The sequence below is a fragment of the Pinus tabuliformis genome, chromosome J (genome assembly GCF_031772625.1).
Source record: "Pinus tabuliformis cultivar Carrire ecotype Pingquan chromosome J, CPIR1, whole genome shotgun sequence".
In the NCBI taxonomy this organism is placed as follows: domain Eukaryota; kingdom Viridiplantae; phylum Streptophyta; class Pinopsida; order Pinales; family Pinaceae; genus Pinus; species Pinus tabuliformis.
In genome coordinates, this window is record NC_142295.1 from 873,543,187 (window position 1) to 873,615,275 (window position 72,089).

Here is a 72,089-nt window from a genome sequence, read left to right on the forward strand (position 1 = left end):
ACGAGGGGGCCAGCATCCCTCCTATATTTAAGGGACTCGGCTGTCCCAACTGCTAGTAAATAGTCACTCCTCCAAAAACTGCTTGGTTGCCTTTAAAACTCGTTTTGGTGGCATGTGGAGCTCGGTGTTGAGGGTGGAGATTTCGAGGAAGGCCATTTAATGCGAGAGACAACCTCCCTACGAATCCTCACCTCAAGCTTGGCTGTCAGCTGACCCATGATTGCTTGGTTTTGCTCCAAAATTTGTCCAAAAATCCTGAAATAACCACATGTTAGCCTCCTAGGTAGAGTGACCACCCTTATTCGTTCAAATAACACAAACATACTAGAAAACATGCATAATCTATGAAAAATGGAGGACTGAACAAGGACAATTAGGCAAAATGAGCCCAATAAGTTACCCAATTTGGGGGCTCATCATCACCCCCCTGCTAAATCGGTTGCTCATCCTCTGAGCAACTAGTCCAGCTCATCATCCTTTATGGCTTTGATCGCCTCCCTCACGTCCCAAGCCTCTGCTGTGATATCCTCTTCATGATCATGGAATCCTGCCTTCCTTTCCACCTCCTCCCATTGTCTACCTTCCTCCTCTTCCTTCACTCCTTCTAGCAATCCCAAAAGTAAAGGAGGACTGAATTTCAAGCCAATCCAATTGGCCTGCAAGTTCTGCATCAACTGTTTGTAGAGGGGTACCCTTGCCAAGGCTTCCCTCATCCTGGTGGGAGAGTGGTATTCTTTTATCTTTAGGCTGTGAGGCAGTGTGTTCCACCGCCTTGTGCAGGCATGCATGCAGTTTTCTCCCAACAGTCTCTCCATGTCCTCAAAGTGGGAAATGGCTTGAGCCTGTTGCTCAATGTATTCTGGTAGCTCCTGAGGACTGTTGGCCAAGTGTTGGTGGGCGCTTATCACTGCTGAGGGGTCATCCGGCTCTGCTCTGATCATGAGAGGCTCACTGAGCTCTCTGCCTATGATACTGCGGACCTCTGCTGCTCTCTTCTCCTCATGGCTCATCCAAGAGGCCATGGCCATAAGCTGGACATCTCCTATCACCGTGTTAGGATCCCATGCGTTCATGTCCAGAAGGGCAAAGTTGTGCAAGTAGAACTCTGATAATTTGGCCCTATCCTCAGATGAACTACTGCCACATAGAGCTGCAAACTGATGATAATTTTGGAAAGGGGTGATGCCCCTTTGAGCCAAGGTATTGATTTGAAACTGTAACCATTGGTCCTTGAGGTATAGGGCATAGGATTTGGCAGGCTGCCTGCACTGCAGAGCTTCCATTGCCCAGCTGGCCATGCAGGCCAGTTGGGCCTCCTTTTCTTGCAGCTGCTGTTTCAGAGAATGTATCTGCAATTCTTGTTCCTGTAGCTGCTGGTTTAGTGCCTCAATTTCAGTCTGTGTCCCTTCCTTTCTTTGCTGTTCATAAGGGGTATCTGTGGCTATTGTGGGCCCCTCCTGTTGCTGTTGCTCTCCCAAGATATGAGGCCTGTCTTCCTTCCTCTATCCCTGTAATTGTAGCTGTTGTCTAAGCAGCTCATTTTCTTCCTGTAGCCTGACCCGCTGGCTGCTCTCCACATGCCGTACTAGAGCCAATTCCCTCCTTGCCTCTTTGAGCTGTTCCTCCAGAGGACCTATATCCACCACACCCTTGGACTTAGCGATTTTCATCCAAGTGTGGGTCCTCACTCTCTCTTCCTCTAGTGCAAGGAAAAGTGGCACTGTGAATTTCTGAGGAATGATCTTTCTGGCCTCCAAGAAGTTATAATAGGAGCCCAAGCTGGGCTAGGGGCTAGGTTCCATAATTTTTTCTACCTTTTCTTCCCTCTGAGGTGATTTAGCTGCCTCGTCCTCCATTGCTTCGGTCTCCTTCAGTCTAGCCAGTGTTTCCTGTAGAATAGCCTCAACATCCTGTAGAGAGGCCTTGGTGTCCAACATTTTCATCCTCTCCCTCTAGGTGGATGTCTTCGGGCTTCCCCATTCATAAGTGATGGCTGCCTTGGAGGGGGACCTCTCCCTTGGTGTGGTAGGGGTGTCGACAATGGTGATTGGTTCTTTGGATGGTGGTTGGGGTCTGCCGGTTTTAATTCTTACACTTCTTCTTGCCTTAAAGTACAGGGGAGGCTCCCTCTTTCGCTTTTCCTTCTGCTTGGGGGATGTGCTTAGGGTGGCCAGCACAGTTACTGCCTCCCTAGCTAAAATCTTGGGTGATTTCTCCTTTTGCTTCCCTTTCCCCAGACTTCCTGTAGAAAGTCCTGTAGTGGCCGTTTTCTGGCTTCCTGTAGAAGCAGTTTTCTGGCTTCCTGTAGAAACAATCTGCTGGCCTCCTGTAGAAACATTTTTCCTTGATTTGGCTTGCTTGGTTGGGGGTGCCTTCTCTTTGACTTGTGTTGTGGTTTCCTTGGGTGTGTCTTTACTTGTTTGGACTTTTTCAGTCCTCTCTGCCCGGGTTTGCAACCGCTTCTCCCTTGGCATTTGTGTTTTTATTTCTCCCACAGCTTTGGCCTCAGTAGCTTGGCCCTTTTCTTGCTTTTCCTCTTGCCTTTCCTGTGGATTTTCCTGTGGCTTTTCCTGTGATGGTCTTCCCTGGGTTTTCTTACCCTTAGGTTTCTTCTCTGCCTCAATATGCTCCTTCTCCTCACTGCTGGATGAAGTGAGTTCCTCGGCCAGAATCCGGATATCATCATCCTTGGTCATATTGCGAAAAATCTCCCAGGAGATAGGGACAGTATAAGTATGGAGGGCATCTTCTACGAGGAGCTTGATAAGCCCATGATGAGCCAGCTGGTCTGGTGTCCCCTCCTTTAGTTTTGTGCCACACTCAATCAATGACTGTAGGAGGAAGTATGGGATGCTCAATTTTTGTTCTAAGGGAAAATCCATCTTATGCCTGAGCTCGGTTAACAAGCGGAAGTGATAACCATACACAATACTAAATCGCCCCTCACAGGTAATATATTTCATAATTTGAAGGCTGACCTCGCTCCAAAATGGCTGAACGCTGGCTCTCCGGACTCCATTCTTATCCTCTGAAAACTGTTCTTCTCGTAGGAAGAATTCCTTTTTGGCCTTCTGGCCCAATTTCCTTTCCTCTTTATCCTAGGGTATCCCCAATGGCAACTCTGTGACTCAACTAATGAGTTGTGGAGTGAGTTTTAAGGTCAATCCTCTGAAATTTATAGTTGCCAATGTTTTTGATTTGGGCTGCAGGGACCTTAGGAACTCCTTTGTTATTTCATCATCATGACCTTGAATTCTATCACAGAAGGTCATCCGCTTTGCACGGGTAAAAAGATCTACCACCTCAGGAGTTTCTCTCAACTTCTTGGAATCCGAGAGTTCCTTTCTGATAAACCCTCCTGGCATGGTGAAAATACCCTGTTTTCGGCTTGAGCTCTGGTTAGAATGGAAATTCTGATATGGTTTTCCTCCTCGACTCTCAGGATAGGGTTTCTCCGCTGTTTGTATCTCCCCTTTCACCAATTCTCTGGTTATAATACTGCTGCCGCCCAAAACCCGACTTGTCAAAAGGAATTAAGCTCTCACAGACAGAGTGTAGAGCTAATTTTCACACCAACCATATAGCAGTCACAAATTTTTTTATATGTGCACAGGTGAGCCTTACAACGGTTTATCATTATAATGGGGAGAGTTTGTTAACAGGAACCATGGAGGTGAATATGATGCAACACCATTTAAAAGAAATTTTGTGTATCATATAAGCAACCCACCATTCTTGACCCACAAGCAGACTGGTTTTAATTTTCCCCACTTCAAACAAGCTAGTTCACCACCTTTCGAAAATTAAGCATGGGGATGGCGTGTTCGAGCCTACCTCTCTTCGAAATTTCGAATTCCGATGCAACAGACACGGGTTTCTCTGCTCCAGGAGCTTTCGCTGTGCTTCCTGTAGAGCTCCTTCCTGTAGAGAGCTTCTGCTGCTTCTGGAGGACGTCACGGCGTTGCTGAGCAAGTCTGGGATGCGGGAAGAGTTTGAACCAGGTCGAGAAACTTGGGCTAACGAACTGCAGAGGAGGAGGATGCTCATGTTGTTGAAAACCGGTGATAGGCGTGAATGACTGTGGTTAATGTGAGTGCTCTGGCCGAATGATTTTGAAATACGACGCAATTCATGGCGCGAGGGGTGAGGTGTCCAGGCCGAGTCGTTAAACAATGTCATGGCCATCATTCCCCGGCGTGTCTCTGACCGCCAATGTCTATCTCTGCCATTGCCCATCGTCATCCCTGTCAGTCCCCTGATTTTACTGCAAATATGCTGATTTCCTGACTGGACACTTCCCACGTGTCGGCTCCATGTCCTTCTGGCGGAATCGAGCGTAACCATGCTCATTCGGATCCCATGAGGCAATTCTACTGGCTGTGGGTGGCCAGTTGACTGGCCATTGCATTTGTTCAATCCGCCCCATTCACAGATATGCAGTGTTCATGGTATAGCTTATGCAATTTGACGAAATACGGTTAGGCACTTACCTGGGGTGACCGTGGACATGTTTCGCAGGTTTTTGGATGTGAAACAATGGCTTTGCTCACGACTGCTTCATGCACAGGCGTTTGAATTCCCTCGTTCAGTGGCTGATGCTGGATGCAAGGCTTCAGGACCCGGTCCTCTGGTGGTGAACGTTGCATGCACAGCCCCGTCTGTTCTCGGCTATTGAGGAGGTGTTCACATTTACGCGGAGCTGGCTGCATGCCTCCTGTGTTGATTTCAACTGCTCTTGACTCCATAGTGTGTATTCCAGGCGGATCAGCTGCTACAAGATTCCTGTAGGACATCCTATAGCTGCTTCTCCTCCTGGGCTGCATGCTGAAATGGGCATGGCTATGGTCATGGATGAAGGGTCCTATTGAAGCTTTTGACAGGTAGAGTGTGCAAGCTTTTGAACGCTTGATTTGTCCCTTAGGAAAAAAAATTCACTCTGAGGAAAACAGGACTTTTTGCATGACTGTGCAGGAATACGGGACCAAATTGTGGTAATGGTGGTGGAAAGAGATGAAACAGGTGATGGATGGGAGAGAGAGGTGGCTGCAGGCCTCATCACCAAACCTCAAGCTTTAAATCCCGTTCCAGAATCGATTTTTGCCTGCCCAAGGGTTCTACAGGATGTTTCCTGTAGAAATGTAGAACTTCCTGTAGAAAGCCCTGAAACTTCCTGTAGGAGGTTGAATCTTGACCCGAATGTGTCCAAACCCTGGAAAAAGTGTGTGGCCATGGAGGGAGTGTCGGTGAGGATGCCTGGTAGCTTGGGATGGACCCCTGTCCTTGATTTGCGCGACCCTCTTTATCTGCATTATATCCCTGCAACCTGCAATAATTTCAAAGATCAGACCTGTTTTTCTTCTTTTTCTTTTTTTTTTCCCTTTTTTTTTTGAGAGACAGCAGGGGCACCTCTATGAGGTTTTCACCCCCACTATCTGCCCTGGGCGCCTCAAAGAGGTTTTCACCCAAGGATCTTTTTTATTCCATTTCTTTATTTTCTGAGAGACAGTTGGGCGCCTCCCTGAGGTTTTCACCCTCACTGCCTGCCCTGGCCGCCTCAGAGAGGTTTTTGTCCATGGATCTTTTTATTCCTCTTTTTTTTTTTTTTTTTTTTCCTTTTTTGATGATCAAGGTGCGGCCGGAACAGAGGCAGAACCCTGCTCTATTACCAGCACTGATTTTTCCACAGTTTCAATGAATTCCTACCTCGAGAGGGGTTTCTTGTAGATTTTCAGTCGATGCCCATTGACAAGCATGGGGATGGCCTCTTCATCAATGGTCCTGATAAGGACTGAACCATTGTCGTTACATTTCTCCACTGTATATGATCCTAACCACCTTGTCCTCAACTTCCCTTTGAAATCCTTGTATCTTGAGTCATATAGCAGCACCCAATCTCCCGGCTGGAATTGCTTCTCATTAAGGTGCCGATCATGCCATATATTCCTCTGGAGTTGAACTAACTCTGAGTGGAGAAGGGCCTGCATCCTTTGTTCCTCTAATCCATTCAGCTGCAATAATGTTTCACGTTGAGCATCGCTGAGATCTAGGTCCAGCTGAGTTGCCACCCTCAATGTATTGTACTCGAACTCTATGGATAGCAAAGCTTTCTTCTCGTAGACCAGCTCATAAGGTGTGAAACCGGTTGTGGTCTTCCAAGTGGTGTTGTAGGCCCAGGTGGCCTCAACTAGGTGATCTGCCCAATCCTTTCTGCTGCGGCTCACAACCTTAGTCAAAATCCCTTCCGATGCTCGATTAGTGACTTCCACCTGCCCATTTGCTTAAGGATGATAGGGGGTGGAAGTCTTGTGCTTGATCTTGTGATGAGGGAGCAAATATTCAATCAGGTTGGAGGTGAACTGGCTTCCTTGATCTGTGACTAACTCTCTTGGGTAGCCAAACTTGTAGAAGATATTTTCCCTCAGAAACTCAGCCACCTTTTCTTCTGTTGCTGCTTTGATTGCCTTCGTTTCTGCCCACTTGGTCAGATAGTCGGTGCACACAATGATGTAAGACCGTTGCTTTGAAGGAGGGTTGATAGGACCCACAAAATCCATGCCCCACTTCTCAAATGGCTCAAAAGTCACTTGGGGTTGGAGAGGCATTTCATCTCTTGGAGTCGGTTTCCCCATCCTCTAACATGGTCACACTGGCTGATGTATCTTCTGACATCTTGATGAAGAGTAGGCCAATAGTAGCCTGCCTGTAGAATTTTGAAGGCAGTCCTTTTTGCTGCAAAGTGGCCTCCACAAGGTCCATCATGATAGGTTAGGAGGATGTCAAAGACTTCCTCCTCCCTAACACAACGTCTCAAGATCTGATCTGGGCCAAGTTTAAATAGGTTGCCCCCGATCCAAGTGAACGGGGCACTCTTCCTTACAATTCTGCTCTTCTCCTTTGAGGATAGATGTGGAGGGAATTGTGCTGAGACCAAGTAATTTGCTATATCAGCAAACCATGGAGAGAGTACTGAGATAGAAAATAGATGTTCATCTGGCATCTGGTCATCCACTGTTCCTTCTTCACCTGCAGGCAAGTCCAATCTAGACAAGAAGTCAGCAACAACATTTTCCTTACCCGGCTTGTCGACAATCGTCAAATCAAATTGTTATAACAAAAGTAACCATTTAATAATACGAGCATTGACATCAGGCTTATTCATTAAGTATCTAATCGCAGCGTGATCAGTGTGCACAAATGTTTGATAACTGGTGATGTAGTGTCTGAACTTGTTTAGGGAATGGACTACAGCTAGGAACTCTTTCTCAGTTACAGTATAGTTCATTTCTGCCTTGGACAGGTTTTTGCTGACGAAGTATATGGCATATGGGAGTTTCTCCTCAACTTGTCCTAAGGCTGCCCCTATGGCTTTGTTCGAGGCATCAGTGTGGATGTGTAAAGGTAGGGCCCAGTTTGGACATCTCAAGATCAGGGCGGACACCAACTTATCTTTCAATTCGTCAAGTGCCCCTTGACAGTTGTGAGTCCATTTAAACTCAACATCTTTCCCTAAGAGTCCAAACAAAGGCGAGGCTAGCTTACTTAAGTCTTTAATGAATCTTCGATAATATCCTGCTAAGCCTAGGAAACTCCGAACATCTCTTACCTTTTGAGGATGTGGGACCTTTTGGATGATAGCAATTTTATTAGGGTCCACCTGTAATCCTTGTCGAGAAATGGTATGACCTAGCACGGTCCCTTTAGTCATCAGGAATTCACATTTTTCAAGACTGAGGAACAAGTTCATCTCAATGCACTTGGTTAGAACTTTTCCTAGATTGGTCAATGCTTCTTGGAAATTGGACCCATAAGGAGTGAACTCATCCATATAGATTTCTACCGAATCATGGACCAACTCAGAAAAGATGCTCAATAATGCTCTATGGAAAGTGGCAGGAGCGTTGCATAGCCCAAAGGGAAGGACTCGATAGGCAAAGGTACCCCATGGACAAGTGAAGGTGGTTTTATCTTGGTCTTCCGGGCTTATTTGGATCTGGTTATACCCGCTGAACCCATCTAGGAAAGAGAAGAATTTCTTCCCTGCCAGTCCATCCAACACCTGATCTATGAAAGGAAAAGGGAAATGGTCTTTCTTAGTGGCTTTGTTAAGTTCTCGGTAATCTACAAAGATTCTCCACTTCCCGTTATTTTTGGGCACCAGCACTAGAGGTGAGACCCACTCACTATCGGAGATAGGATAGATGAATCCTGCATCCAATAATTTTTGCAATTCTTCTTTGACAATGTCCTTAAGGGCTGGGTTCATTCTCCTTTGAGGCTGCCTAACTGGTTTACAATCTTCTTTAATGTAGATGTGATGGGTATAGATCGAGGGATGGACTCCTTTCATCTCCTTATAGCTCTAGGCGAAAGCATCTAAATGATTGTTCAGTAAGCTACACAGCTCCTTCTCCTGGGAAGGAGATAGGGAGGAGCTGATCTTTAAAGTTCTTCCAAGACCAAACTCCACATTCTTAACTCTGGGAGAGGTTGGATCAGTCACACAGAGGTCCACTAAGGTGTTGGCTTGGGTGTCCTCCACCAATTCCTCTAAGGATAGTGCACTGGGAGGTGGATTTTGAATCAAAGTCTCAATCAAATCATCCTCGGTTTGAGGACCTCCCCTAGTGGTTTCTATTGTGCACAAGGGTGCAGAGTAGACCTCATCCTCATCTCCTTCTTCCAACCATAGCGTAAGTCATGTTCTAGCAGAGGCTGGGCAGGAGGGTATAGGACTAGCTGCTTGGACATAGGACCATTTTTGATGGTCATGTTTCCAGCTCGGCAACTGATGTAAGCATCCGCAGTGGCTAACCAAGGCCTTCCCAAAATGAGGGGGTATCCAGTAAGCTTTGCCTTTGGTTGAAGGACCAAGAAGTCCGCAGGGTACTCCCAAGAGTCAACAGAGACCAAGACATCTTCCACAATCCCTTCGGGAGTCACGGTGGAGCGATCTGCCAACTGCAGGACTGTCGAGGTCTTCCTTAAGGAATTCTGAAGGTTGAGTTTAAGCATGGTGTCCCTAGTCATCACATTAATGGCAGCCCCTAGATCAATCAAGGTATGGGGGATAATGGTGCCATTGATGTGGACATCAACTACAGGACTCCCAGGGTCCAAATACTTTGGACAAATTACTTGCCCCAACATTAGATCAGACAGTTGTCCTATGACATTGATAGTCGAGGCATCTCTCTTTCTCCTGCCTGGGTGCCTGAAACACTTCTCCTTAATCAATTTGTTGTATATCGGTACATATTTGATGGCCTGGAGAAGGGGTATTTTCACACACAACTGTTTCAGTTCTCCTAGAAGTTCAGTCTCCTCTGGGTTTGGTTGCGTGGTTACTGTTAGTCACTCAGGAAAGGGTGGAATGGCTTTGGGTTCACTTTCCTGTTTCTCTTCCTCGTCCTCTAGGGGAGGAGGTTGGCGATCTAGAAGGGTCTTTCCGGATCACAAGTTGATCTCCTGGATCTCCACAGCATAGGTAGGACATGTTGTCTCCCCAGTGTATACCTGCTGGGCTTGTCGGTTGTTGGGGTTCGGGTTCGGTTGGGCAGGCATCTGGGGTTGTCTTGGAGGAGCAGGAGGTAATGGTTGTGGTTGAGCCGGTGGTGGAGGCAGAATGGCAGGAGGAGAGTTGTATTGGGGCCTCCACCCCGGTTGAGGTACATTCCACTGAGGCTGTGGTTGGACATGTGAGTGAAACGAATGAGCAGTGGGTTAAGCATGGTATTGAGGTGGATAAGACCACGGAGGAGGTGCAGACCAGGAAGGATGAGCAGGGGGACCCCAAGAAGGCATGTGAGCAGATTGGTTGGGGCTATAATAATCTTGGGATGTCCCTTGCATCCCCTACTGGTAAGGTCTGGGTCCATGTGGTCTCCTTTGGTTGAGGAAGTAGAGAGGTTCAGTGGGTGCCTCAGTCCCTTGGTACATGGCTTTGAATCCGAGCAAGGTTGGGCATTGGTTTGTGGGGTGGTCCTCCTCACAAACGAAACATACCTCTACTGAGTGCAATGGACACTCGTTCTTAGGGTGCTTCCTCGTACATCTGGGACAGAAGATGGCCAAAGCCCTCTCAACTTCCTCTTTCTTTTGTTGGATTCGGAAAGTATCAAGTTGCATGGCAATGTTCTATCTCATCTCACTTTTGAGGTCTTCCATCTGATTAGCAAACTCATGCTTGGAGAAGGTAGTACTAGCTGAAAGTGGATTCGCCCTACCTCTTTTCCGCGTTTCCCTAGAGTGGTTTCTAAACACAGTCTTTATGTCCTCATAAGGTAGTTGGTAAATATCTCCTCCAGCTAGCATGTGAAGGGTATCTAGAAGGTCTTCAGGGACTCCTTAGAGCAGAACCAACTTTAGAGATTCAGGGTCAAGTGTGCACCTGGCTCGTTTATAGCTAAGTTGGAACCTTTCCTCGTAGTCCTCTAAAGACTCATCATTTCCCATGGTCATCCGAAAGATTTCTCCCTTGGTTTCCTTTGACCTACAGTAGTCTCGGTATTTGTTGTTAAAGGCTTGCTGCATCTGAGCCCAAGTAGTGATACTGCTTCCAGGTAACCCCATGAACCAGCGTAATGCTGCATCCTTGAGGGTAGAGGGAAAGAGTTTCAACTTTTGCTCGTCTTCTGTATAGTCATAAGTTCGACAAAGGACAGCAAACTCAAACAGAAAGGTATCAGGTTCTTCAGTGGTCAATCCATGGAAATGAGGTAAGGCTGAGGGACTTATGTTCTTCATTTTCATGTCCCCATTAGTCTCTCGGATGGGGAAGGTACCTTCTATTCTCTCATCATCGTCTCTACCATTTCTGTTGTCAGCCATAGTCTCAAAAGGAATGTTTTCTTGCTCTTCTTCTGTTATAGGATCTTCGTATATCTTAGGAGGTTCACCTATAGGTTCTTCTGGATCACTGCCACCAAAGAAGAGAGAAGGGTGAATCAGTGAAGTGGTGGGGGTGTTGGGTAGGAATTTTCTGGTATTATCTCTGTTCCTACGAGGCATGAAAGGATTTTTGGTTGCTTCTTTTTTTTTTTTTTTTTTTTTTCTGCTTGTACCTGCAAGACTGAAACAGATGGAATTGCAAGTAACTAAAACCTATCTTGCAGAAATGGAAATGTGGAATTGAAATGAAAGCAGGAAAAGACTAATCTATTTTGCTGAAATCAAATTGCGAGAAGGAAATACTAGACTACGCTTGCAAAATTGAAATTCTATTTTACGCTTGCAGAATTGAAATTCTATTTTACGCTTGCAGAATTGAAAGGTTAATCTACAAAAGCAGGAAATGTCTAATTTACTTTTGCAGAAATGAAATTGTAGAATGGAAATGAAATAAACTACTTAGCAGAAGGCGAGAGTAGGAAAATAGAAGAAAAGCAGCAATCACAAATACTCTGACGCTTCCCCGGCAATGGCGCCAAAAAGAGGTGGTGAGCTCCAGTATTGCAGCAATAATGCTACAACTTCTGGGACTCCCTTCTTTACTTTTATCAACCCGGTAGTTCGTAACAAACTTGGAAGTGACGGTGCTGTATGCATAAGTACTAGCTCTTGCTGCAGCTGTCACTTGGTCAGTTGGCACAAGTCCGCTATGGGCTTAAGCCAACTTCTATGAGCTCTGAGAAGAAGCTTTTTAACTGATGGATGAAAGCTAACTTAAAGAAGGCTGATCTATTTGCAAAAAGAAACTGGAAAGCTAAGAGGAAACGTAAACCCTAGCAAACCCTAATTCTACCAGCTAACCCTACCGATGCAAGAAAGAGTATTTAAGCTACTGAAGGAGATGCCATTGATTTCTAGAAAGGTAAATACATGCATCTAAGCTACTTCTACAGTAACATCTAGAAAAAACATCTTTTTGTATTTTTGAATAAGTTGCCAGAGTTATTATGCATATGATTTGACTGTTTTTGGGCTGTGTAGAGGGTGATGGGCGAGAGGAAATGCTTGGAGGAGGTCAAGAAGGTTCAGAGAGGGCCTAAGGGGTCCCTAACACCCTTCCATAGAGTTTCACCAAGTTTGGCTATCAAGAAACCTCATTCGTGAGCCTCTACAGGAAGTCTGTAGGGGTTCTACAGGATGTTTGCGATTTTCTACAGGATGCCTGTAACTTTCTACAGGATGTTCAGAAATGAGGTTTTTTGTGGATGAATGGAGAGGGAAAGGTGAAGGAGTGAGTGTGGAGGTAGGGTGAGGGCTGGAGATGGTCTAGGACTCGGTGGATGGAGTTGTGGACAGGTGTGGATAATTGGATTCGGTTCAAGGAAGACTGAAGCAATGTTACACACAAAACTAGGGTTATGGGAGCAAATGGTGAACGGGAGGCAAGGATTCTAAGCAGAGGGTGGAGTGGATGGTGCTGATGGAGAATAAACAGATGAAGGAGTGGTACAGGTGCTTTGCAAGGCGTTTTTCCAACTGATCCAATGAAGACTTGTAAATTCAAAAACCTAACTACGATGACCTAATCTGCTAGCTGCCAGTAAAGAGAATGAACAAAAGTGTGACCTGCAATGAAACCATGTATTTTAACTCATGCAACTAAGCAAACGAAAGTCTGAACTTGTAACCAACTTCTACACATGAAAATCAAACACTAGTGATTGCATGGCAAAGCAAAATCAGTGTTTTTGTGGGCAGCAAAGTTATCCTGATCCCAGCTCCAGATCCTACTGAAGGAGAGGTGAAACCAGAGATGTTTGATGGCCCTTTTCTTGAAGCTTTTTCTGTTAACAACCTATCAACTAAATCTGAGCACTCAAAAAGTCTTTCTAACCATTAACAGTGACCTAGTTAATCAACAAACTTTAATCTACTTAATAGAAATGTTTTTGCAAATGCATAAAGAACAACTAACAATACATAGAGGAGGCCTTAGCACTCAGGTTGGGCCCAACCCCAAGAGTTGCAGGCTCCTATAAAGAACTCAGATCTGATGCCAAGTAAAGCTGCTTCTCATTATTCAAAAATAACCATCATATGAAAGTTGTACAGCAGTAGTTGCAATAAAGCAGGCTGAGCAAAAGGACAGCACTATAGTGCAAAAATAACAATAGTTCCAAAAGTAAACTACGAAGGCTGAGGCCTTCCTACTTATACAATACGAGGGGGTTAGCAGCCCTCTTAGATTCAAGGGACTCGGCTATCCCAACTGCTAGTAAACAGTCACTCCAAAAACTGCTTGGCTGCCTTTAAAACTCGTTTTGGTGGCCTGTGGAGCTTGGTGTTGAGGGTGGAGATTTCGAGGAAGGCCATTTAATGCGAGAGACAACCTCCCTATGAATCCTCACCTCAAGCTTGGCTGTCAGCTGACCCATGATTGCTTGGTTTTGCTCCAAAATTTGTCCAAAAATCCTGAAATAACCATGTGTTAGCCTCCTAGGTAGAGTGACCACCCTTATTCGTTCAAATAACACAACCATACTAGAAAACATGCATAATCTATGAAAAATGGAGGACTGAACAAGGACAATTAGGCAAAATGAGTCCAATAAGTTACCCAATTTGGGGGCTCATCAGATATGATAAGGAGGTTTCCTTCAATATTTTAGATTACTCAAGGCCCATTCAGTTTTAGAGTGCTAGATTCCTTCATGACAGTCCACCTTTAGCTGTTCCAGATTATGCTCCTCTTCCACATCAGCGACAACAAGTTGTTAAATGCCAACACTATGACTGAGTTGGCCATATGAAAGATAACTATTTTGATCTTCATCCATGTAAGCACTATCATAAAATCAGTCATTCTTCAAACAAATGCTTCAGAAACAAACCTCTCGCAAGAACAAAGATTCATCTTGGATGGATCGCTTCTTGGCAATGGGCATCAACAACCAAGAGTATATTCCAGTCATATGTCAGAACTTGTTATAGAGTATTGAATAGTCTTTCAGTTGAATTTTCTCCATCATCTCACCTTGTATTTGTCAGGGGGGAAAATGTTAGTCATCTACAAGCTTCAAAGCCACATCAAGGGAGCCTGAGCCACAACCTACCATACTAGATTCAGAGTTGTATCCAGAGACAAATATGCCCTTGAGCATGCCTTTAGTTAGTGATGCCTCTTCAAAGAATTTGGGACACTTACTCTAGCAAAAGACTTCAGCTTCTTGCCAGTTTTGGAAGAGTTCCAGGTATTGCATTAAGCATTCCAGAGTTTTTGGTCATCCTTAAACCATCATAGGTTGAGACCTCGCTTTTTAGGTTGAGGTTCTCCCTTTTATGTGGGGTGAGACCTCCCTTCCATGGTTGAAGGTTTCCCTCTTCAAAATATCGGGAGAATTTCCTTTAGCAGAAGACCTGAGCTTCATGCCAGACTTGGAAGAGTTATGGGAACTACACTAAGCATTCCAGTGTTGGTGGTCATCCTTAAACCACCTCCCTTATACCAACATTTCAGAGATCACATTCAGCCTAGTGTTGCCATGCATTTTTTCACGTTTTGTATTACAACCCTCTTCTTGGACTCATGCATAACCCTTCATATTAAGGGTGGAAATGTTGGACACCTAATCCTCTAAGGGTTGGTGTGGAAGTTGAATAATCTAAGGAAGTCTAAGAGACCTTGGAATACGAAACCAAAGGTCATATGAATGTACTATAAATGTATACCATTTATTAATAATAGATCTACTCTCATGCTTATATTTAATATTCTGTTGCCACCATGTATGTGTTTAACACAACCAAATAGAAAAAAACGCCCTCCAATCTATAATTTATGCAATAAATAAACCTATTGTGTATCCTGATTATTCAACCAAAAAATTTTAATACATTCACCATATTTCCATTCTCATACTCACCAATTGTAAATCAAGGGAGCTTTGAAGTTTTTATCGGAGTTGGAGCAGACCACGATTGTACCAAACCATGGTTGGAACAATGCATCGAGGCTATGAAAGAAAATAACTAATCGAGTGGATCTCTGTTGATGGGGGGAAGAGATATTGATGGACCTCTCCTCCCCTGTTGTGGATTTCAATAAAAAATTGATTTGTGGGTGTGATTTGGCCTCTAACAGTCGCGAAATCAATTTATGCATCTCATTCACCCCCTACCAGAGATGAAAATCAAACCGTTGTCCATCCATTTTTCACTACTGATATTTATAATAGTTAGAGGAAAGGGATAAAAATGTAGGGAGAAAAGAAAAGGGATTTTCCACAATATTGAAGGAAACAACTTTGCCCTAGGATGCCAAAAAATGTCAAGAAATAGATGGAAACGAGAAAAGGGATCTGAATCTTTCCAGAATGAGGTATTTCATACTCAATTTATAGATTTGTACATGTTTCCATTGCTTGTTTGGATTGTATTTTTTAGTTTTTAATTTGAAAATTATAAGAGAAGAAATTTCATACATACATACATATATATATATATATATATATATATATATATATAGGGTTTATTTTTTTATTTCTAAATTTAAAATAAATTTTTTATTGTACATATATAGGGACATGACATCAAGAAATTGAAAGAGGCAATGGCTTCTATATTGGGGGTAGAAGCAGGGAACAAAATAGAAGGTATGGAATTGTCTATGCTTGCCAAATACGTGGAAGAATGATATACTAAAGGCACTAAACTAATCCAACCAAAGCAACCCTATCAAAGGGAGTCAATTGATTCCCCATCAACTGAGCAAAAGATATAGGAAAAAATCAATCACAATAACCTCTAAGAATGTGGAATAGGGAACAAAGATGTCCAATGTACCAGCCACTCCTAGGACACATGTTTCTCCCACCACCAGTACATGTTATGCATCTTGCATTGGTACATACGAAACCGAGGTAGAATATGATGTTGTCTCCGAGAATATCAGATTGACAGATGTCGGGAAAGTGTTTAATCGTAGGTTGAAGGAATCATTCTTTAAACACTTCAAAGAGTATCTAATATTCCATTCTTGAAGATACCCATGAACCTCAAAAAGGAAATCATCCATGACATGGAGACTGGATTTGGGATAGGTTGGTCAATAAAGTAAGAATAAAACAAATGACTCAAAACTGCAAGAGATTCTGTTGCAACCAAACGAAAAAGATAAAACAAATTCCTGTTGAGCTAAGGACCGAAAGAAGGCCAATTTATGTAAGCGTGAAAGTATGAAAAGAGATCGTGAAAGCATATGATAGAGAATATGCATGAAGGAAGTCCAATAGGGAGAGAACACAAGTATTTAAATTTGGTCATAATATTATTTCATATTCATTAAACAATTTTTATATTTCACTGGTGCATAGTTAAAATGAATTAGTATATGTTTTAGGACAAGGCCTCGAAGGCTAGGCTTGCCAAATTTCATGCCACACATCATAGTGGCCAAATAGTTTAGAAGCATTGATATGCAAATTTTTAAGTATATCTAATATTTGAAATTATATATATATTTTTATTTTTTTACAAAAATTAAATGGTTGGATATTAATTACTTTAACTAGTCCATCTGTCATGTTTTGACAGGAGAAACAATATGGCCATTATTCATCACAATTGGAATTCGATATGACACAAGAAAAAAAGTGGTCTGATTTTGTTTTTTGGATGGAGAATAAGGTATCATTAGTTCACTTTCAATAAATTAGTTGGATATTGTTATGTTAATATGTCAATTTTCATTTCTTGGGTTGAATTGTTTATTTATGTGTAACTTGATTTGTTTTGTGCCCCCATGTTACACTAAAAAATGTCACCATGACTATTTACAGTTAGTATGGCTCAATCAACAGTCATGCTACCCTCTTAGGCAAGTCTTATGCCTCTGCTATCCATCTCAAACTCAAAAAAGAGAGAAAGTCTTGTAAAAAATGTGTTTATCTCTGGGGACGCAGGTTCTCTCAAGCCTTACCTGCGAGGACGCTCACAATGTTCACAAAGACTGCGTCCTTGGACGCTCTGTATGTTAAGGGACAGGTGCGTCCTTCTGTAAAAGGCAAAATGCGCAAGTTTCATCTTAAAAAAGTTACTTGTGGTTACTTCTAGAACTTTCTAGAGGTCGGTTTGATGAAATGGATGCGCCTCCAGTTGGTTCATGTATCCCTATTAAGGAGGAACTTATCCCATCAATAAGGGAGCTATCCCACCCAAAGAGGGGGATTATCCCATTGATGGTGGACCTGAATAACCTCTTTACAGCACTATAAATAAAGGCATTGAGCCAGAGGGAGAGGAGGTTGAAGCTATACATTTTCTTTGGGTAAATGCTACAGGAATTAGGACTCCCATTTAGAACCTTGTGAGGAGAGATTGTCTTTGCTTGATTCTACTTGGAAGTGGGTGAGCTTTGTCAAAGTAGAGGAGAACCCTTGATGGACCCTGGGAGGAACTTGCACAACACCAAGGCCAGGTTGTAAGAGTTTCTTTATTTCGTTATTAATACAAACTGGTTCATTTTTCTCAATAGCTTGTGTTAATGAGTTATTTCATGTGTTCCTTGGTCTGCATGTTGAATATATGTTTTATTATATGAGATGCAAGTGCTTGGTAATTGTTTGATTGTTTGTGGTTGCAGGAATTGATGTGAAGGAGGAGCTCATCCGGATCGGCAAAGACGGACTACAACAACAGCGTTTTGGAATAAGGTAAGCCTAAACACTTGTAGTTTTCATGTTTTAAAAGGTGTATTTAGAGAAAGATCACTCCATTTTGTCTTGTTTGTCGCTAGAGAGTTTAGACTCCTAGGGAGGTCAGTTGTGTCCGGACAAACGACTTTTTCCGCCACGACACCCCATAAGTTATAGTGCCCTTATAAATCACCAACCTATCACTTTGATCAAGTCCTTATGAATCAACATCCAATCATGGATTTATCAAGTCCTTTCCAAAAACCCTATGCCAAAGGAGAGATGCAAGACCATGCAATACATAACCCTAGACAACAAACCATATCTTTGCTGCAGTTTGACAAGCATAGTAAGTACCTATAGAGTGAAAGGAAAGAGTATATCGAGCCACCAATGAAAAGACACAAGTATAACGAGCCTCCAAGAATAAGACACAAGTCATAGTGAGTATCCAAGGATAAGACACAAGCCACAAAGAATCTCCAAGGATATAGCGAGTCTCCAAGGACAAGACACATGTCATAGCGAGTCTCAAATGATCATGATAAAGACATAATTGAAGGGTAAAGTCTACCACTTAGAAGGAAATTGTTTTGGGGTAACTCTTATATTTACTTTGTTAGTTTGGTAAGTATTTAATTACTTTATTTATCTATCCTTTAAGAACCTATTGAAGGCTTGAAAATATCTGCCTACAAGATTATAAGGGAGACCACATGGTCGAGAAGTTAGAGTATCTCTTTTTCCATTGAAATGATGGTTCTGACTAGTTAAACTAGGTCCAATTACCTTCTCTCTATCTCCACTAGCTTAAAATATAATTTTCACCTACCAATAGAAGAGACATCAGATCATCCGTCTTGCTGATCAAGCAAGAAAGTGATATTTAAGCTGATCTGGGGCTCAACCAAACCACTCTAAAATTTGCGCCTGTATGAGGGAACTTCTAGAATGTAGAAATTAGAACTAAATGAAAAGTATAATCTAATATATATCTAATCCTAGATCTATCTCGATTGAATGAAGAATTAGTCATTCTCTCAATCAAGAGAAAGCTAAAAGGATGGGAAAAGAAGCGTGCACGAATTGAAATAAAGTGAAGGAACTAGACCATGGAAATAGTTCACAAGATATAATCCTCGTTAAAACAATTATGAACAACTAAATTCCTAATAAGTAGTTACTAGACACTTAACTGTAAATAACTCCAACTCCTAATACAACATATGCATAAGGACCAAAAGATTCATGCCACAATATTGAAATAGTTCAAATACATGACATGTATGAAGTAGGACATCTATAATATTAAACTGTTAGATAGCTAGTAGCTCAAGGAGATAAAGTTATGTCCTTATACAAGTTCCAGTTTCGAATCTCATTTTTGATTAACCCTACAAGATAGCTTGACCAAATTCTAAGTGAACATTTAAATAAACAATCAACACTAGTGCTGAAAAGTCACATACATAATCATAGACCAGAAATGATATCTAAAACTGAAGCATTTACTTCCAATAATAGAGCAAGAAGTAGTGCTATGCAACCAATTACATAAATAAATATTATTATAAAGATGAATCAAGTTACAGAAAACAATAGAGAGATATAGTAGTGCAAGTCATCTGCTGCCTCTAAACTCGATTCCCTACTTGCAAAGATGGACCGTCTCTCAGTATAAGAGTGTAAATGAACCACAAACCCCCTCCTTACAAACAAGTTGTAAGCTTAAGTCTCACTCTGCCTCTTTTCTCTCTAATTTGAAACCCCTGTTCCTATTGAGGAGATTGTATTTATACAAAGCTTAAGATGAAATTGTGAAAATAACAACAACTCCATGTATCTCTCAACAACCGAGATGATAATAAAAGCAGTTAAATTAGGTGTCTACTTCTTGTTCAATCACATGCCAAATGTAGATCACCTCTATTTGATAAAGTACCCAGTTTAGCTTGTTGTTGAGTTCAATTTATTTTCTGTTGATAACCACTGAGCAGATTGCCCGACAAGATCACACTCTTCATGGTATTAGTCTTCGTTTAAGCTTTTTCTTCTATCTATTTTGATTTAGATCTCTACACGTGGTTGAGTGGTTATTGATCGAATGATCTATTTGATTTGGCCCAAGCATTTCCGTTACAACAATCTCCTCATTTTAGAACTGCATCGTGTCACATGGAAGAGAGTGTTCAGAAATCCCAGATCAAATTGTTACTTCCTCCTTATCGAGCCTAGGTTCATCCCTGTTTCAGTCAAACATAACTTATTAGTTCTAATATTATACTTAACCCAAAACTGAATCAAAAAATAAAAATAACGAACTTCATGCAAAACCATTGAAAATAGGATTTTAAGTTATTATTATAGCGGCCCCATATGGAAGAGACAAGTGGCAAGAACCTAGTGGTATCAATGGTTTAGCTCATTGCAACTTTTAAAATGAGACAACACAAAATATTTGCAATATGGGTAGATCCAATATGAAGAGGATGCGAAACCATATTCAACTCTTTTTTATAATTATACCGAGTCCGTAACCAAATTGACAATCAACGATTTTAAGATATGTAACATTTCAATAGCTTTGATATGAGAGTGGACGCAACATTCTGATTAAACTAAAGTTAATTCACATATCAGATCTAGATATAGGAGATGGGAGTATATTGGAGGTCTGAGGTTTCTATATATCGCATATCAGAGATCAGAGGTTGGAGTGAAGTCCTATTGGAGATTAGAGGTGAATAATTATCGGAAGTTGGGGGTCAGAGGTGCATCGAAATATTAGTGATCGGAGGTTTATAAGATATCACAGCTTTTAAGCAGTGACACATAAGAAATACTCTGATATGTGATTTCCGATATACGAGAGCAAAGGAGGATTACATATATGGGCCTCTCATTCAATAAACTACAACCACTTTATAAATAGTCCTAGGACTTAGGATATCGGGGATTTAGAAATGGATCTTTCAATATCATTTCGATATGTTATAGTTAAAGCCACTATTTGGAAAATAAAGCCACTAATAATAATAATGAAGATCTTGGTCTCAGGGGCTATGTTTTGTTCATTAACCTAAGATGTTTAGAAAAAACTTATTTATAAAGTTTATTAAAAAACAAACTTAATCAAACTTAGGAAAACTATAAAAATAAAAAAATTGTAAATAAAAGGCACATTAGACTTGAATGAAGTACACATACTTAAAGCCTACATGCAACGCAAAAATGGTCTCCATAATTTTATTATATGGCTAAAAAAAAAATGGGTGGTTGTTGAGTACTACAACAATTAGCGACACACTAGGTGAAACAATTATCTTTGGGCAAATACTAAGGAAGTTCAAAGAAAAAGGAATAAATATAAGATGCTAGGATTCAACTTTTCCTTTTAAAAACATCTTTGTAAAAACCATTTAGAATTCAACATATGCATAAAATCTCTTGTATTAGATATAACAGTATAATCATATTTTTGACAACTATGTATAAATGTTAGCCTCAACTAAAGAAAACAAAGTTTATTTATGAGTTTAACTTAAATATATACTCGAATGTCATAGGTGGTGCCACTGCTGCCAGCATGCATCCATAGCCTCGACAGGGTCACCTTTTAACCCTTGGAATTATCAATATCCCATCCATTAGTTTATACTTTAGAGGAATAAGTAATAATTATTTTATTTCTTTTTTTGTCACTTTGAAAGCCATTGTCTTGGCTTGGTGACCAAATATTGACAATTCCATACACCAGTACTAATAATAGCGAACATGCTGGCTCGTGGTGATGCCTCCTGTCTTATATCGGTTTGGCTACAAGCCATTATCCTGGCTTGGTAACCAGCTGTGATAATGTCACCACTATCAGGCCTATGATCATGGTAGGCTAGCTCTTGGTAAGACCCCCTATATTTTAAGTCTTTTACTATTTTTTAATTACACTCTAAAAATATTTGATTAATGGATGGCGAGATAAATCCACTACTTAAGAGATTAGGATGACAGGAAGAGTCATAAGATGCTAAAATTTTATTGACAAACTTTGCTTCTTTAGTAGCTAAATATGTTATAGCTTATCATATGATAGAATTAACCCTTAAAGTGTTAAGTTTAGAGATCATTTAGAAATATTATAATTAAGTAGTCAAAGATTATAGTGAAGTGAAAATATGAAAGATAGCATAATGATGTTTTTATTTTAATAATCTTCCTTTTGGAATGAACTTTTTTGGATCACGCGGATGGAAATATAGTCCAAATATAAAACCAAAATGAATTGTACTTCAAAAAACCAAAAACACTATGTTATATACATATGATTATGTGAAAATGAAATAAAAAGGCAAGCACCAAATGTTAACAAATCAACAGGGAAGCCAATCGGGAGAATGAGCCCTACGTAATTTTTTTACAAGATATGAAAAGTATGTCAATATTAGAGTTTTTATCTTGTAAAGAAACTTTTTAAATTGAGGCTTATTAAATGATAACTCATTGATGTGCATTTCTGGGGACTTTCTCCTTTTACAAATCTTGTTCTAGAAATTTAAATTGCAAGTCTTTAAATATTGTTTTGTTTTAAGAAAAAGACCATCAATCAGAATGAAAATCAGAAACAAGAAAGGGAAGAGGAAACTTCCTGAAACTCCTTGATTGTTCTTCCTATCTTCTTTTACTAATCTCTTCAAACAAAATAAATCCTCAAACCAATGAAAACCTGCAAAATAGAGGAGACAAGGATAAGGGAATATAACTAGAAGAGAAAACAGAAGCAAGGAATTCAAGCAAAAGGAAAAATGAAGAAAATAAAAGGATGAGAATGGACATATGAAACTTACCACTGGATAATTTTGTTTGATCTTACTTAAGAATTTTTTTTCTTCCAGCCAAAGTAACCTCTTCTTTTAATTGGAAGTAAAAGTATGAAGAAGTGGCTTTCAATGTAATTTTCATTGGCCCAAAATCATAATTTATTCAATTTAAAATACTAAGTAATGAATTATTAATCATATCCACTTCAAATTTCCATCGGAGGATCAAAGTGATAAAATAAGCCTTTAGAGATACTTGTGAATCCAAAATTGCCAAGTCATAATAATTCCTTGAAACTTCTTGATACATGTTTTCATTACAAAAACAATGCAATGAAGTTTTGCAAAAGCAATGCAATTAAGCACATCACAAGTGTATATGATCTAACTATATAAGAAATCCGACATGTTCCAAGGCATTTTGCTAGAAAATGAAAGGATATACTAGGAAAAACTTGGATTCATTACTTGCTTATTAAAAACATGATATAATGAAATAAATGCAAGCATAAAAGAAATCTAATCTAAATTAATCTATTCCTATTGCTAACTAAATGGAGGGAAACATGACTAGGTATAATCATACTTCCAATGTAACCATTTTCTTACATTAATTCCTGCATGTATGTACAAGTAAAACAACATGAGTAAAACTGAAACTAAATTATAAAAAAAAAATTCAGCCTATTATGCACAATTAACAAATTTAGTGAAATACATTTATTTAAAAAATTCTTACCTTGAAATTCTTCCAACCAAATGTTTACAGGATTATAAAAAATAGCATGAATTTTAGTGAATGATTGGAAGAAGTTCGAAGGAAGAGTAAACATCATGTTAGGCTTGAATGATAAATGTTTAATTATTGAAGCCTGTCGAACACTAGCAAAGTCAGAAATATTCCTACACATTGGAACTTCCAGAATTTTTTCAAATAGATCAACAAAGAATGGATGAACATTAAAAAGGTTTCTAGTCCCATTGCTAGTCAAAATGAAATGGTGTATTCTCAGGTGCCATAATTTGTGATGAACTTATTTGAAAATCAAAAATAAATTGGTCAAGCATCAACAAATAAAATATTAAAATAAAAAGTAGTCGATGCCCTTGCCTGAAACTCTGGAATTGATTCTCATATATGCTTATTAATGCACTTGATGAGTGTCTAAAGTTTAAATGTTCAAAATACCAGTATAATGTGCTTAACAATTCAAAAATGAGTTTCAAAAGAAAAACATATTCAAACCAAGGGAATTGAAAAAGAAGCAAATTCGAGTTTACATTAATGTTACAAGTAATGGTACAACATGGCTGGGATTAATGCGAGAAGATTTCTTTCCCACGAGCATCAATAGAAATTATAAAATTAAGCTCATTGTTTTCTTTCTTTTGCGGGCATTTCATCATCATAGGAATAAAAAATTGGGATAGATTCTTGAATACCGAAATTAATAGGATGATTGAATGTTTGAAGATTAGAATGGATCGAAATAAATCCTTATTTAAAATTCTCTTTATCTTCAAAAATAGATTCACCTAAGGAATCAGACAAAATCATTTCCGAAGAGAAAAGAGGTTGAGTGTTTTTATTTTCGAAGTCATCATCATAAGTAACTTCATAAATGTTCTTTTCCTCTGAATTAAATAAATCAGAACCAGGCAAGTGATTGACTATCAAGTTAAGAGAATCTTCAAGTTTATTGATTGAATTACCAATTAAATTTTCTCTACCAATATCAAAAATTAATAATTCATTATTAAAATCAATTCCTTTGTTTTCAAATATTAAATCTGCATTCAAAGAAACTGTTGATTGATTATGAATTAAACTATTATTGTTAAATGTAGGAATTTACAGGGTAAGTTCCTCAGACAGAACACCAAAGGACACCGCTCACAAACAGATCACAGATCAACCCACCAGTATTTTGACGTGGTTAAAACCCTCAAAGAGGGAAGCAGTCCACGGCCTGAGCCAACACGGCCACTTCAGGCAATTTATTAATAAAAGAATGAAAATTTACATATGCTTCTCTCATAGATGGATTACCCTACAAATGACCCTCCATGCGCTTTAAATAGAAATCATGGACCAAGCGGGTGTTAAGCCACGGATCAAGTGTCGGTAATACCGAGGAGAGAATGAACTGTCGGATCACTATATATCGTGACCGTCGGATTGTAAGTTACAAAATGTACAAGGTAAAGAAACACACTTTACCTAACTCTATACCTAACTCTATACTATACCAAGATGTACTTAACTATTTCCTATGTGTCGGAATATCCTAACATCCTCCCTTAAGAACAACTTGGGATAGGATTGAGGGATTTACAAATATGACAGAATAGGAGAAGGAAGGAGGCACTAGAGCGTATCCCCCCTTAGTGACAACTTCCTGAACTCCAACCATAAATCGAAGTTTAGTGAACTTCGCCTCTGCGAGAGCCTTTGTAAAGATGTCTGCAACTTGATCATCTGTTGAACAATATTGCACTTCAAGAACATGGTCATGAATGAGCTTTCTGATGAATTGCATGTGCAGTTCAATGTGTTTGCTGCGTTGATGTTGGACTGGATCTTTGCATAGCTGAATGGCACTTTGATTATCACACCAAAGTGTAGTCGGATGCTGCTGCTGAAAGCCAAACTATGACAGGATCTGACGAAGCCAAAAGGCTTCCTTACTAGCTTCTACGGCACCACGATACTCTGCTTTTGCTGAAGAAAGAGAAATGGAACCTTGTTTCTTGCAAGCCCATGTAATAGGTCCTGAAACAAGAGTGAACACATAACCTGCAGTAGACTTCCGATCATTAGGGTCACCAGCCCAATCAGAATCAGTGAAACCAACCAATAGAGGAGCTGCGTCGGCACTGTAATGAATCCCAAACTGAACTGTACCTCGAACATAATGAAGTATTATTTTAGATGCTTTCCACTGACTTTCACGTGGGTTTTGCATGAACCGAGGAACAAGGCCAACAACAAAGGAAAGGTCAGGACGAGTATGGGTTAGATACAAAAGTTTTCCTACAAGTTGACGGTATAAGGTAGCATCAACTTCAGGAGAAGTACAAGTGACTGAAAGTTTGACTCCAGACTGAAAGGGAGAAGGGGCTGGCTTACAGTCTTCCATGTGAAAATGGCGTAGAATATCACAGGCATACTTGGACTGAGAAAGGGAAATACCTTCCTTGGATTGCAAGACTTGAAGACCGAGAAAATAATGTAAGTGTCCTAAGTCTGTCATTTCAAACTTCCTTTTAAGGCTAGACTTCACATGGTTTATAAGGCTGGGATCACTACCAGTCAGGATAAGATCATCAACATAAAGAACAAGAATGATAAGAGACTTGCCCACTTTCTTGGTGTAGACAGTATTGTCAGAATGACACCTAGAAAAGCCATTTTCTAAAAGAAAGTTATCCATTTTGGCATACCAAGCTCGAGGAGCTTGCTTGAGACCATAAAGGGATTTCTTAAGCCGACATACAAGGCTAGAGTCTGTTTGTATAAAGCCAATAGGTTGTTCCATATAGATTTCTTCATGCAAGTCCCCATGCAAGAAGGCGGATTTAACATCCATCTGATGGACTTCCCATTTGAAAGAAGCAGCAAGGGAAAGAACAAGGCATATATAGTTCATTTTGGCAATAGGAGAGAAGGTTTCAGTGTAGTCAATGCCTTCAACTTGTGAAAAACCCTTAGCAACAAGACGAGCTTTATGTTTATCAACTTTCCCATCTGGTCCATACTTGGTTCTGTAAACCCATTTGCATCTAACAAGTTTTTGTCCCTTTGGTAGAGGAACAAGATCCCATGTATCATTTGCCAATAATGAATGATATTCTTCATTCATAGCTGCTTCCCAATCTGGATGGCCTGAAGCTTCTGCAAAGGTGTTAGGATCATAATTCACTGAAGCTTGAGCTAGTAAAGAAGAGGCTCTATCAAACTGAGAACGTGTACGTCGCTGATCTGTAGGATCACCGGCATGATCACCTCCTGCATCCCCAGTAGCACGTACCCATTTTGGAAGTTGAGGAGCTGAAGGAGGATCCTGAGAAGGTGGGGGAGGATTTTCATCCTCGCTTTCATCATTTGAAGAAGAAATATTTTCAAAAGTAGAAGAGATAGGGAGAGGTGGCACATCCGCCGAACTAGGCTCGCAAGCCGATATATTTTCATCAAACTTTACATCTCTTCTAATGATAACATTTTTGGACTTAAGTGGAATAAGTCTATATCCTTTGACATCTTCAGAATATCCAACAAAAATACATTTTTCACTCTTAGGTTCTAAAGCTTTATGTTTCTCATCTGGAATATGAGCCCATGCTTCACTTCCAAAAACACGAAAGTGACTTACATCTGGTTTGATTGAGCTCCATGCTTCTTCTGGAGTGATATTCTTTAAAACCTTAGTAGGAGTGCGATTTATTATGTAATTTGCACAGTTAATTGCTTCTGCCCAATAATTAAGACTAAGTCCTTTGGATTGAAGCATACAATTAGCCATTTCCTTTAAGGTGCGATTCTTCCTTTCAGCTACACCATTTTGTTGTGGAGTATATGGAACAGTATGTTGCATTTGAATTCCATTCTCAGTGCAAAAGTTGATGAATGTGTTTTTAACATATTCTCCGCCATTATCAGATCTTAGCTTAAGAATTTGATGTCCAGATTGTTTTTCAACAAAGGTCTTAAAGGCCAAGAACATGTTAAATACTTCACTCTTGAGTTTTAAGAAGTATACCCAAGTGCGTTTGGAGAAATCATCAATGAAAGTTAAGAAATACTTGTAGCCAGAGAATGAAGCAACTGGAAGTGGACCACATAAATCACTATGCATGAGATGTAAAGGGGCTGAGGCGTGCCAAGAGGCACGTTTTTCAAAACTGTCCCGATGATGTTTTCCGAGTACACATCCGGAACAAAAACCATCTCTGCAAGATACCATTGGAAGATGTGTCACCATATTTTGTTTACATAGATTCTGAAGAGAGCGATAGTTTAAGTGACCAAATCGCTCATGCCAAAGTTTGCTCACTTCATCATTATGAGCAACAAATACTGAGGGAAGATTTGATGACCCAAAGTTGTGAAACTTATACAACCTTGTAGAATCATCAGTAATGCCAGTAGCTAAAATCTGTCTAGGATCTCTTAGGTCCTTAATTACAACATCATGAGGTGAAAATTCAACGATTTTACCTTCACCTGAATGAGTTATCTGATATACAGATAGAAGGTTGCAGGATAAGGTTGGAACACATAATACATCATTAAACTGACCATTGTCTAGATGAACAGTTCCAGTCCCTACAACACTAAGAGATCTATCATCACCAACATATATATTTTTGGTGTTACAATCATTTAAAGAAGAAAACATGGCTTTGTTTTTGGCCATGTGATAAGAAGCTCCAGAATCAATGAGCCACTCATGAGAATGAGAAGAAGAAGATACATTTAGTGCATAGCCAGACCGAGATGCTTGACAACCACATGCAGAAAGTGCCATTCCTGAAGATGAAGTTGAAGTTGAAGAGTGCTCCAAATGGATATTATGCTTCTTAATTGTTTCTTCCAAGGCTTCCATCTTCTTAAAGCATTTGGATTCTAAGTGGCCATCTCGATTACAAAAGTTGCAATGTCTATCAGTCTTCTTCCCTTTGTTTTTATTTGTCTTATCATTTTGTTGAAATGATTTTTCATTTTGAGGCTAAAATTGCTTAGGACCCTTGTTTGGTTTAGGACCATTCTTTTTAGGATACAACTTCTTAGGATTCTTTAGATTTGGTTGCTGCTGGGTGGCTAACGCTTTCTTAGAAGAGTTTCCAAGATGAAGAAGACCAAGGTGTAAGAGCTTTTCTTGTTCTCTTATTAAAGAATCACAAAAGGACTCAAAGGAAGGGGACTTGTAGGTTTGTCCTTGAGAAATGAAGGCTTCTCTTGTAGAATGGAAGGTGGAAACAAACATAGAATAGGCTGGTCCCAACTTAGTAAGAATGGAGTAGATAAGGCTACTATCTTCTTTCTTAACCTTAACACCTTCCAAGAGAAGTCTAAGGGTCTTGAACTTGGAAAAAAAATCTTCAATGCAAGAAAAATTATTGGGATCCAATGTAAGCAATTCATTTTCAAGTTGATGGGCTTTAAGTTCATTTTTAATTCCAAAGACTTTAGTAATTTGTTGCAGTGCTTCATTAGGAGTATCAAGTTCTGCAATATGGAATCTAAGATCTGGAGAAATAGACATCCCTATCAACCCACGTGCTTGGTCTTGCCTATTTTCCCATTTAGCTACCTTATCTTCATCTTTCGGTTTTGTCTCTTGGCCTGTGGCTATTCTGTAAAGACCTTTACTTCTAAGTAAATCCACAATGTAGGACCACCATTGGAAGTAGTTAGTGCTATCAAGAATGACTTGGCATGGAATTTCCATTTTTAACAGAAATTGAAGTTGTATATGCTGAAACTAAGTGTACCAATGGAAAGATCTCGAAAAGTTAGGCCGTTTCAAAAAAAAAAGTTCTGAAAATGGCTTTCAGATGAAGAAGTTATGGCTTTTTGAAAACAAATTGACAAAAATCCGCCCTGACAAAATGGAGACTTGAACCCAAGACCTCTACTCTCATAAATTAGCTTTGCACCAAGTGAGCTATACAAAAAGTTTGAGAGAGAGAGAGAGAGAGAGAGAGGTTGATTCTTTGGGTTGCGTGCTTGCTTTGAGAAAGATCTTTTTCCCTACAAAACAAAAAACACAAAACCCAACACAGACATACAAAAAAAACGAACCTTGCGGCTCGAAGTTAGCTTTAGCCGGAAACTAGATATTTTCAAAAATGAACCTTGTAGCTCAAAGTTAGCTTTAGCCAAAAACTAAATATTTTCCTCAATGTTTCTGATTTTCCGAGATCACACTAAGGTGCAGCGGAAAAGAGCATACGCATGAGAAAAATCCTTCCTTTCTGTTTCTGATTTGCCCAGATCGCACAGAGTCGCAGGGCAAAGAGCATATGCAGAAATGAAAGGTATAGATCCGGTAATAAAAAAAAGCTAAATAAACCGAAACCAAAATAAACAGAGAGAAAATAACTGTAAACTGCAAATAAACACTGTATACCTCCAGATCTTAAAAATGATGCAGCTAGGGCTACCGGAAACCTTTTTGCGTGAAATGAAAGGGGTTCCTCACTGGAATAGATGATCCCAACACAACAGAGCAGCCCTCTCGGCTTGAAAGCAGTCAGAAACAGTAGATCTAGGAAACGGCAGTCGGGTGCAGTTCTACTCGCTTCAGATTTGGATCACCAATGGATGTGGCCCTCAAATAGCTCTGATACCATGTAGGAATTTACAGGGTAAGTTCCTCAGACAAAACACCAAAGGACACCGCTCAAAAACAGATCATAGATCAATACACCAGTATTTTGACGTGCTTAAAACCCTTAAAGAGGGAAACAGTCCACGGCCTGAGCCAACGCGGCCACTTCAGGCAATTTATTAATAAAAGAATGAAAATTTACATATGCTTCTCTCATAGACGGATTACCCTACAAATGACCCTCCATGCGCTTTAAATAGAAATCATGGACCAATCGGGTGTTAAGCCACGGATCAAGTGTCGGTAATACCGAGGAGAGAATGAACCGTCGGATCACTACATATCGTGACCGTCGGATTGTAAGTTACAAAATGTACAAGGTAAAGAAACACACTTTACCTAACTCTATACCTAACTCTATACTAGACCAAGATGTACTTAACTATTTCCTATGTGTTGGAATATCCTAACATTAAAGATACCAGGGTAGAGAGAAAAATAGGAAGTTGAAGATATATACATGAAGGTATCTCTATGCATAGATGATTTCTGATTTTCCAAAATAGACAATTCAGATGCTTCATATATTTGATTGATTTGCAAATTGTTACTAAGTTGCTCCATCATTTGTAATTTATTATCAACAGATCGTGAATTAATTTTAGCAGTAGAGTGTGCATTGCCGACATTCTCTGGTTGATTTAATTACTGTTGATTTAGTTACTACTTATTGCTGCTAATAGACTGTGAATTTTGTTGAAATTGTTCTTGATCAACATTATGTAAATTTGGAGCATTTTTGGCATTATCAATTGTAATTTTAATTCATGAAGAATATAAATTTTCATTTTGAGCAAGTGTATCACTATCAACAAAGGCTATACTTTTTGGTTTTCAATAGTTATCATAGGATAGAGACATTAAATGCCTATACCGTCCAATCAATTGGAATTGAGGAGGCAAATATTTGGACCGAAACTGCATTAAAATCAATTTAAATCTAACATAAAACACAACCAAAGTCTCACCTTCCATTCTACACAATTATTCTAATTGATCACACATATTTTTGTAGTCATATTCCTGAAATACGTGAAGGAAAATCTTCGAAAATCATCCCAACTATGTAAAAAGGAAATGTCGTGGCGGAAAAAGTCGTTTGTGCGGACACAACTGACCTCCCTAGGAGTCTAAACTCTCTAGTGACAAACAAGACAAAATGGAGCGATCTTTCTCTAAATACACCTTTTAAAACATGAAAACTACAAGTGTTTAGGCTTACCTTATTCCAAAACGTCGTTGTTGTAGTCCGTCTTTGCCGATCCGGATGAGCTCCTCCTTCACATCAATTCCTGCAACCACAAACAATCAAACAATTACCAAGCACTTGCATCTCATATAATAAAACATATATTCAACATGCAGACCAAGGAACACATGAAATAACTCATTAACACAAGCTATTGAGAAAAATGAACCAGTTTGTATTAATAACGAAACAAAGAAACTCTTACAACCTGGCCTTGGTGTTGTGCAAGTTCCTCCCAGGGTCCATCAAGGGTTTTCCTCTACTTTGACAAAGCTCACCCACTTCCAAGTAGAATCAAGCAAAGACAATCTCTCCTCACAAGGTTCTAAATGGGAGTCCTAATTCCTGCAGCATTTACCCAAAGAAAATGTATAGCTTCAACCTCCTCTCCCTCTGGCTCAATGCCTTTATTTATAGTGCTGTAAAGAGGTTATTCAGGTCCACCATCAATGGGATAATCCCCCTCTTTGGGTGGGATAGCTCCCTTATTGATGGGATAAGTTCCTCCTTAATAGGGATACATGAACCAACTGGAGGCGCATCCATTTCATCAAACCGACCTCTAGAAAGTTCTAGAAGTAACCACAAGTAACTTTTTTAAGATGAAACTTGCGCATTTTGCCTTTTACAGAAGGACGCACCTGTCCCTTAACATACAGAGCGTCCAAGGACGCAGTCTTTGTGAACATTGTGAGCGTCCCCGCAGGTAAGGCTTGAGAGAACCTGCGTCCCCAGAGATAAACACATTTTTTACAAGACTTTCTCTCTTTTTTGAGTTTGAGATGGATAGCAGAGGCATAAGACTTGCCTAAGAGGGTAGCATGACTATTGATTGAGCCATACTAACTGTAAATAGTCATGGTGACATTTTTTAGTGTAACATGGGGGCACAAAACAAATCAAGTTACACATAAATAAACAATTCAACCCAAGAAATGAAAATTGACATATTAACATAACAATATCCAACTAATTTATTGAAAGTGAACTAATGATACCTTATTCTCCATCGAAAAAACAAAATCAGACCACTTTTTTTCTTGTGTCATATCGAATTCCAATTGTGATGAATAATGGCCATATTGTTTCTCCTGTCAAAACATGACAGATGGACTAGTTAAAGTAATTAATATCCAACCATTTAATTTTTGTAAAAAATTAAAAATATATATATAATTTCAAATATTAGATATACTTAAAAATTTGCATATCAATGCTTCTAAACTATTTGGCCACTATGATGTGTGGCATGAAATTTGGCAAGCCTAGCCTTCGAGGCCTTGTCCTAAAACATATACTAATTCATTTTAACTATGCACCAGTGAAATATAAAAATTGTTTAATGAATATGAAATAATATTATGACCAAATTTAAATACTTGTGTTCTCTCCCTATTGGACTTCCTTCATGCATATTCTCTATCATATGCTTTCACGATCTCTTTTCATACTTTCACGCTTACATAAATTGGCCTTCTTTCGGTCCTTAGCTCAACAGGAATTTGTTTTATCTTTTTCGTTTGGTTGCAACAGAATCTCTTGCAGTTTTGAGTCATTTGTTTTATTCTTACTTTATTGACCAACCTATCCCAAATCCAGTCTCCATGTCATGGATGATTTCCTTTTTGAGGTTCATGGGTATCTTCAAGAATGGAATATTAGATACTCTTTGAAGTGTTTAAAGAATGATTCCTTCAACCTACGATTAAACACTTTCCCGACATCTGTCAATCTGATATTCTCGGAGACAACATCATACTCTACCTCAGTTTCGTATGTACCAATGCAAGATGCATAACATGTACTGGTGGTGGGAGAAACATGTGTCCTAGGAGTGGCTGGTACATTGGGCATCTTTGTTCCCTATTCCACATTCTTAGAGGTTATTGTGATTGATTTTTTCCTATATCTTTTGCTCAGTTGATGGGGAATCAATTGACTCCCTTTGGTAGGGTTTCTTTGGTTGGATTAGTTTAGTGCCTTTAGTATATCATTCTTCCACGTATTTGGCAAGCATAGACAATTCCATACCTTCTATTTTGTTCCCTGCTTCTACCCCCAATATAGAAGCCATTGCCTCTTTCAATTTCTTGATGTCATGTCCCTATATATGTACAATAAAAAATTTATTTTAAACTTAGAAATAAAAAAATAAACCCTATATATATATATATATATAGATATATCTATATATATATATATATATATATATATATCTATATATATATATATATATCTATATATATATATATATATTATATATATATATATATATATATATATATATGTATATATATATATATATATGTATGTATGTATGAAATTTCTTCTCTTATAATTTTCAAATTAAAAACTAAAAAATACAATTCAAACAAGCAATGGAAACATGTACAAATCTATAAATTGAGTATGAAATACCTCATTCTGGAAAGATTCAGATCCCTTTTCTCGTTTCCATCTATTTCTTGACATTTTTTGGCATCCTAGGGCAAAGTTGTTTCCTTCAATATTGTGGAAAATCCCTTTTCTTTTCTCCCTACATTTTTATCCCTTCCCTCTAACTATTATAAATATCAGTAGTGAAAAATGGATGGACAACGGTTTGATTTTCAACTCTGGTAGGGGGTGAATGAGATGCATAAATTGATTTCGCGACTGTTAGAGGCCAAATCACACCCACAAATCAAATTTTTATTGAAATCCACAACAGGGGAGGAGAGGTCCATCAATATCTCTTCCCCCATCAACAGAGATCCACTCGATTAGTTATTTTCTTTCATAGCCTCGATGCATTGTTCCAACCATGGTTTGGTACAATCGTGGTCTGCTCCAACTCCGATAAAAACTTCAAAGCTCCCTTGATTTACAATTGGTGAGTATGAGAATGGAAATATGGTGAATGTATTAAAATTTTTTGGTTGAATAATCAGGATACACAATAGGTTTATTTATTGCATAAATTATAGATTGGAGGGCGTTTTTTTCTATTTGGTTGTGTTAAACACATACATGGTGGCAACAGAATATTAAATATAAGCATGAGAGTAGATCTATTATTAATAAATGGTATACATTTATAGTACATTCATATGACCTTTGGTTTCGTATTCCAAGGTCTCTTAGACTTCCTTAGATTATTCAACTTCCACACCAACCCTTAGAGGATTAGGTGTCCAACATTTCCACCCTTAATATGAAGGGTTATGCATGAGTCCAAGAAGAGGGTTGTAATACAAAACGTGAAAAAATGCATGGCAACACTAGGCTGAATGTGATCTCTGAAATGTTGGTATAAGGGAGGTGGTTTAAGGATGACCACCAACACTGGAATGCTTAGTGTAGTTCCCATAACTCTTCCAAGTCTGGCATGAAGCTCAGGTCTTCTGCTAAAGGAAATGCTCCCGATATTTTGAAGAGGGAAACCTTCAACCATGGAAGGGAGGTCTCACCCCACATAAAAGGGAGAACCTCAACCTGAAAAGTGAGGTCTCAACCTATGATGGTTTAAGGATGACCAAAAACTCTGGAATGCTTAATGCAATACCTGGAACTCTTCCAAAACTGGCAAGAAGCTGAAGTCTTTTGCTAGAGTAAGTGTCCCAAATTCTTTGAAGAGGCATCACTAACTAAAGGCATGCTCAAGGGCATATTTCCCTCGAAATCCCTTTGTCCTGCACAAAAGCAACACATTACTCATACCTATTTAAAATAGGCAAACATACATCGAAAAATATCTTTTCATGGTAAAAAATGAACTAATTCATCCAAAAAACCTATAAAAAGACCTTTTACCATGTCATTTTTACCGTTTGACTGTTGAGGTTGAAAAAGGAGCTTTTGACAAGAAACTTCCCGTGGTCGCTGCGGAAAATCCGACCGTCGGAATCGAACGCCGTCTTATCCAGGTATTTTACACATCCTACTCTGCATTTCTATCCATTTAGAATTAATTTTTAGGTCTTAGTTTCATTTTTTGGGGGGGTTTTGGTTTTGGAATGCGCCTCTCGGCGGACGCGGGTGCCCTTCGGGTGACCCGCGTCCCCCGACTTTTTCCTATACAGGAAAACGGTCGGAAGACGCAGTCCGCCTTCAGGCCAGCCGCGTCCGGGCGCCCTGTGCTGTAAAGGCGGGGTGCGTCTTCCGTGAAACGCGCATTTCAAAACCCCAACCCCCTCAAATAACTATCTAAAAATCCCCAAATCAATTTCTAAAGACTATTTCTGGTGTGCAGGGCATTAACCATGTTAGATTGGAGAGAAAGAGAGCATGTAGAGGATGATGAAGCTGCAATAAATCATCAACCTTCCCTGGATGCCCTAAGAGCATGCAGATTATACAAATATTGGACCATACCGGGCATGAGGGGCCAGGTAAGATTCTTGGAATGGCTGGTTGAGCGATGGAATGTTCAAGAACAATGCTTTTACATAGGAGGGCACCAGCTCGAGATAGAGCCCTCGGATGTATACTTTCTCACTGGCTTGCCGAACAGAGGCGAGCAACTCAGTCTTGCGGGGACTAGGCCGGGTGGCCAATCCCTTGATAGTCTCCGCGACGAGTGGTGCACACCTGGGGCTCACCATTCGAAAGGCATAGAGATAAAACACATCACTCTACGTGAACTCAAAGTCATAGCGTTCACGGTTACCAGAATTTGCGGCGCGGCCGCTTTACACATTGCTTCCGGATCCCAAATGCGGATGGCAATTGACTGTTACCAAGGCACCATTTTCAACTGGTGTGAAGCTGTGTCGGCTCATATGAAGAGCCAACTGACCAAGGCAAAGAACGGACGACTAAAGACTTTTGGATATGGGCCTCTAGTCGTGAGCTTTGCCTTGGAGAGAGTTCCAATGCTGATCCCTCAGCAACTCACTGTTGATATCTTGGGTCCTCGGGAGCCAAAGCTGATACGATGGGTTGCGGTGATGGCCCGGCATCCTGACGAGGGTGCGACAGTGGTTCGATTCTCAGATAGTTACTTTCACTGGTTAGAGGACCAGGTTTTTTCGATACAGGACTTTCCGTATGCCGGAGTGGATTTTAGAGGTGATCCGGACATGGTTCTTCCACCGGGAGAACAATGGGATGACAGAGGTACTTTTATTTTCACAAGTTTTCTAATTATGTATTTTTTTTTATTTTTCATATATATCGTCTCAAAACTAACAGTAAAACTTTCAAAATGCAGATGTTGGTCCACAGCGTCCAGCCAACCTCCGGCCTTTTGATAGACTACATCCAGCTGCACCGGTACCGGCCCCACAGGACGCGGCTGCAGAAGTACTAGCTGAGTTGGAGCATGATCTAGAGCGTCTCACGGCAGATATACCTGAGACTACTATGGACGACATTCCTACCAGGCTTCAGCGCTTCGTAGTCGCGGTCCCTGGACCGTTTAGGAGATTTTTGCGTAAGGTAGCCCGCGCAGTGGTGTCATACAGAGAGCACCACCAGTGATTGACTAGTCACTTTTGTAGTCACATGTGACATTTTGACTTTTTGTACTATCATTTTGCCGATCATAAGGTGTTTTCAACCTATGATCGAAGACGATGTATATATTTTTTGACACACTTCTATCTATATATATATCACTATTACCGGCTTATCTTGTTTAACATATGTGATGAAATGTTTTTTAAATTTACTTGCATGATTATTGTAAATGTCTGTCCAACATTCGAGAAGCAATTGCATCTGCTAATGTATTCAAAGACCTTGGAATATGTTGATATTCAATGTAATCAAATTCACGTTCCAAGAGACGCACTCTCAAAAACAACCTTAATAACACAGGATTTCTAATGGCATAAACTCTATTAAGCTGTAATACAACAAGTTCAGAATCTAACCTCACTATCAAACGTCGAATTCCAAATGAAATAGATTCGGATAATAATTCAATCACTGCACTGTATTCTGCAATGTTGTTCGTTGTTTGACCGAGGCTTACCCCATGCATAGAAACTAACTCGTCAGAGGGCGAATAGATAACCCAAGCTGCGGAAGAGATATTCCGTGTACTACGACAAGCACCATCAGCAAATCCAATGTATGTTTGGAGAGGCGTCGACATCTGCAATATCAAGAGTAAAACCAAGATAAGCCAGAATAACGACGAAAAACCACACTCTCTAAGCTAAGCACACTGACTAAACTAACACACTTGCTAGCTAGAAAGAAAATCTAACCTATCTAAAAATTTCTCCATACCCATCATTTAAGCATAATACCTCTTTAGGTAAAGTCCATTTCTGGGTTTACCCAAAGAGTCCCCATCAAAGTCAACTAGCTCATAAGCCCCTTTTGCTAGCTTTCGCTTTACAATGTAGGGCCCATGCCACATGGGAACGAATTTTCCAGCACCTAGCTTATCGTTAGCTTGATCATATAATAGTACTAGGTCTCCTTCCGAAAAACTTCGAGGGGTTACATTTCTATCATACTGAGCTTTCATTCGTTTCGCGTGAGTCTCGATTGCCAATGTAGCGTCACGTCGAGTCTCATCTAATTTAGCCAAGTACAATAAACGTTTCTCCTCTTCGGAAGTAGCTGGAAGTAATTCGACAGCCATTTGAAGTGATGGGATTTCGCATTCAATGGGTAACACAGCTTCTAAGCCATAAACTAGCTGGAAAGGAGTGAACCCTGTTGAATTTTTCACTGAGGTTCGGTATGCCCATAGCGCTGAAAATAACATGTTGTGCCAATTCGACCGATGAACACCAATGGTTCGTCGGATCATGATAACTAGAACTTTGTTGATAGACTCAACCAAACCGTTGGCTTGCGGATAATAAGGAGTAGAGCTATCGTGGCGCAAACCAAGCTGGCTTGTAAGCTCAGTCATCATGATGTTTCGAAAATGGCTCCCATGGTCAGTAATGATTGCTTGTGGGACACCAAACCTAGTTATGATATGATTGAATACGAAAACTGCAGCTGTTTTGCCGCTTGCGTCGAATGTAGGCATCGCCTCGGCCCACTTAGTAAAATAATCAACCGCAAGGATGATATACGCATGCCCCCCGGCCGAGTGAGGGTTACAAGTAATAAAGTCGATACCCCATTTGGCGAATGGACCAACGGCAATTATAGGGTGGAGAGGAGCAGGTGGAGCGCGCATCTTGCGATCAAACACTTGACAGTTGTGGCATTTCCTGACTGCAATGATACAATCCTTAAACATAGACGGCCAGAAATAGCCAGCGCGCAACACCTTCTGAGCTGTGGCATACCCAGACATATGACCGCCACATGCTCCAGAGTGACAATCATTCAAAACCCTCTCAGCCTCTTCGTGAGTTAAACAACGTCGAAAAACTAAGTCTGCCCCCCGGCGATAAAGTGTATCTCCAATAATTTTGTATGGCTGGGATTGAAACCGAATTTTTCGACGTTCCGCTTTGGAAGCTTCAGGCCGAAAGGTTTGGGTTTGGAGATAGATGATTATATCCCCGTACCACGGATCTACAGTACTGATAAGAAACAAAGATTCGTCCGCAATGGACTCCTCTGCCACAGTCTCTGTGTCAGCACTCGGGAAATCACACATCAATTCCGCAAAAACTAAGGATTTCTTAGACTTGGACTTCTCGAACTCCAAGTCGAACTCTTGCAGGATAACGATCCATTTAGAGTACTTGCCCCCTAGCAGTTGTTTTGTCAAAATATAAATCATAGGGTTGCAATCCGAAATAACTGTAGTTTTACGGAGAAGAATGTAGTGACGAAAACGCTGGACAGCTTGAACGGCTGCCAGGGCCAATTTCTCCACATGCGAATATTTTAGCTCAGTGGGATTCAAGGTCCTACTAAGATAATATATCACATGCTCCGCTCCGAATTCATCTTCTTGAACTAACACCATTCCAATGGTGGAATGCGAAGCTGCGAGGTATAAGAAGTAGTCCTGGTTGTAGTTGGGAGGATGCAATAACGGTGCATGGGTCAACGCGTGTTTAAGTGCATCAAAAGATTGTTGGGCAATCTCGTCCCAAAAGAATTGTGCGTTCTGTTTCAACAACCGTGTAAAACCTTTAGTGACCTCGGCGTAGTTTGGGATGAATCGGCGTAAAAAGTTCGCTTTCCCTTGCAAACTTTGGAGTTGGCGCAAACTCGAAGGAGGAGGCAATTTGATGATAGCCTCGACTTTCGAGGGATCGACGCGAATGCCGGCTTTTGAAACAACAAATCCCAGCAATCGACCTGTTTCTATACAGAAAACACACTTGTGGGGATTCAACCGAATTCGATAATGCCTACACCTCATAAAGATTGCTCGTAGGTGGACAAGGTGATCAGCTCGATGTAAAGAATGAGCAGGCAAATCATCGAGATAGGGTTGCACAATGTGCTTGATGTCATGAAATGCATAAGACATCGCCCGTTGAAAAGTAGCCCCGGCATTCTTAAGCCCAAAAGGTAATTTGCAATAAGCAAATGTCCCCCATGGACAAATGAATGCCGTTTTTGGTTGGTCGGCAGGTAGAATATTGATTTGATTATAGCCCGAGAAACCATCCATGAAGGAAAACATTTCACTTCCGGCACAATCATCAATAATTTGATCGATATAAGGCGTAGGATAGTTGTCTTTTGGACAAGCTCGATTTATATCCCTATAGTCGATACAGATTCTTATTGTTCCTTGTTTCTTATTGACCGGAACAATATTCGATACCCAATCCGTTAACGGGATCGGATAAATGAAACCTGCTTTCAACAGCTTTTCGACTTCTGCTTTAATCGCAGCCGCTTTTCGAGGGTGAATTTGACGCAACCGTTGCCGGACGGGTTTAGCATCCGGGTAGGTCTTTATTTCATGAACAACAATGGCAGGATCAATTCCCGGCATTTCCTCGTAAGACCAGGCAAACACGTCGCGGAATTCTTGGAATAGGGCCTTGTAAGTTTGGATTTCTTCTTCAGTACATGCGGCACCTATATGAATGTTTTCCTCGATTCCGGGCTTCACTGAAATATCAATGGGAATAGTACGAGAAATATTCCCTAAATTCAACTCTGAATCAGAATGTTTCGTTGGATCCTGAGCGTCTTTGACATATTCAGCGGTAAAGATAGATGAAAAATCATTTTCAAATGCATCATCCTTAGGTAAAAACGAAGATCTGTGATGGAGATCCTCCCATGGTAGATCGTCTACACTTAGGATTTCGCGAAGTTGTTCGTCAGATGACACGACTTCGGGAAACGTTATCCGTTCTAAGGTTGAGGTGAAAAGTGATTCTTCACTGACCACATTCATTTGGTCGACTTCGGTTGAATGAAAGTCGGTAAAAGACATGAGAGCTTCATAAGCAATTTCATACGGACTCAAAGGCATAGCATCACCGAGTGAGTCTATCTCAGAGTCAGATGGGACGAACCAAGGATCATCATAAATAATGTTTTCTGATGTAATCATATGAATTGTTGCAAACGAAGGATCTGCGCTGAGTGGAGGGAGAGGAAAAGTTCCCAGTAAACCGGAATCCTTAACTAAACCTACACCAACGTCCCTATAAGGGATTGTCGTCTTACCGACATGCTGGATACTCTCTGAAGAGGCTGGGTCGGATGAAAAGTATGTCAGCTGATCAATAGTCACGATCTTACCGTTATGTGGAAACTTAATTACTCTGAAGACCGATGAAACGACCGCTGTCATAGCATATGACCAACTTCGACCCAAAAGAAGGTTGTAGTCTAGAGGGGCATCAACCACTTCCACATCCAGACTAACGGTTTTACCTTCAACCCCTATAGGCAATTCTTGTAGAATACCAAACGGACGGAACCCACGGCCATCAAAGGCCTTAAGGATGGTGGGGGATTGGTTCAACGAAGGAGAACCAAGCGATCTCCAACATTGAATCGACATAATACACGTAGAAGCTCCCTCATCAATCACAGTCCGATGAATAGGCCTGTTTTTGACTATCACTGGAATTTGGAAAGCCATTTGATGGGGGAGACGTGGTGTACTATTTTCTAGATCAAAGATCATTAGATTCGGGTCCTGAACATCGACAGCTCCGATAGCCGACAAAAGCAATTTCCGTTGTGCTGGGCATGATTGCAGCACTTCGAGTGCCGACATTGCTGAAGGTGAAACAGCTAAGTCCTCAACAATGTTGTAATTCTGGGCTGCTCTCGCATGTGGATTGAAAGCAGACCTTCGAAGTACACCCTTGGCGGGCGGTTTAATCACTAAGTCTGGGTTAGGTTTTTCGATCTGTAGTGGATCGGAACCAGGAGCTGAGGTTGATGGGTTAGAGTGAGAAGATTCTGCTTCCTTACCATCAACAGGAGCCTTACTACCATAATCTTGCGATCGAGTCGCAATCCTCACATGAGACATCATCAAAATGGGTTCTTCACTGGCATTCGAAGAAGAACCTATCATCTTATTCTCCTGCTCCGGAAATGGATTCTTTAACACAGCAGGAGTGGGAGAACCTTTGACTATTTTCACAACCTCGGCCCGATGAGGGCAATCTCTCGTAAAATGATCCTCTTCACAAATAAGACAAGGATATCGAGGTTTGCGCTTTTCGTCATTGGTTTCCGACTTTTCTGTTTTCTCCTTTGGAGCCTTGTCTGCTTTAGCCTTCTTCTTTCCTTTCTTCTTTCCACCATTTTTTGATTTGGCCGTAGATGACTCTACAGCGTGAATGTCGGCGGTGAGTTCAGGAGAAGACTCTCCTGTCGGAGAATCAGGCAAAGTGATAATTGGAGTAGTTGAAGCCTTGGAAGACTTCTTCTTGCTCTTCGTAGTCACGATACCAATCATACCATCAGCGGCATGAGATCCCGAAGGAGCAGCAGCGATTTGATTCGACTTTGGAAGATCCGGAATCTTCTCGTGTAACGTACCCGACTGAGTGTAAACTAAGTCAAGGTATTGTGCCTGAGCAATGACTTGCTCCTCAGTAACTACTCCGGCCTTAGCTACATCTTCAGTAATCTTTGGTAATAATGATTTGACAAACCATTCAGCTAAGATTTGGTCCGGGATAAAAACTTTCACTAATCTCCTTCGACGTCTCCACTCATGAATGTGATCAGAAATATACGTGGACGTCGATTGTTTTAGTGAAGTTAATAACTCCGTGCCGTTATCGTATCTGACTGGCAACTGAAAGTGAGTTAAGAACGAGGTAGCTAACTGGCTAAAGTTGTAAAAAGAGGCCCGTGGTAACTCAATGTACCACTTGGCCGCGAGACCAATGAGTGTACGCTGGAAAAGACGTAAGCGGATGGAATCATCTGAGATAGAATTCGAAGCACACCAGAGGTGGTAAGTCATCACATGATTGGACGGATCCTCTCCAGACTTACCTTCGAACTTGGGTATATCGCTGGGCAACTTATTTGGCATTGGCGGCCAGAACTGAAGATATTGAATTGGATCGTTCGTTAGGCGCGTCAAGTCGGGTAAATCCAAAGTTGCAATAAACGGTAACTGCCGGTTAGGATCTCTAAAACTCTGGGTCACAATACCAGCCCCAGGAGGAGGATATCCAGGATAACTAGGAACAGGAGTCGCATTTGGGATATTATATCCTCCTGGAAAACCAGGATTAACCGGACCGTACTGGGGTTGTTGAGGTTGTTGATAAGTGTACCCAGGATACGGTTGATACTGGTAAACCGGTTGTTGGACAGCTTGCCCATGTTGGTACTGTCCCTGGTACGGAGGTTGAACAAATTGAGGTTGAGTAGTGACAACCGTACTTATACCAGGCTGACCTACAGGCATCTGGACCGTGGTTTGAATCGTAGATCCAGACAACGGTAAAGATGTCTGAGGTGTGGTAACAGGGACAGTAGAAACTGGAGCCGTCGATACTCCAGAAGTAAGTATGGTAGATGTAGCGGTAGTTGCAGCAGCCGTTTGAGATGGAGTACTAGGTGCAATTGACGGCTGAGTAACTACCGAAGCTACAGAAGTTTGAACATTTGGCTGGACAGGTTGCGGTTGCTGGGTTGGACCAGAAACTACAGGTTGTCCAGCTTGAGGAACCATCTGTACACTTGGCTGCAACACCTGTTGACCCTGTGATGGATCCCACACTAACATTCCAGGGTATTGACCCGTAACAGGTTGGGGATACTGAGATCCATAACCAGATTGAGGGTAGGATTGATAATTGTAAGGTGCAGTTCCCATACTTGGAACATATGACTGACCTTGAGGCGGTTGATAACCTTGACTTGAGTATTGACCTTGAGGTTGATAACCTTGAGGTAAATACTGATACTGGGGTTGACCTTGACCTTGAGGTTGGTACCCTTGAGGTTGATAACCTTGGGGTTGATACCCTTGAGGTTGCCATCCTTGGGGTTGCCATCCTTGAGGTTGATATTGATACTGAGGTTGACCTTGGGGTACATATTGAGGCTGAGGTTGACCTTGAGGCATGTATTGCACCATAGGTACATACTGACTTTGAGGTTGCCCCCCAGACACGATTTGTGTACCTTGAGGTTGCCCCCCAGGCGTTAACTGCGGTTGCCCCCCAGGCGGTAATTGGCCACCTTGAGGTTGGGAAACGGGAACTGAACCTGACATCATGTAAATGTCTCCTACACCCAATGGTATATTACCACTGTTTCCAGCAAATAACCCATGATCAACGGGTTGAGGAGATGCCCCCGCAAAGGTACCAGAAAGTGACTGATACCCAGTGGGAACAGAAGGACCGCCGTGTAAAAAAGATTCAGGACTTTGAGTAAACACGGACGACTGACCAGACATATTTACAGGAGTATAAATACCTCCAGGTGGAAAAGGAGTACGAGGTGTAGAAAAACCTACTGAGTTGTCTAAAAAATTGGTTAACGCAAGGTACCAAGAAGTACTTCTAGGAGGACTGTAAAAGATGGATTCACGCTCCCTTAGATCAATAGTAAGTTGACCTTCAAGGTGAGAGACACCTATATCTTCTTCTGGAGCAAGTTCTTCTATAGCAATCAAACCAGAAGGTAGATTTTCGGTGATAATTCTTTCTATTCTTGGTGAATCTGGAACACTAGAAGTTGGAGTAACAGGTTCAGATATTTCTGGTTCTTCGCCTGTATCACTAGCAGACGAAAAACTACCAACAAGCTCAGAAACTGAAACAGCTTCGGGATTATAACCTGTCTCTAAACTTTGGTAATCTGGATGGACTACCAAGGAAGATTCTCCTTCTTCAGGTGAACCTACTCTACTGTCACTAGGAGGAGTTACAAGGACCTTTAACCCTTCGTACTGACCCGGAATGTCTTCAGGAGATTCACCCCGCGATTTACAGAGTTTTCTTAACAAATCTATTCCGGTAACAATCTCAGGAGACTTTCCCCAAAGTCGACGAGACTGTCTCGGTAATTCCGCCACAATTAAAGATTTTTAACTACAACACACGAAAACAAAGTAAAAATTTCAAATCAAACCACCTAAAGTCTTCTAAAGAAGCAAACAAATTTGAAGCACACGCCTAAATAATCTAGAGCGTCAAACCAAACACAAACAGTAGTCTTCCGGACCAAAAGCGCTAGTTGGTGATTAGGCCCAACCTCGCAGGATTCAGTACAGAAATGGCGGGTGGAACAGTTACCCCGACAACCTGCTTAATGAATAGACCGGCACAAGTTCCTCCACTTTAACCGTCTCGAAGTGAAGTGAACCCCCCGGAAAATCCAAGTGAGTATAACCGACGTCTGCTCCAGGTACAGTGGGACCTTCCCTCCACCGTCACCTCGGTAGAACCCTAAAGATTATGGTCACTAAAGTTACCAATCACAACAATTACACCCGAGGGAACAGTCTAAACTCCGACAGCACGCAAGGGCAGAGTAACAAGCTCAATCCCCTTACTGGCTCCTTGACAGTAATCCAAGGTTTACCGATAAGTGACCCCTGGCTCCTCGACAATGGTTAATCCGAGGTTTACCGTTTGTAATACGTACTGTCTGGCGTCGTTCCCAACGAGGGGGGAATGATCCCCTCACTGGTTCGGACACGAGCTCGTGCTTCTCCTTTAAGAGGAGCTTTCCCAGAGTGCAACTGAAACAATTGGATTTATTCTACTCAAGATAAACTATCTGTTTGGTTTTGTAGTCTTGGAGAGTTAAGTACTCACCTACTCCAAGACCCTAGCCTAAGCTATGTTGGTGTTTCAGAGCCCTAGAAAAATAAAAATTACTAGATTGATTTTAATTTAAGCGTTACTTTTAAGGTTGTTTCTTAAGTCAAAAGGTGATGGAAGTGAAACCAGTGGTGTGTTGACTCGACTCGAAACCACTACAAAATGCACCTAGGATGATTTATCCACTACTTTACTTTTTCGATGAATTGCTTAACTAAAAAGTTGAGAGAATGCAATCTTTATAAAAGCAACTTCTTAATTGAAGACAATCAAAGAAACAATTCGTTTGTCTTTTCCAAGCATAAAAACATGACCGCTCTTTACATGCACGAAAAAACTCTTTTTCTCTTTCAAAAACAAAAAGCTACTTGAAACAAGACTTTTAAAGAAGATGTTTTTGTATTTTTCTTTTAATAAAGCAAATAAATCTAAGGTAACAAAAATCAATCTTAACAACTATTAAAATCTACGAAAATTCACTCATAAGCAAACTAAAAGGTAAATTTACTCTAAGCAATCTTAACGAGGCCAAAACCAACAATGATTATTCTAAGGTGTTTTACTTGATCACAATCAAATCAAGGACTAGCTTATTGCAGAACCAAAAACTAGTCAAAACAAAACTCTAATCTTTTTGTTCTTTTGTAAAATGGAAATCAACACTTTATAAACAAGTAATTCGAAATTTGACCCAAAAGACAACTTAAATGGCAAGCTGCTCACACAAGGAGACTTTACGACAGGCCCGACTTCTAAGAAGGCTGACAAACCAGAGAGATCTAAGGCTGGACAACTTTCTACCGTCAAAGTCACTACAGGACCTATTCAAAAATCAAACCCTAGGCCTAAACTTCGTTGAAATCCACTAAAACACTCAAAGCTCACAAAACAAGTTCAGGTGAAAATTTTTGACAGGGTACTAAAGGATCTGGGCAGAAAATACTAAGAAAAAACAAAATCTAAAAGCAATTAAAGCAAAAATGGAGTTTTCCTAAATTTTTACAGGAAGACGCAGGCAACCCGTTAGAACAGGCGCGGGCCTGCTCTGTGCAAACGGAAACAGCGCGTCCAAAGACGCACTGTGCAGTACTCAGAGGGTGCGTCCTTCTGGAAAAGTTAAGAAAAACCAAATCTAACTAAATCTAAAGCTAAGCCACCCAAATACTAATTCTCACAGTCAAAAACCAGAAAATAAAAATGATTTTCTCAGAGCAAAGTTCACACAAAGGAAAAGACTTTCTCATTAATGGCTTCCCCAGTGGAGTCGCCAATTTGTCGTGGCGGAAAAAGTCGTTTGTGCGGACACAACTGACCTCCCTAGGAGTCTAAACTCTCTAGCGACAAACAAGACAAAATGGAGCGATCTTTCTCTAAATACACCTTTTAAAACATGAAAACTACAAGTGTTTAGGCTTACCTTATTCCAAAACGCTGTTGTTGTAGTTCGTCTTTGCCGATCCGGATGAGCTCCTCCTTCACATCAATTCCTGCAACCACAAACAATCAAACAATTACCAAGCACTTGCATCTCATATAATAAAACATATATTCAACATGCAGACCAAGGAACACATGAAATAACTCATTAACACAAGCTATTGAGAAAAATGAACCAGTTTGTATTAATAACGAAACAAAGAAACTCTTACAACCTGGCCTTGGTGTTGTGCAAGTTCCTCCCAGGGTCCATCAAGGGTTTTCCTCTACTTTGACAAAGCTCACCCACTTCCAAGTAGAATCAAGCAAAGACAATCTCTCCTCACAAGGTTCTAAATGGGAGTCCTAATTCCTGCAGCATTTACCCAAAGAAAATGTATAGCTTCAACCTCCTCTCCCTCTGGCTCAATGCCTTTATTTATAGTGCTGTAAAGAGGTTATTCAGGTCCACCATCAATGGGATAATCCCCCTCTTTGGGTGGGATAGCTCCCTTATTGATGGGATAAGTTCCTCCTTAATAGGGATACATGAACCAACTGGAGGCGCATCCATTTCATCAAACCGACCTCTAGAAAGTTCTAGAAGTAACCACAAGTAACTTTTTTAAGATGAAACTTGCGCATTTTGCCTTTTACAGAAGGACGCACCTGTCCCTTAACATACAGAGCGTCCAAGGACGCAGTCTTTGTGAACATTGTGAGCGTCCCCGCAGGTAAGGCTTGAGAGAACTTGCGTCCCCAGAGATAAACACATTTTTTACAAGACTTTCTCTCTTTTTTGAGTTTGAGATGGATAGCAGAGGCATAAGACTTGCCTAAGAGGGTAGCATGACTGTTGATTGAGCCATACTAACTGTAAATAGTCATGGTGACATTTTTTAGTGTAACAGGAAACTGGAAGTGACAAGCACCAGTCTTTAGCTTTTCCTGTCAAAGTTAGAGTAAATATTTTGCCAATAATATCTTCATTAGTATTGAAATTATTGCAACTTAAGATAAATGGAAGGAGATGATTAAGCAAATGTCTTACCATTATAGTTTACCTAGGGTAGGATCTTGATTGCCTTTAATCGAGTGGTTTTTGGATGAGGTCTAATAAAGAAACTCCAAGGAAGTCTTTTACATGGGGCCATATTAAATAGAAAAAATATTCAAAGAAAACAATTCACTGACCCTCCTTCTAGTGCTAAAATTGTTGAAGGCTCGAAAATCTCTACCTACAACATTATAAGGGAGATCACTCGATAGGGAACTTAGAGCATCTCCTTTTCCTTTGAAATGGTGCTTCCGACTGGTTAAACTAGGTCCAATTACCTTCTCTCTATCTTCACTATCTTAAAATATGACTTTCACCTACCAATAGAGAAGAGAAATTAGACCAACCCTCTTTCTAATCAAGAAAGAAAGTGATCTTTAAGATGTTACGGGGCTCAGAAAAACCACTCTAAAGTCTACCCTTGTATGAGGGGGATTCTAGAATGCAGAAAGTAGAAATAAATGCAAAGTATAATCTAAGATGTATCTAATCCTAGGCCTATCTTGATTGAAGGAAGAATTATTCCTTCTCTCAATCAAGAGCAAGCTAAAAGGATGAGAAAGGAAGTGTGTAGGAATTGAAATAAAATGAAGGAACTAGACCAGGGAAATAGTTCACAAGATATAATATGTGTTAAAATGATTTTGAAAAAATAAATGCATAATAAGTAATTACTAGACATGTAACTGTAAATAACTCCAACTCCTCATACAAAATATGCTTAAGGACTAAAAGATTCATTGCACAATACTGAAATATTTTAAATACATGAAATGTATGAAGAACAACACCTATATATTACACTATTAGATAGCTAGCATCTTAAGGAGATAAAGGTCTGTCCTTATACAAGTTCTAGTTTCAAATCCCATTTCTGATTAACCCTGCAAGATAGCTTGATCAGATTCTAAATGAGCATTTCAATAAACAATCAACAGTAGTGTTGAAAAGACACATACATAATCATACACCATAAATGATATCTGAAACTAAAGAATTTACTTCCAATAACAGAGCAAGCAGTAGTGCTATACAACCAATTATAGAAATAAATATTATTATAAATATGAATCAAGTTATAGAAAACAATAGAGAGATACAGTAGTGCAAGTCATCTGTTGCCTCTAAACTCGATTCTCTGCCTGCAAAGATGGACCAACTCTCACTACAATAGTGTAAATGAATCACAAACCCACTCACAAACATGTTGTAAGCCCAAGTCTCACTCTACCTCTTTTCTCTCCGATTCGAATCCCTTGTTCCTGTCGAGGAGATTGTATTTATAAAGAGTTTAAGGTGAAATTGTGAAAATAATAACAACTCCATGTATCTCTCAACAACCGAGATAATAATAAAAGAAATTAAATTAGGTGCTTTCTTCTTGTTGAAACACATGTCAAATATAGATCACTTCTGTTTGATAAAGTGCCCAGTTTAGCTTGCTTTTGAGTTTGATTTATTTTTTGTTGATAACCACTGAGCATGTTTCTTGACAAGATCATTCTATTCACGGTATTAGTCTTCATTTAAGATTTTTATTCTATCTATTTTGATTTAGATCTCAACACGTGGTTGAGTGGCTGTTGATCGAATGATCTATTAGATTCATCCCAAGCATTTCCATTACAAAAATCTCCTCATTTTAGAACTGCATTGTGTCACATGGCAGAGAGTGTTCGGAAATCCCAGATTGAACTGTTACTTCCTCCTTATCGAGCTTGGGTTCATCCCTATTTCAGTCAAACATAACTTATTAGTTCTAATATTAAACTTAACTGAAAACTGAATCGAAAAATAAACATAACAAAATTCACGCAAAACCATTGAAAATAGGCTTTTCAATTATTATTATAGCGGCCCCATATGGAAGAGACAAGTGGTAAGAACCTAGTGGTATCAGTGGTTTATCTCATTGCAAATTTTAAATTGAGACAACACAAAATATTTTCAATACGGGTAGCTCCGATATGGAGCAGATGCGAAACCATATTAAGATCCTTTTGATAACTATATTGGGTCCATAACCAAATCGACAATCGACGAATTTAAGATATGTAACATTTCAATAGCTTCGATATGAGAATGGACGTGACATTCTGGTTAAACTAAAGTTAATTCACATATCAGATCTGGAAATCGGAGATGGGAGTAAATTAGGGGTCGGAGGTTTTGATATATCACATATCGGAGATCAAAGGTTGGATTGAAGGCCTATAAGAGATTGGAGGTGAATAGTTATCGAAAGTCAGAGGTCAGAGTTGCATCGGAATATCGACGATTGGAGGTTTATAAGATATCATAACTTCTAAGTAGTGACACATAAAAAATATTGTGATATGTGATTATCCGATATACGAGAGTTGGGGAGGATTACATATATGGGTCTTCCATCCAATAAACTACAACCACTTTATAAATAGGCCTAGAACTTATGATATCGGGGATTTAGAAAGGGATCTTTCGATATCATTTTGATATGTTACAGCAAAAGCCACTATTTGGAAAATAAAGCTACTAATAATAATAATGAAGATCTTGGTCTCAGGGGCTATGTTTTATTAATTAATCTAAGATATTTAGAAAAAGCTTATTAAAAAAAAACTTAATCAAACTTAGGCAAACTATAAAAATAAAAAAATGTAAATAAAAGGCACATTAGATTTTAAATGAAGTAAACATACTCAAAGCCTACATGCAATGCAAAAAGGGTACCCATAATTTTATTATATGGCTAAAATAAAAAATAAATGGGGGTTGTTGAGTACTACAACAGAACCCTAGAAGGGTTTTAAATATTCTTACCAAGCTATAATTGAGTTTGCTAGTAAATGTTCTCCTTTTAGGACCGCTTTTAGGGTATTAGTCTTCATTTTCATCTTAATTAGATAACATACTATGGAGGTCAATTTGGCGAGGTATTTCTTCTTGAGCCCATAACCCCCCTTAAATTCACCTTGAGTCCATTGCCCCCATTGGACTTTACACTAATCTCTAATTCCTTCCTATTTCCCTTCAATTTTTTGGAGAGTTATCCCAATAAATTTCTTCACTATACTAGCTATGTTTATCACTATTGATCCTTGGGCAATAGTGGTTATATATTTTTGAGTGTCAAATATTGATGAGGAGGAGGTTTCAGTGACATTTCGGTAGATCATGTGATAAAACACTTGATGATATATTATCCACTTATTGAAGAACTGAGGGTGTGGGCATGGCATAGGATTCATTTATATTTTTACACCATCGTCACAGTTCAATACGAAACATTTAAGGTTGAAGTTCAAGGAAGAAACCTACATTTTAGAATTCATAGGGATGTTTAACCAATTCAGAAGATCATTTAAACCCATAAAAAATGATAACATATCATTACATCAGATCCAACATCATTTGTTGTGTTTATGATAAGAACAAGCCTAACACAGGTCTAAGACAATAGAATTTGATATTCTTCTCCACTATATGGGTACAAAAGAAGGCACACTTATCTGTTGATTTGCATGAATTTGAGGACATATCTTGAGTTTCAAATTTCAATGATGCATGCTAATTGAGATGCGTAGACCGAGACACATTTCCATTATAAAATCCATTTCCTTGTGTGAAAATAATAACATGGCTTTTGCTAAAAGCAAAATCAGAACAAGTGAAGGAGTGATGTTGTTTGAGGATGTTTTCACTGCTGATACATTAGGAAGGTGGTTGCTATTTTAGAAAATGGGGCACTATTTTTAGGAGTAGTCACCATTGTGCAGGGCATAATTTTTCAGTGATGCCATCTTAAAAGGGTTCTTCCTTCATTACTATTTTCATACCCATTAGAATTAATTCATGACATCTAGGAACGGAACTCTTCTTAGGAGATCATGCCAAGATGAAGATAAATGTGATAATGGATATCATTAATGTGGGAAATGCATTTTTATATTTTGTTGTTAGCAGAAATAGTCCGAATTTAGTGAAACAGATTGACCCTCTACTTTTGTCCTGTTAAATTAACTAAATTTATTAACTTTTGACATGCATTATTTTTACATGTATTCAGAGGTCAAGGTCTTTGAGTTTCATTTGCATTTGTGAAATTTTCCTTTATGAAATTTACCTTTCTAAAACTTGAGTTGGATGCCTTTGAGAAATCTTGAATGACATCTTCCCATGTGGGTTCATCTGGAAGATGATCCTTTTTAGCACCTTCTAAGTGAATCCTATTTCAAGTTTTCTTGGTTTCACAAGAGACCTGCAATAGAAATGTAATTTGTTGCAATTAAATTTGTCAAGATAGAGAAAATTATAGATCCATAGTGATAGCTTGCAAGTAAAACATTAAAATTTAATGGAAAGAAAGTAGGGTGATGAAAAGAAGGAAAGCATGCAATTTTCTAAAAGGATAGTAATGGCTTCCTAGCTACACACATGTTAGCAAGATAACTCAAGCTTGTTTAGAAATTTTTTCAAGGTCCATGAAAGAGAATTATCCCATGCAATAACTGCTACTACAAATGAGCATATGTCAAATTCACCTAATTCAATCTGGTGGCACAATCAATGTGTACATAAGTCAATTCCAAATAAGTCAAAAAGGGAATTAAAAGAGTGATTTAACATGAAAATGTAGATGAAAAGATGAAATTTCTATGAAATAGAATAAATGCATCTGAAACAACCTAATATGACATTAATGTCAGCACTTGAGGAACAAATAAGTAGAAAAAACTAATTCCTGACCATCAAGTGATGGCTCTGCTTCACAGTTAAAGAAAATGGATCCATACACTCTTATGAGAGGATAATCCATAGAAATAAATCCTCCAAACCACAATAGTTAATAGTTGTTACTTAAAGTAACTTGTATCAAGAAAATAAAGAGAAATGTAATGTAAATATTGTACTACGTAAATGAAGGATTGCATATTAATGAAGACAAGGCATAGACAATCCAACTAATCATGCATCAATGTTTTTAATGCATGCAAGAAACTTATCTAATATAATGGCATACCAACCTTCCCACATGAGAGAAGGAATGTTTGGTCCAACTTGATTATTAGAGCCTTTGCTGGTACTAGAATATAAGGGAAGTGGTGACCATGGACATTATCACTAGATTGTAAGAGCAATGAGGTAGGATGATTCTATCATGTTGGTGGAGAAACAAATTGACAAAGGCTGCCCAATTTTTTTCTAATGCAGTCTACACACAAAGATATTAACATAGCATAGATTTTCATGAAAGATGTTATTAGATTGCACAAACCACCCAAAGTCATTGTTTCTAAAAGAGACACAAGGTTCACCCCAAAATATTGGAATAATCTGTTGTAGGTATTGGGCACACATCTAAATTTCAAATACAATCCACCATTTGCAGTTTAGCAGAGGAATGGAAAGAGTAAACCAAATAATTGAAAACATGCTACACATTTATGTGATGGACAACCAATCTAAGTGAGAAGGGTAAATGTACTCATGGAGTCTGCATATGATAATTGGTTCCATGCATATCCTTGGGGATGATTCGATATGAGTCCTTGTACAATATAAGATGAAACACTAATGAGCTAGAACCACCCAACAAATGGAGTTATACTTAGGTTGAAATTGCTCAAAGAAATGGAAGAGATAATTTTCAATAGAATTTGAAGGTGGCCTAAGACAGAGGAAAGTCATGCAGATAAGAATAAAGCATATACTAGGGAATTTGGTGGTGGGGTTCATGTTTCCCATGGAGTGAAACTGAGGAAGAAATCACTAAATATTTAGAGTTGTGCTGAGCTAGCACCAAATATCACAAGATTTTTCACCTCATAGATAGGATAGGACCAATTTCATATAGAGTTGCACTGCCTACAAACATTACAACTAACAATTATTTTCATGTTTCTGTGATTAAGAAATATGTACATGATCCTAACCATGTTGTTGATTTGGCATTGGTTTAGGTGGAACTAGAGGAATAGTTACATGTAAATCCATTATTCATCCTTGACAAGAAAGTAACGTTGCTCTTGAAACTAACCATTGGGCAAGGTTAAGATGCAATGAAAGCACTAAACCCCAGATGAGGTCACCTTGGAGCTATATGATGCCATGATGGAAGCATACATGTTTTTGTTCCAATCGACAAACAGAACCATGGTTGGTGGTATTCCAAGTGAGAGACGATCTAGTGCCTTGAGTTTGACCCATGTAATATCTCCATAAGATTATGTACATAACATGTGACATGGTTATTTTTTCATGTGTTGATTCCTATAGACTTAGTTTATAATGCACCCATGTAGTAATTATTATAAATTTCTTGTACGAATTCCAAGTGCAAAGCCCATGGACAAGAAATGACTAGCGAAAAGTATGATGTATATCTTGGATTATATTATGCTTTATATTACCTTAGATACCATGTGGTAGTGTCCCCTTGATACTCAATGACATATGTTAAAAATGTATTAGGATAAAACCAATATAATGCCCAAAGAAGGATGTTAGGATAAAACATGGTTATGAGTCCGCAATATGGGAGGAAATGGATAATTGAAGGAATAAACATTCCCTTGCAATGTGTGAACTCGTGAACTCACTAGCACCTAGACAATATGTGTCCAAATATTAATCCACTAGAATTTTTTGTTAAGAAAACATGTCTCATACAAAAACAAAGCTATATGAAGCATGATTTTGGTTTTTACCAGGTTCAACTTCTATCCTCCATGATATTCAAATTGTCTTCCAAGTCTACAATGTTTCCAACTTCCATCTTGAATCCATAACCTTGAAACCTCATGTCAAAGTGTAGTGATTAAGATGATTTAGTGGCTAGTAAATGGAGATTCAAAAATTATGATAAAAAATATATGGTTGTAGTGAGCAATGAGACTTGGGCTAAGATACAAACTTGGATGCCCCAATCTTCATGATGTGCATTGGTTGTATTTGAGCCACATACTACCATATCATCTATCCCAAAATACAATAAACAACTTGGACTTGAGTTTTTAACCTTGATAGGAAGGATTTACCAAAGGAAGTGAGTGAATTAAGGGAAAACACCTGAGCGTGTGTAAGGAAACGGATAAGTATTGGTGTTTCCATGACAAAATTTGTTAATTTTTGGGTTGTTCCAAAACTATGTAGGGCACATGGTGAAACCCTAGCTCCTTAATTTTATCTTATAAACCTTTTTCTAGATGATATTTAGGGATATTTTTATTGATGGTTGCTTCATCTTGGACATGGTTCTAGAAATGACACACTTGTTGAGGAGATGGTTATCTTACGTAGCATTAATATCTTCTACATGGCATGCATGTTGAAAAGATGGTTGTTTGGCACAGGAGGTGGACCTTCCTTGGATGATAAACGCTAGGCAATAGGAGGAAACGAGTGTGACCCCTGGAGCATTGGAATCACTTGGAATACCTTAGGAGGATGATAAATTGACTTGAGGATGCTTGGGTTGAGAGCCCATTACATGGGATTGATTATGGAAAAAGATACATGTGTTGAGCATGGGATGATTTTCTTGGAAATCAAGAAACCTTGTGATGAAGAGCTCTTGACAGTTGAAACTCGTTCTTAGAGAGTGAACCACCTTAAGATCGGTATCTTGATGTGTATACCTTGTAGAGAGAGAAATTCACTTGGAGACCTTATGTTGTGCATTAAATTAAATTGCTTATGTAATTAGTCCACTTTACCAATGTTAGCCTCCCTCACCCACTTTGTATAGAGGGAAGAGAATATATTTTTATACATTGTACTCATTATTCCATATATATAATTGTCATGGAGAGTTCTTAGTGTTTGTGTGATGCAATAGAGGAAGACCTAGAGTTTGTGAGGTAAACCCTAGAGAAGAAATGAAGATGAATGCTAGCACTAGGGATGATCTTGAGTCTAAACACTTGTCTTTGCAATTATTTTCGATATGGTAGGATGAAGGGAGTATTGAGGTATAAAACATTTGTTTTGTGGTGATATATATATTAAATGAATTAAGAAGATATGTAGGGTCATGGCTATTAGAATAGGAACATTTACGATGTAGCCCTGTGTTGGAGCCTGTTTGAACTTTGAAGGCCTGATTTGAAAGAAAGGACCTGAAACTCTATAAGAAACTTCCATTTATAATACTATGGGGAGTATGGTTAGCACACAACTTGGTGATTTTTCAAAACATAATTCTTCCTACATTATAGAATATAGCACAAGTTTGCAAACTATTCCAACTCTATCAGCCCCTTATTAGTCCTAAAACAATTAGACAAGTGGGGCAGGTGACGATAGATAAGTCTAAATCTTGGGAGATGGGGCATGTCAAGGGCTAGATTCACTTTGTAGTTTTGGTGGTTGTCTACATATGTCTCACACTTCTTTAGGTTCAAAGTAAATTTGGGAAAATGTACCAATAAGTTTGGAGAATTTATGGGGATGAATAATTTACTAATGTTGGCACTGGACTATAAGGAATTTTTCTACTGTTTAAGGAGGATAGTTACATTATTTACACTTATTTGAAGAGATTTCTAGACTTTGAGGATATAATTGAATAGCTATATGTTGATTTGTTTCACTTTAGTTGGACAATATCTATTCTATGTATTATGCCAAGAGGACCTAAAGAGTGTTTTATGCAATGTTACATGGGGGCATGTTCTCAAGGGTAGGAGACATGTTCCCTACAATCCCCACAATCCTGGTGTTGGCATTATGATGCATGTGTTGTACTTGATGGCAACCCTCTCATAGAAGATCATCTCACTTATATACATTCAGATGAATCTACAGAAGAGATATCAGATGTGACATAATACATAGATGCAGGACAGCTCAAAGGAATCAAATGGCAAGTTCTTAGTAAGCTTTGCCATCAAGTCCAAAGGGGGAGATTGTTGGCATTATGGCTAAAGTGTTGTCCTTGATGGCAACCCATTCAGGTGATAGATCACTGTACTTCAAGTCAGCAGCAGAGGTTGATGATCAACTATCAAATATTGAAGAAAATAAGGGGTACGCAGGTACACCTTACAGAAAGTGCGTACCCACAGGTACACCGTGCAGGGACCGCGTCCAGATACGCAGGCCAGCCGTTCAGGAGGTGCGTACCCCCAGTGCACACATTTCAAGGCAAAGAAATTCACATGTGGGGTTTTCTTATGTTTTACTCTTGGTATTTAGCCGACGGTATTGGGTTATTATGGTGTCGGCTCGTGGTATTGATCCATGTTTTAAGGAAGAGCTTTCCTATATAAAGCAAAGGAGATCATTTGGCTTGAGCATGTTTTGGGTTGAATATCTTATGAGGACTAGATCTGGTCTAGATCTAAATAAGGTGAATCTACTGATGGACTGAGATCTCTTCGGCGCATGTTCAGATCTGTAGATCTGACTGTCTGGGCTATTCTTGAAGTCTTGAAATCATCTATGCCCGAAGGTACGTAGGTACAGTGAAAGAAAAGTGCGCCGGTACGCAAGCACAGAAGCGTTGCAGGTGCGCCGGTACGCAGGCACAGAAGCGTTGCAGGTGCGCCAGTACGCAGGTACAGAAGCGTTGCAGTTGCAGAGGTACGCAGGAAGTCTATTTGGCATAGTGCGTGGGTACGCAGGTGCACAGTTCAGAACAGTGCGTACTATACGCAGGCATTACATGGGTGAAGCTGCGTACTTCTCTTGAAATCAATTTAGCTGTTCATGTTTATCATTGCTGTGTTCTGAGTTTTGAAGTGATGTCTGGTTTCTGGTATTATGTTCTGATAACAGCAGTGATTGAGTGAATGATTATGATTAGCTTCAGAATTGATGAATGAATGGATCAGGTTCTTAATGATCTGATGGACTAGGTCTGATTGATGACTCTCATTGTATATGTATTGATCTAGTGATTGGGTGATTCAGAAGGTTGTTTGATTATGAGCTTCAATGTTGTTGTTGGGTCCAGTATGAAAATCGGATGAAATGTGGCCTTTCAGATTATGTGTTGTGTTTCAGTGTATCCAGTATGAAAATTGATGAAACGTGGTACCTGGAGGAGAGAAGATTGTAGGCCGACGCCTACGTACTAGTATCCAAGCTAGTACAAGAGGTAAGGGAAATCTTTGGAGCATTGTAGCAGGTAGCAGCCTGCGTACTAGTAAATGAATCGGCTAGTACAAGAGCAAAGGGGGTTGTAGCTCCCATACTGGTATAATACTGCACCAGTACAAATATTGTAAAAGTATTTTCTTATTAAGAAGAAGATTGAGATGACTTGCAGCAGGTGGTTTTTCTCCCGCATTGGGTTTCCACCTTATATCATGGTGTTCATGTGTGTGCCTTATGTGTGATGATCTATTCTCTATTATTGCATCTGCTATCTGATAATATGGTTGATAATGTTCTAATGACTCATTGAAGATCAATTAACTTAATCATAAGAAGTTGTGGAAGTAGCATATATGAATCTGATTATGGAAATGAAAAAGTTTTATTAATGTGATAATACTGATTCACCACCCCCCTCTCAGTATTATTTCCAACAATTGGTATGAGAGCAGGTCCTTTGATAGAAGCTTAATCGCTTGAAGGAGATCCGTGGAACAATGGGGAAGAAGCTTAAGAAGAAAGCTCATAAGAAGAAGCAGACATCTCAGAAGAACTATGACAGTGGGAGAATCGATTGGGGATTAGGCATAAGAAGCTCTTCAGATTCAGAATCAGATTCAGAATCAGATTCAGAATCATTATCAGGTATGAATGTGTTATCCTCTGATGTTCCAGCTATATTTCCTTGTGAAAGAGATGAAAGTGAAAGCGAAACTACTGAATTAGCTCTCATGGGTGAACAAGAAAGATGTCAAATAGAGGCAGAATTTAACAGGTTGACAAACAAAATTATTGAACAAGAAAAACGTTTTGACGTAAAGAGTGGTGCCCTCAAGTTATGCAAGGAAAGGTATCAAAAGTTGCAGGATGAAGCAACATCTCTAAGAAATGAAATCATTGAAAAGAACACAACAATCAAGGAGCTCAGAGATCGATCCAGTTATTATGAAAATCTTGAAGCTACAATCCTCTCACTAAAAGGAGATCTTGAAGAATCAAAGAAGCAGAATACAAATCTACTCCAAGCTATTGAAAAACAAGAAAACGAAGTCACCAGCTTAAAATCTCAACTAGAATGTGCCTTCCGAGTTCGTCAAATGCAACAGGATCTGAATGAAGAACAAGAAAAGGAGATTCTCAAACTAAGGGAACAAATGGAAGAAGGAAGGAAAGCTGAAGAAGTTTTGAAAAAGGAATCTCTTGAAAAGGAAGAACAACTTCAGGTTGAGGTAAATATCTTGAAAGGTAAACTAGAAGAAAAGGATAAGCTTTTACGATTTCAAGATAGCTCTAAAGTATTGGATGATATTCTTAGTAGTCAAAGGTCCCCTGCTATAAAGACTGGTCTTGGTTTCCATGAATCTGTTGAAGGTGAATCTAGTTCACAAGGTGAGGCAAGGAATTCTAAAGAGAAATCTAAAGTGATCAATGAAGAAATGAAAGATCAATCTCATCATCAACCAAGGAAAGAGATTCCTCAAAGAAAATCCTTTACTCCTCCTATGAATAATGTTGAATGTTATGTATGTCATAATCTTGCACATGTTGCAACTAGATATAGAAGAAGAAGAGTTCAAGACCATTATGTAGACAAGTCATCTCAATCAAGGTATTTTTATGGATATTGCTTTGCTTGCAATACGTTTGGTCACAAAGCTGCTGATTGTTACAGGAGGAATACGAAACATGTAAGATGTTATGCATGTAACAAGCCTGGACATATAGCTAAGGAATGCAGGAACAAAGTATGGGCACCATATCAAAAGGAGAAAATGTCATCATCACGCTTAAAGATATGGAGGAAAAAGGAAGTACAGTCAGAAAAGGATGGCACAGCACAATGTACAGACATACCAGAATTAGAGGAAGCTGAAAGTACAAAACTTCAGGTTCCTGAATCTCATATGCAAACTTCATAAAGGCAAGTCGCATATATACGCGAGTTGGATACTGCACAATCGCGTATATGCTTGTTTGAAGGCAGTAGGCAAGTGAAGTGGGAAATGAATCTATCAGATCTGGGAATCTGACTGTCAGTGGCACAAAGGAGGACTGTTAATTTGGCCCTAATTAGAAGTACGCAGATCATCAACTGTGAAAGTGCGGGCGTACGCAGCAGAGCGTAAGACTGGGTGCGGATGTACGCAAGTGAAGGCACAGTCCCTATGCGGAGGTACGCGGCTTATCAGAAGAGGACATGCGGACGGACGCGGAGAAACAGAAAAAGAGGTGCGGACTTACAGAGGAGTACGCGACGCGATAGAAGCAAAGAGTGCGTGCGGTACGCGGCGTGGTAAAGGATGCCCTGCGTACTTACAGAAAAGTACGCGACGCGATAAAATAAAAGGTGCGTGCAGTACGCGGCGCAACTGATGGAACAGGTGCATGGGTACGCTTTGTAATAGAAGACTGTCTGCGTATATACGCAGTGCAGCAGAAGGATATCTGCGGGTGTACGCAGGGGAGCAGAAGATGAAGTGCGTACCTGTCTTAAGGCATTTATTGGTTGATTCTTCTTATTGATATGCATGATCAGATTTGACAGATGGCACTGGTTCAGGGGGAGCATATGTCCTGAATGCATTGTTGGCATTATGGTCCTTGATGACGATGCTTATGATTCATCTTGCTATGGTTATGAGTTGGTCACGTGATCAGATTTATGGTTGATTCTCTAATGATGCTTGCATGGAGTCTTTATTGTTCTTGGCACATATATGGATGAGGTTGGTTGATTTCATGGATGATTATTCAAAATTGCATTGTTGGAGACATGATGATGATGAGTCACTCATATGCATGTGCATGATGCATGATTCCTTTCTTGGCACAAATGGATGAGGATTGTTGGCTGGATACAGGGATGATTTTGATTGATGCAGATGCTTTCATTTGATGGCTCTTGATTCATGTAGATCTGGATGGTTATGAGTTGATGCAGAAGTCCTTGATGTTGACAGATACTATGGAGCAGATTATACAGTGCTGTTGATGATGTTTGTCATGATCTTTAGATGTTTGATGTAAAGGTCATAGCAAGACTCATGTTGTAATGGTCTATCTATTGTAGTCATCTCTTCAGGTCATGTAACGGCCTATGTCCCCCCACTATGCATGGGATGAAGATTTAATGTATTTGGTTTTCATATTTCTGATGTATTCCCACTTGGTTGGATGGATGATCCTTATTGTGATGGGTGATGGATGTATGTATTGAGTCTTTTGGTGTTAGGAAGGTCATTTATGATATATAGAGTCATGTTCTTCTTGTAGAACATCTTTTTACAGACCTTGCTTACAGTCAGGAGGAGCTTGAGCATGAACAACACTATATAGCAGAGCAGACATCTCAGCTTGTTCTCAGAAAGACCATTATCAGATTGATGCACCATGACATATACAGAGGGGGAGCTCATTCAGAGACTTCAGCAGATCTGGTTTATAGTCAAGGAGAGCATGTTCTTAGGGGGAGCATACCCCTTTGCCCTTGATGTCAAAGGGGGAGAGTGATTTGGTGTTGTTGCCATCAAGTCCAAAGGGGGAGATTGTTGGCATTATGATGCATGTGTTGTACTTGATGGCAACCCTCTCATAGAAGATCATCTCACTTATATACATTCAGATGAATCTACAGAAGAGATATCAGATGTGACATAATACACAGATGCAGGACAGCTCAAAGGAATCAAATGGCAAGTTCTTAGTAAGCTTTGCCATCAAGTCCAAAGGGGGAGATTGTTGGCATTATGGCTAAAGTGTTGTCCTTGATGGCAACCCATTCAGGTGATAGATCACTGTACTTCAAGTCAGCAGCAGAGGTTGATGATCAGCTATCAAATATTGAAGAAAATAATTGGTACGCAGGTACACCTTACAGAAAGTGCGTACCCGCAGGTACACCGTGCAGGGACCGTGTCCAGATATGCAGGCCAGCCGTTCAGGAGGTGCGTACCCCCAGTGCACACATTTCAAGGCAAAGAAATTCACATGTGGGGTTTTCTTATGTTTTACTCTTGGTATTTAGCCGACGGTATTGGGTTATTATGGTGTCGGCTCGTGGTATTGATCCATGTTTTAAGGAAGAGCTTTCCTATATAAAGCAAAGGAGATCATTTGGCTTGAGCATGTTTTGGGTTGAATATCTTATGAGGACTAGATCTGGTCTAGATCTAAATAAGGCGAATCTACTGATGGATTGAGATCTCTTTGGCACATGTTCAGATCTGTAGATCTGACTGTCTGGGCTATTCTTGAAGTCTTGAAATCATCTATGCCCGAAGGTACGCAGGTACAGTGAAAGAAAAGTGCGCCGGTACGCAGGCACAGAAGCGTTGCAGGTGCGCCGGTACGCAGGCACAGAAGCGTTGCAGGTGCGCCGGTACGCAGGCACAGAAGCGTTGCAGGTGCGCCGGTACGCAGGTACAGAAGCGCTGCAGTTGCGGAGGTACGCAGGAAGTCTATTTGGCACAGTGCGTGGGTACGCAGGTGCACAGTTCAGAACAGTGCGTACTGTACACAGGCATTACATGGGTGAAGCTGCGTACTTCTCTTGAAATCAATTTAGCTGTTCATGTTTATCATTGCTGTGTTCTGAGTTTTGAAGTGATGTCTGGTTTCTGGTATTATGTTCTGATAACAGCAGTGATTGAGTGAATGATTATGATTAGCTTCAGAATTGATGAATGAATGGATCAGGTTCTTAATGATCTGATGGACTAGATCTGATTGATGTCTCTCATTGTATATGTATTGATCTAGTGATTGGGTGATTCAGAAGGTTGTTTGATTATGAGCTTCAATGTTGTTGTTGGGTCCAGTATGAAAATCAGATGAAATGTGGCCTTTCAGATTATGTGTTGTGTTTCAGTGTATCCAGTATGAAAATTGATGAAACGTGGTACCTGGAGGAGAGAAGATTGTAGGCCGGCGCCTACGTACTAGTATCCAAGCTAGTACAAGAGCTAAGGGAAATCTTTGGAGCATTGTAGCAGGTAGCAGCCTGCATACTAGTAAATGAATCGGCTAGTACAAGAGCAAAGGTGGTTGTAGCTCCCGTACTGGTATCAGACTGCACCAGTACAAATATTGTAAAAGTATTTTCTTATTAAGAAGAAGATTGAGATGACTTGCAGCAGGTGGTTTTTCTCCCGCATTGGGTTTCCACCTTATATCATGGTGTTCATGTGTGTGCCTTATGTGTGATGATCTATTCTCTATTACTGCATCTGCTATCTGATAATATGGTTGATAATGTTCTAATGACTCATTGAAGATCAGTTAACTTAATCATAAGAAGTTGTGGAAGTAGCATATATGAATCTGATTATGGAAATGAAAAAGTTTTATTAATGTGATAATACTGATTCACCCCCCCCCCTCTCAGTATTATTTCCAACACCTGGGACAAGTGTAATTCAAGTGGGACATTCCCCACATCCAATCTCATCGTACTTCATATGGAAAAAGTAGACTTTCATATCGCATTCATAATTCAACATACCTAATAGTTTTCAAGGTTTGAAAAGATGGTTACTTAGCATAGGAGGTGGACCTGCCTTGGATGATGAGCAATAGGAAATAGGAGGAAACGAGGAAGTACCTAGGAGAACTGGGATCACATGGAATACCTTAGGAGGATGAGAACTTCACTTGAGGATGATTGGGTTGAGAGCACATTACATGTGATTTTTATGGACCTAAGATACATGTGTTGAGGAGCATGGGATAATTGTCTTGGAAAGAAATAAGCCTTGTGATTCTTGGATCTATGAGCTTGGATCCTTATAAAAGTTTGGTAATTATTTAAAGTCTCTAGGTCAACTCAATTTGGGATTTAGGGTCTAAGTTCTGCTAAATTCTTATGAGTGCTGCCATTTATTTTGACAACACCAATTCTAACAATGTAAAAGAAGGTGTTGCCAAAACATATGCATTTTTGTAAGGGAGTTGTTGTCAAATGTGTTGACACCATGTGACATAAAATATCTCATCTGATAGGTGACATTATCAAAGTCATGCACTAAAATCACTCTTTACACGTCAAATTAGATTTGCCAATAGAAAATGTGGATGGTCGAAGTAAAAATGGACATGATGGGTATGATGGATGCGTGAGGGGTTTATTAATTTTATCTCCACCCATCAGTTTGAATTTCCATATAATTATAGCTAAGATTATAACTTCTTTGTGTTTCTCATGTTGTGTTTCCATGGAAGTAGCTCTCAGTTGTTTGTTCTAAAAACAATGCCTAATCAGTTGTCGATTCTTCGACTGTTTTTTGATTTCTAGTTCCATTCGCAAAGATGGGAAAGGGCGGGCCTTTGTGCTGGGATGCGTCGAAGGGAGTGCAATTTATTGAAGCTTATTCAGAAAATTATGAGATTTTTGTGCAGGTGAGTTGGGAAGAGTATTTTCACAGGCTCCATGGGTTCAATTACAATGTTGCTAGGTCCTTTGCAAATGGGTTTGATGGGAATGTGGTTACTCTTGCTAACGTTTCATTCCTAGTTACAAAGGAAGTTATTGTTGAGGCAACTGGATTTCCTATTGATGAGGTTAGATGGTTTAAAAACCAAGACCTTTTCAATATCAACATCACAATTTTCCTAAAGGAAGAGCACCAAATTGAAAATTGGAGGATGAATGTGTAAAGAACGTGGCTGAAACCCACCTGGAATGATGCCTTAAAGTTCATATAGATGTATTTTATGTGAGAGGGCAGGTATGATAAATTTCCATGTACCACTTCAAGTTTTTGGCTTATTTAGTTGGTCAATTAGGAATGAAAATGCCATTCTTCTTGTTAAAGAGTCTTATGAAAATGTCTGCAAAGATTAGATAAAAACCCTAGTCTTCCCCTAATTTCATTTTTCATAAGGGTTTGATTAAAATATTAGTTGTCAATCATTTGAGTAGGATAGGAAGAGCTTGGGATCATTTCTTATTCTATGGATGGATTGTTGAATCAATCATTTCCAAACCAAAGGCTGTCAATGTTAAGAAATAGAGAAAGGTCAAGAACCCTATCCGAAACCCTGAAGCTCTAAATAAAATAGTTTCATTTGTCCTTATTAGAAGCAGGAGAAAACCTTAATTGGTTAAAAAAATAAAGATTATGTTTATTTTCCTACGGTAGAAAAAGTGCATGTAAGAAAAAGTAGGGGGGTTCTTGAGAAACAAAACTTCAAATTCCTCTTGAGAATAGTTTCCATAGGTGTTAGAAGATTACCCTACTAATAAGCTTAGCAATAAAAAATAAGAAAGGGGATCATGTGTTAAAAGAGGTGATACAAAGGACTTAAAAGATAAATTCCAATCATCAAAACTAGCACAAAAGGAAGAGGAGAAAGAGGTTACCCTAGCTGAGACGTATGGGATGAAAAGACCCCATACAAGGCCCACAAATAAGCTTGGGCTCAACTCTAAATTGCAGCAAAACCCAACTTTGAAATAGCACGTCATTGACATTAATGATATACCTATGAAGGATTTGCTAATCAACAAGGAGGAAGATTCAAGTTACTCTAAGAAGAAGAAGACTCAAAAGCAAAGCAAAAGAGAAAAAAAGGGCCCTAAGGCTAAGAAAATAGAAAAGACAAAATAGATTGAAACAAACAACATGGAAGGATATACGTAATCTCGAAAAGACAAGGGTTAAAATACAAAGGAAAGAGTCAGATCTTTCACTACTATCTCTCTCCTTTGTAAAACAAGTCCTAATGATGAGTCTTGGTCTAGACTCGAAACGTCGACAAAGCAAAAATGAAAACTGTGGAATATCTGAGTTTAGATTCTAAAAAACCAAACCACAGAAATCTACAATCCATTATCTTGACCCTGTACGGAGGGGAAACATGGAAGGAGATACGTAATCTCGAAAAGACAAGGGTTAAAATACAAAGGAAAGAGTCAGATCTTTCACTACTGTCTCTCTCCTTTGTAAAACAAGTCCTGATGATGAGTCTTGGTCTAGACTCAAAACGTCGACAAAGCAAAGATGAAAACTGTGGAATATCCGAGTTCAGATTCTAAAAAACCAAACCACAAAAATCTACAATCCATTATCTTGACCCTGTACGGAGGGGAAACATGGAAGGAGATACGTAATCTCGAAAAGACAAGGGTTAAAATACAAAGGAAAGAGTCAGATCTTTCACTATTGTTTCTCTCTTTTGTAAAACAAGTGCTGATGATGAGTCTTGGTCTAGACTCGAAACGTCGACAAAGCAAAGATGAAAACTGTGGAATATCCGAGTTCAGATTTTAAAAAACCAAACCATAGAAGTATACAATCCATTAACATGGACCTTTTTTAGATGCAACAAAAAAACTTAAATAAGTATCCAAAAGGTAGCACTATTAAATGTTCTAGCAGCGTTGATTTTTGATCTGTTTTTTATAACGCTGTTAAATGTGTTGGCAACGTTAACCTTTGATCTATTTTGGATAGCGCTGCCAAATGTTTCGACAAATTTTTCACTATTTTTATTTTGAGAACACATATACCCATATATTATCTCAACACATGAATTGTACTCCCTAACGACATAATTGTGAAGGCGATAAGGATATGGATTTTGTCAAAATCTTTTTGGAGAATATCTACTGCACAACAAGAACTATATTGATAAGGACAAAACAAATATCAAAGGGAAATTTCCATTTTGAGCGGATCAATCAACATCAAAGCAGGATTTTGAGGCAAGAAATAGGGAATTCTCTAGATTTATCTGCAGATTATCAATGGCCTATTTTGATCCACATCTTCACCAGACTTTGTAGCTATAGGGCCACTTTTTGTTGTCATGAATTATCAATGCATCAACTTTTCCTGGTAAATGTATTTTTAGTTTTAGTTTTAATAGATTAAATATATATACATATATCTTTATTATTTTTTAATTAAAACTTCCCTAAAACTATGGATTTCAGTTTGCAAACTTCTATAAAGTTGTGAAAAACGAAGAACCAAGGGTGATTTTTTTTAAAATAGAATTATATTGTGTATGTTTTATTTTTGAGATTAATAAGATTTTCAAGGTAGAAGTATTAAAGCATTCATGTCAGGGATTCCTTTTGTCGTTTTTATTAGTCTGTTTCATTTGTTATGTTTCTTTCATGTGTGAGATTTCATGGATGTTAAGCCTTCATATTTGATCTAAAGTTAAGTTTCATGGAATTCATCTCTATTGAGATTCTCTACTGTTATGTGATTCAAATATTTTACCATTTCTGCTAAAGTTTCACATAACTCATTGTGATGCTTTGTTGTAATGATTTGTTCTCTTTTCTTGACTACCAGACAGATAATCATAGGTCTAAGTAAAAACTATCAGATTTTCCTCTGAGGTCTTTTTGTTTTATCCACCAGATCTTGGAAGAATTTATTGAAATCAACTTGTGACTCCATGCCCAATGGCCCTTTTCCTTAATCCCCAACCAAGTTTTTTTGAATTCTTACATTAGATCTCGCAACTAAGCACATGAATGACTTATTACTAAGTGATATTGAGTAACTGTGCCAAAGAGAGATCCCTTTATGGATTGGAAAGGCCATTTTCCAATCTAAAGGTCTAGTTTGAGGTTACATTGGTGATTTTCTCCTTCAGCCAAAGAAGTTACAGGGTGATAATAGAGCCAATCCACCTCATGTGTCTAGTTATCCATGCACATCTCTCAGATGATACTTCATGTAGCTTATTTTTTCAGTGATCTAGTGAATCTTTTGAATCTACATCATATGAGTAGATGATCCTCCAATATATTTCTCTATCTACAGTGGGGTTGGCATAGTCTTCCCTTCTCGTAGTGATATCATATAGGCTTCCTAGCTCTACATCTCTCTCACTTCTTGTTATGGATCTTCCTTGATCTTATTTCTTAGCAGTAACATTGTACAAGTCCTTAATATTTTCATTATCCCAATCTTCCATTACAGTCTCTGCGTATCTTTTTCCTTCCCTAGGATCGAGAGGGGTCACCAATTTGATTAAGTCAGATTTGTAGGTCATTGTTCTTTTCTTCAAATTAATGACAACCTTGCTTTCAAATGCCCAGTCAATACCTAGTAGGTCTGTATATGGTTCTGTCTCATCCACTATTTCAATAACTTTAAAGTAATCTATAATTTTCACTCCATCAAGGTTGATATACACATATTTTAACCTTCCAATTAGGAAGATTTTATACTAGTTTGGGTAGGAACGATTGAACTGATGACTAGAACAACTATGGTCTTCCCATATTTTCCCATGTTAATTCATGAAAATTTTACATTTTAACCCTAGTCCATAATGACATTCTCCATTCCATAGTCTCCTATTTCTGCTAAAAATTTGAACTCCCAATTGTTTCTTTTCTTTTTCTCTACTATCTCCATTTTCTCATAGGTAGTGAGGTTGAGATGGGCTCTTCTACCTTATATATACAATTATTTATCAACTTTGTTATATTTGAATTGTTATAGGACTTTCCATCATTCTCAAGCAGCATTGAAAAAAAAAAAATTGACTTCAATACAAATTCACCTAGAAACGGCATAATAAAAATATTGATCCTTGCATTTATGGAATGATGCACTTCTAATATTGGTATGGACATAAACTTGGCCTCGATTAGTGATCACTTATCCTAAAAAGGGGTCTCCAAGGTTGGTTAAATATCCATGGTAAGTCCCTCTAACAAAAGAAGTGCATGTCATAAGTTTAGGGCAACATGAGTTATACAAATATATAGTAGGGCTAACTTGTGTATGATGAACTCTGATGCTGACATGCATGGGATACACTCATTCCAAAGTGTCCTCACTCTCCTTTTGCAATTCTTTGGGTCATTTTTAGCACTTCTATAATTGTCTTCAAAACCATGGGCAACTTGTGGCCAACTCTTAACCTTTTAAATATCTGGAAAATCCTCTAATGTTTTTGTTGCTCCATCTCTAATTCTTCTTGATGCCAAAACCCTATGGACTTGTTGTTTCTTTAGATGATGACAAACATTGAGTACTATTCTCTCATATTTAGAGAAAACCTATGTTTTTTCTTCTTAATTTGTTTTCTTGATCCCCCAAGTGCTAGTGTAGTGTTGGGTGGCAAAAAAAACTCTTTGGCTTCCCACTTTCAAGCCTTGACAAGCAATATGAAATGACTTTCTACCCCTCATTTTTCTCCTCAAGGTGTTACATCTCCTTCAACACCAAACAATCAGTTGCTTTGATAACATAATATCCATAAAAAATAGGCCTTTGGCATGTTTATCTCATCAACATGGATCATTGTGAAAATAAAAATAAAAGAAAACAATGATGTCTCTAAAACTCAATGATTGTTTCCAATGCAATTCATTAATCAATTGCCAATACAATGCATTTACAAAACCAAAATTTTGTCAAGTTGAGTTCAATGAAACTTTGTTAGTCCAAGGGAGTTAAAAGATACTACCCATGATGCATGGTTGTAATTCACGTAACTAATGCTCAAACCTTCAACTTGTATACAATTGACCAAACGAAACATTTGTTGGGATCAATTCTCTTGATCAACAAAGGGCATAATCGATTATGTTTGCATTAGGTTTCAAGCCTAATTCCAAATGGATTCCAACATCATTCTAATTCATCAATAAGAGGTTATTTCATAAGGAAGTTCAATTTATTTAGTTGAAAATTGCAACAACATATAAAATACATAGGTTCATTAGTGATTAGAAGTACATCATGCCCAATCTATGAAGTGATCAATGCCAATTCATAGATTTCAAGGATTATCTTGATTTTGAATTTGACCCCTAATTACTATCCCTTGCAAACTCTACCTTGAATATGCTCTTAAACTGTTAGGCAAGCAAAAATAATTTGCAACAATCATCTATATGGAAAGTTTTTATCCTATAGAAGTTGCAATGAATAATCAACTTATAGTTTTAGTGCATACCTATAGTAGCCCTTTAGGACAACCTAGGTCAGCTCTCAGCCACCTTCCTTGGCTTGATTCTTAGACTAAAGTCAAGTTCTTCTGTCCTCCCACAAGTTGTTGACTTGTTTTGAACTATAAGCCTAAGAATAGGGTGGAAAAATCCCTCTATCTCCTAGATATTCTACAAGCGGGCTTCAAACACAACCATTTCTCTAGGAAGTGACATAGAAAAAGGGAAGCTCCCTTGCGAACCTTCCTCCTTCAATTCCATAAGTGAAATGACTCCTTGACTCATTCTCCCCTCCTTCCTCTGTGAGACTTGTCCATATAAGAGAAGAAGTTGTATAAGGTTATAGGCTTGATTATTTATTATCACTTTCTCTTTTGAACAAGTCTCCCTTCTTAGCCATCGCAAGAGACTTGAAAAGGAGAAGCCTCCCTGATCCATCTTGGCCTTTAGAAGCTCCACCCCTCTCCTTTCTAGCTCTCTTACCCAGGGATACCATCCTTGATTCATTAGTGAATCTAAAGTGAGAAGGTTAGTTGCCGAGGTGACACTAGGAAATAGTCTTTAGTTGACCCAATCTACCCTCGTATGAGCCTTGCATAACCCTAGGGTGCTAGTTTTCACATCAACACCCTTGATTTTAGAAAAAGTGGTAGGGAAAATGTCATGGTATTATTTTAGCAAGTCCACCACTTGGTTCATGGTCTCCTCATCCCAATAATCTCCAATGATTTCCATTTTCAGATTTTTCCTTTGTGCCAATGTAGTGTTTTCTGGTCTTGATTGGCTCATTATAATCAGGGGCACTTGGGCTAGTGGTCGCCCCTTCTACCATGCATTATTCTCTCGTCTTTCCAAATTTCATATGATGCAAGTTTTATTCATTTATTACTTCTTCAATCTTTAGGTAGTGTACCATGTATTGATGCTTATATTTCTCTAAGTGTTGTGTGCAAAAAGAGTCTTTAGTTTCACTTGTCTTCTATTTTTCCTGGAGTGTAATTTCCCTGACGTGTTGTAGCACAGTGGTCAAGATGGGTTCTTCTTCAATGGTTCCAAAAATGGCCCCAATGTCTTCAATGATCCTTGTTCATGTTGTCATTGCTCCTCTTAATTCTTGTTTCACATAATAGCTCTTTGATAGGGTCATTGTTATCACTTTTAAGTTTCAAGTGTTATTCAATTTGGGCCTTAAGATATAGCTTCTATCAAAATTTTATGTGCGCTGCCATTTAATTTGGCAACATCAATTCCAACGATATAAAATTAATGCACTGCCAAATTAAATGGAAATGAATGGTTTGATAACTAATAAAGGAGGCACTACTAAATTAGCAAACATTGAGTCAGACACATCATTCGATAACAACACTGCCAAAATAAAAGCCACGTATCATCATTTTAATCAGTGGAATTAAATTTGCTAACAAGAGTATTGATGATCGAGGCTCAAGTGGCCATGATGAAAGAGTGAGGGAATATAATTATTATCTATCCACCTATGATTTTAAAGTCTGATATTTTTATGGTTAAGGGAAAGTTATATGTTTATCCATTTCTCCTGCTTATTTTCTGAGGAGTTGGTCTATCAGTTCTTTATTCCAAAATCAATGTCGATGAATGCTTGATTTTTCTCCACGATGTTTGTTTCCAAATCCATTTTCCAATACGAGGAAAACTGGACATATTTTCAGGAATGAGCCCAAAATCCCATAACTTTTCGAATCCATTCTAGAGATTCGTGGGTAATTTATCCAAACAGGCTAGGCCGAATTTTGTTTTAGGTGCTAGGGGTTTAGCAATGAAGTTGCTTGAGAATTCACACAGGGGATTGACAAGAAAAATGTCACCATTGAAGACATTTCTTTCCCAGCCATAGAGGAAATCATTGTTAAGGCTACAAGCCTACTTGTTGATGGTGACCATCGGTTTAAAAATCAAACCCTAGTCAACATTGATATCCTTTTCTTCTTAAAGGATGAGCATAAAGACAAGGATTTGTGACAAGGAGTTCAGAGGTCTTGGCTCAAGCCCACCTAGAGTGAAACCCTCAAGGTTATTCAATGGTACTTTTCAAGGCCATTACGATTGAATGAGTATGTACCAATTCAAATTTCTTGCACATTTGGCTATGCAAGTTTGTATAAACATGCCTTATTTTATGTTGAAGGGTATTGGTAAGATGTCAGCTAGCATTCAAGTGAAACCTTCTTTTTATCCTCATTGTGTTTTCCATACGGGTTTAATTAAAAGGTTAATTGTTAATTACTTAGGAAAAATTGGTAGAACATGGGAGCACTTCCTATTTTTGGGAGGGCTTTTTGAGTCAATTTCTACCAAGCCTAACACCAACAAGAAAAGGAAACAAGGAAAGGTTCCCAACCTTTCGCCAGAACAAACAACCTCCTCTATCCTTACCAGAAACATATTGAAAGCTTATTT